At 44.8% G+C, this 71,687-nt stretch overlaps 2 protein-coding genes across 15 annotated transcripts in view; one reads left to right on the forward strand and one right to left on the reverse strand.

Moving 5' to 3' along the window:
* Positions 1–1,350: 1,350 nt before the first annotated feature.
* On the forward strand, positions 1,351–51,265 carry NT5E (5'-nucleotidase ecto). The gene is made up of 9 exons (XM_001927095.5): positions 1,351–1,765; positions 19,839–20,061; positions 25,220–25,408; positions 40,667–40,864; positions 42,310–42,464; positions 44,855–44,960; positions 45,796–45,945; positions 47,545–47,745; positions 48,817–51,265. Exons 1-9 carry the CDS (start codon positions 1,427–1,429, stop codon positions 48,978–48,980), a joined length of 1,725 nt encoding a protein of 574 aa, XP_001927130.2. The 5' UTR covers positions 1,351–1,426; the 3' UTR covers positions 48,981–51,265.
* A 9,916-nt stretch (positions 51,266–61,181) lies between these two features.
* Positions 61,182–71,687, reverse strand: part of SNX14 (sorting nexin 14) — a 371,843-nt gene continuing 361,337 nt past the window's right edge. For 12 of the 14 annotated variants that reach the window (XM_084959467.1, XM_084959460.1, XM_084959468.1 and 9 more), the window contains 8 exons: positions 70,119–70,159; positions 69,875–69,994; positions 66,915–67,038; positions 66,487–66,651; positions 66,212–66,307; positions 63,279–63,370; positions 62,524–62,580; positions 61,182–61,400 (listed from right to left, as the gene is read on the reverse strand). In XM_084959467.1, the coding sequence (XP_084815593.1) occupies positions 61,362–61,400; positions 62,524–62,580; positions 63,279–63,370; positions 66,212–66,307; positions 66,487–66,651; positions 66,915–67,038; positions 69,875–69,994; positions 70,119–70,159 (734 nt within the window). In that variant the 3' untranslated portion in view covers positions 61,182–61,361. Of the gene's footprint in view, positions 61,401–62,519; positions 62,581–63,278; positions 63,371–66,211; positions 66,308–66,486; positions 66,652–66,914; positions 67,039–69,874; positions 69,995–70,118; positions 71,223–71,687 lie in introns of all 14 variants that reach the window. The other 2 variants (XR_014805338.1, XM_084959412.1) reach the window with 2 other exon arrangements.

A 71,687-nucleotide genomic window follows, 5' to 3' on the forward strand; every position in this document is an offset into this window, starting at 1 on the left:
AAACTTTATACTTGTTTGCAGTCTTTGCCTCCTTGAAACATTCTTGCTTTCAACAGGGGGCAAGAATCAGGGCAATTCTAACCTCTAGCTGGTCTAATGGCTAGGATTCCTGGATTTCACCCAGGCTGCCCAGATTCAATTCCTGAGCAGAGATCTTGCTTCAAGCCATCATTCACTGCTGTCTCTCTGAGTCAGCTGCACAACAATGTGAATGTACTTGATGCCACTCAACTGTACACTTAAAATAGTTAAAATGATAAATTATATCATGTATATTTAGCCCCCCCCCCCCAAGCTTTAAAAAAAATAAAACAGGACTCGCCTGATGCATTTTGGAAAAGTGTAAAGACTACATACTCTGTTCTGTAAAACATAAACAAGGAGACTCCTAGTAGGAGCTCCAAACTAATTCCCATCTCCTTCCCTTCTCAATTAGATTAACAACTGCACTTAGGAATCAATCCGTTAAACAGAGGCAAATTCTGCAGCAAGATTAAATTCGGCTATAATTATGGTTTATTGCATGCATCCCTACTGTTATTGCCTTCCTTGCCAAAAGCTGTGCGTTTAATACACACACACACACACACACACCATTCTTAAAATATTAAAACCTCAAAAATAAGAGAAAAAAATGCCCAGAAAAGCAACAGAAGGCACCCGCACTGGTTTCACTCCGCACTGTCCATTTTAGCTATCCACGCACTGCTGCTGTTTTATCGCTATGGTTATATTCATCCATAAATGTGGGACTGGATTCGAATGACTTGCAGCTTCTGAGATTCTACATCTAAACAACGCGGACTTGGTGTGTTCTTAAACTGGAAAGCGAACAGTCTCATCTGGCGGTCCGTCTTTGGCTCCGCAAAGCACAGAGCTCACCTCTCCCTCGTTTCGCTACTCTCCCCTTCTACCTCCTCGTTCTTCCCTCTTTCGTTCTTTCAAGTGATGAGCTCGCGCCACCACCAGCCCACACAAGCAGCGCATCCCCCCTCAGAAAAATTCTTAAGCGGCGAGGGTCAGCAAAGACCTGGAAGCGGGGTGGACCCTCCAATTCCTCCCTCGCACCCCGGGAAGAGCAGCCCACCCTCAGTGGAACCCCGGCTCCCGGGTCGGGCCGGGACTGTGGCCCGTGTCCGCCCCCCGCCGGGAACAACCTCCCCACTGTTCCCGCCCCGAGTGAGTGCCAGCCGCGAGCCGCGCCCGGGCTGCCCCGCGGGCCAGGGTCGGATCGGGTGACCGGGCGGGCGTGCGCCTGGCCTTGGGGCCTGCCTCCGGGAGGCAGGAGAGCCCGCCCCGGCCCCGCCCCGCCCGCCAGCCCGCCAGCCGGCCGGGGCGCCTAACTCCCGCGCCCGCCGCGCTCGCCGCCACCCGCCCGGCTCTCCCGCACTCACCCACGTTCGCGTCCTCTCCACCAGCCGCAGCCATGTGCCCCCGAGCCGCACGCGCCCCGGCCCTGCGGCTCCTGGCGCTGGGCGCTCTGCTGTGGCCCGCTGCCGGCGCCTGGGAGCTCACCATCCTGCACACCAACGACGTGCACAGCCGCCTGGAGCAGACGAGCGCCGATTCGAGCAAGTGCGTCAACGCTAGCCTCTGCGTGGGCGGCGTGGCGCGACTTTCTACCAAGGTGCGCCAGATCCGCCGGGCGGAACCCCACGTGCTGCTGCTCGACGCCGGCGACCAGTACCAGGGCACCATCTGGTTCACCGTGTATAAGGGCGCCGAGGTGGCGCACTTCATGAACTCCTTGGGTTACGATGCCATGGTAAGACGCCGAGCCCGGGAGGCTCCAGAGTCCCCGAGGAGCCCTGGACGGGGAGGGAGGCCTCCGGGGCACAGGTGGCGAGCCTGGGCCCGAGACGCAGAGCGATGTGGGTAGAAAGCGAGACTCCGGTCAGCGTGCCAGGTGGACAGGGATATAGAAGTCCCCTGGATGATACGTCCTAAGTGGATTGATGTCGTGGGACCCCCACCATGAGATGGGGCACTTCGAGGAGCCGGACCCTTCATAAGGAGCCTGCTTATGAAGGGTTTCAGCCGGGGTGCATGGTACCCCAGTTTTCCAAAGCCTAGGACCAAGATAGACCCATCACAAACCTCTCATTTACTGCTTGGTCTTTCGAAGAATGCTTTAACGAGATTTAATTAGAAGGGAAACAACTCAGGGTCAAAAAGGTTGAGTACATTATTTAGGTCACCAGCTCCAGGAGGGGGAGACAGGATAAGAATGAACTCCAGATCCCTTTGACCTCGGAACTTAAGCATAGTTAAGCTCGCAGCCTTGGGGAGAATCCCAGCTGGGCGCCTTCTGTGTGCTATGGACTTTCTCTGGCCTCAGTTCCTGCCTCTATAAAACAGGAATAATAATATCTATTTCTGAGGCTTGCCTGGCACATTGTATGACCTCTTTAAATGTTAGTTCTCACTATTACTGACACTACTGTATAGATTTGCAAACAGAAAGAAAGCAACTTCCAGAGAGGACCAAAATGCTGAAAACACTGGAAAGCACTTCAATAAAACCAGTTTCCAGGGTTTTTTTTTAGAGAGTCTAACTTGAGAGGAGAGGCTCTTAAAACATGTGCCAAAGTTTAAGTCCATGTTCCCCAGTGCTCTGTTAAAGGCGATGCCTTATTTGTTGGACTAAATTCTAGAAAAGGAGCAGAGAGGAGTTACACAGGAATAAATAAGTATGATCTCTTAAATCAAGCCACCACCCAAGTTCAACCCTGTATAAAATCCTAGAGTAAAAAAAATTTGTGGAGAAACTTGGGCAAGAACTCCTAGGAGCTTTAGAAGAGGAAGAACAGAGGAAGGGTCCAGGGAAATCTGTGAATTCCAAGCTGGGACACAGAGGGCACACTTTGTATCAGAAAAGCGCAGAGGTTAGCAAAGCACAGTCCTGTAATTTTTCCCCTGGAAACTTGGAGAGAAGAGGACAGAAAAAGATGATAAGAGGGTAGAGTTGTTTAGTGGAGGTACTTTTCCAAGAATGCTCATTGTAGAGAGATGAGGTGGGCAGAGAGCGCCTCTCCGTTCTGATTGTTGGTGTCAAGGTCATCAGGGATGCTCAAAGCAGCAGCAGTTCAAAGGGACCCCTGAACCCCAGGAGTTTATCTGGGGACCTCATCAGCATCTGGATTCCACAGAGGAATTGTGGGTCTCAAGAATTCTGTGTGTGGCCTCTGAGCATTCTTATCTCCACAGCTCCACCTGCCTGATGTTTTGTCCTCAGTAATGACAGATTAAATACATGTATAATAGAATGCATAAATACATGTATAATAGAATAGACTAGTGAATGTCTCCATTTCTTCCCAGAGGGTAGAATAAATCTTACCTGGGTGTGTTTAGATTTTGTATTTAAACCGCAACTTTGTCAACCCTTCTTTTTGTGACACTCTTTTCTCCACACTTTTGGTGGGGGAAAAATGAATAATTCCTCGTTTTCCCTAATAAAAATAATGTTTTCCTCTTTAATCAAATAAGGCTCAGTGTTAACCATCACATCAAGTGTGTATGACCGGACTCTGGGTGAGGCTGAAGCATTCGGCTGCAAGTTACAACCCGTCACCACAGGGACTGTTTATAATACTTTTTATTGGATGGAATGACTTTCTTTTAAATTTCACCCAAAATAGTTGGACTGGGACCTGAGGCAAAATGGGAAAGTTATATAATGTTGGCAGGGGGTAAGGAGCGGGAGGAGAGCCAACAGTGAGGCCAATGGCCAGGTGCCTAATAACATCTCATGAGACTTACTCTGTGCACTTCTGGGCTTTGGCAAACATGATTTGACCTGCATAAAATCCTAGTTCTTGTGATGCTTTCGCATAGGATAAAGCTCTTGTTTTTATGAAAGATGGGATAAAGCTTTACATTCTTGTTTTACAGAGGTTTTTCGCTGTCATTTTGCTGATACTGCTGTCGGGGAATTTTATTGCTGTTCTGCTGTCCACGTTTCCCCCACCCCACCCACCTGCTGCCATATATGAACTCTCAGGAAGCTGGAGATTTAGAGCAGGTTGAAAATAGTTGTGGAAGGGCGTCTCCAGTTCTGTGGAAACTGGACCTGTTTAGCAGAGCTGTATTTAAGAACCTGCAGCTATGGAAGATAAAGAGGAAGCTTCTAGAATCTAGCTTAACCCCAGGAATTCCTCAGACCTGCTAGGCCTTCGTGTCCCGAGGAGGGCTTCTGGAGCCCCAGAGTGAGCCTGGAGACCCCCTGGACCCACCTATAGGCAGAAAACTCTAGAGGGAGGCTGGAAGAAGCCTAGTTGGTATATAGTACGTTGGTGGAGGGAAACAGATAGCTTGGCGGGTTGGTCGTTCTGTTCCCAACTATAAAACATGAGGGATCACCCCCACCCAGCTGTGTAGCCATTCATGAGGTAATAAAGGTAAAAATCCCAGCATCCTGCTGGCTCAGTGTAAATACTCAGCACAGGTTAGTTCCATGGGCTCTGCCAAAATAAAACGTGAGGAAGGGAGGTTTGGGTTTTCAGTTTTCACTTCATGTGATTCTGACAACCCCGCACAATCTACCACCCTCCTCCGCTTCCTCCACCTTCTTTTCTCAGTCCCATTGCCTGAAGTGTTCTTAGTGTTTATTCAATGAGTGGACTTAGGAAGTCCCCCAAAGTAAAGGATCAAAGAGATTCATCTCCAGAGGTGGGACTGACACCATCGGGGTGGGCTGCAGGGAAGGCAGCTTCAGTAGAGAAGGCCCTGCTTCTAGGGTCCTGGCCCCTAAGCCTACTTTCTGTTCAAAGGATGGCAGCCTTAGCTTGAGCAAATTGCTTTCAGATGCCTGAACCAGGGCCAGTAGATACCCTTTTGTCCACAGACCTCACTTCCCATCTTACCTGTAGACAACCTTTCTAATGTGTTGAGAACATCCCATGTCCTACAGTATAACTCATGCCGTTGTTGCTAACGGGTTGACGTTCATACTTTGTATAGTTCTATGTGCACTTGCAGAACCTTTATTATTATTTAGGTGCTTGTACTTTTGAATTAGGTAACTGGTCCTGTTACTCAGCTCATTCTGTTTTTTACTTTTGCCCTAAACTGGTTGCTTTTACCATTGGTCAGTGTCACTCTGTGTCTACCATGCACATACATGGAGACCTCTACATGTTTTACCATCTGTTTCCCTGTGAGTGGTGAGTTCGGAGATCGCACACGTCTCACTGCAGTTCTACAAACAGGCTGCCCCAAATGGCCCACTGTAGGGACGTGTACACTTACTCTAAGGACTGTCAGATTGCTTTTCTGGAGCCCTCTACTCAACCCATCCACCTCCAGGTGGATGTGACCCTTGCTTTGCAGCATTCTCCAGCTTTCCAGGAGGTGTAAAATGACATCTCATTTTTTGATCTTCTCTTTTTCTAATAGAAATTTGATATGAATTTGATATGTTTGTAAACTTTCAAAGTTTTCTCTTCCTTAATTGTATGTTCACATTCCTTGCTCTTTGTTTAAAATTAGGTCTCCTCCAGTTTTCTTGATTTTCAGGAGTTCTAAGTATTGACCTGTAATCAATTTTAGACATTGCAGATAGCTTCTATTTTGTCTGTTAATTTTGTCCATAGTATTTTTTCAATGAACAGAAATCCTTCACTTGGTATAATCAAATTAATTTTTGTTTTTTGCCTTGTGGTTTGTGCTTTTGAAAGTTTACATGAGGGCTTGTCATCTTCAGTCCTTGTCATCAGGACTCAGAAATGGATACTGTTCTTTCTTCCTTTTGCAAGGTAATGAATCTATAAATCTAGGAATATGCCATTCAGCTCTCTTGGTCACCAGGTCCTCATCTGTAAATCTGAGGTTCTTCATATCTCCAAAGCAATGGCATCCTAGGAAATAACTTTGATTCCATTTCGGTTCAGTGAAGGGGCAGGATTGAATGAGGTGCAGAGGCAGGAATCTGCAAGATGGACCAGCCTGGACCAGAGCTAGGCAGCAGGAATCAGGGAGATGGGATTGTGGACAGCTTACAGGCCACCCTGAAAAGTGTGGGTTCTCCTCTATTGTCATAGGGAACCACTGGAGGCTTCTGAGTAGAGGGCAGTTGTGGTTAATAAAAAAAAAAAGAAAGAAAGAAAAGAAAAGAAATATTTTGTCTTTGTCTGCAGTTCCTGGCATATAGAGCCCCAAACTATTGGAATCTCTGAGAGACGCGTATCTTTTGTATGCTAATGAGATGACTGATGGCTGGGGAGCCCTAGGCAGCTTCAGAATCAGGGCTGGTGGCTAGAAAGACCAAGCCATGATTAGAGGGTAGGAACTTTCTACCTCCAGGGGGCAGGGGAGGGGCCCAGAGGTTGAGCTAATCACCAATGGCTGGTGATTTAATTAATCGTTTCTGTGTGATGAAACCTCCATAAAAACCTCTAAGGATGGGGTTCAGAGAGCTTCTGGGTTGGTGAACACACTGTAGTGCTGGGAGGGTGGTGTGCCCAGAGAAGGGCGTGGAAGCACTTTGCACCCCCCCACACACACACACTTTGCCCCATGTATGTCTTCCATTTGGCTGTTCCAGAGTTGTATCATTATAGTACAGCGGTAACAGTAACCAAAGCACTTCCTTGAGTGCTGTGAGTTGTTCTAGCAAATTATCTGACCTGTGGAGGGTCTCTTGAGAACCCCTGCTCTATAGCTGGTAGGTCAGAAGTGCAGGTGACCCAAGAATTGCAGCTGGCATCTGAAGTGGGTGCAGGCTTGCGGCTGAGCCCCTGCTGCTCACCCCAGGTAGACAGAGGCAGAATGGAATGCAGTTATTGGGCACCCAGTTGGTAACAGCAGAGAATTGGTTGATGGAGAAGATACCTCTCAGCGACAGAGGGAGATTGTAGCTTGGGAAGATGAGCAGAAATGGATGGGAGGGCAAAGCCACCAGAGAAGAGGATGGGAGAAGAGAGAGGCTGGACGGCAGTCTAGGTTTGAGATGATGGGGCCTATATATAACAGGGTAAAGGGCAGAAAGCCAAACTCTGACGGCAGGAGTTTGCATCAAAGTAAGGGTTTATTGCAGGGCGTCAAGCAAGGCAGTGGGAGATGAGCCTCAGATCCACTCCAGCTTCGTCTTCAAGTTGGGAATGTTGTTAAAGGGGGAAGAACAAAGAGGCTGGGCTTCATCATCATCACGTGACATTTCTTAATCACAGTTTCAGGAGTCAGGATGTCTCCAGTTTTCCATTCTCTGGCCAAGTGGTCCATGGCTCAGGGGTCTATTAGGAGAACAAACTGAGTTTGTAGGTTAATGATGATCGCTCCTACAGCCGCCTCTGACTCTGGTTGATTGCTGTTCAGTTAGCACGTGGTTGAGGACAGAGAGGACAAGACAGAGAATAAAGTTTTGAGTAGAGATTAATCGTAAACTTGGTCAGGGAACTCAGTTTCAGGGGGACTCTGTTTCAGAACTGTGATGACAGGGAAAGACAGGCTGAATCTATGGGACCAGTTTCGGTAGGCAAGCACCTGGCACAGGGCTTGAGGGTGAGCTCAAGGTGACTGTCAGGGATCAGGTCCCCTCTCAGCCACTTAAAATCTGTGGACCATGAGCAGATTCTTGAATCTTGTGTAATGTGGGTGCAGTGGCAATCTTCCCCCCACCCCACCCCCTGCCCCCGCTGTGGGTGGTTGTAGGGTGGAAAGGAGATGATAATGTGGGTAAAAGTGCTTTGCACGGTGCTGGCCACAGTCAGGGTCAGTAAGCACTGGCCGTGCTCACCTTCTGAGCAGGGGTGGCTCAGGAGAGGGTATTTATTATCAAAAGATGACTAAGAGGGTTCAAGCCAGGGACACAGAGAGAGTCAGCAGTGTTTGACACAGCACCTCAGGCGTGCAGACTCTTCTACCTAAGTTTACCCACCCACCCCTGACAGCTGAAGCCTACTATTTCCAGCACAGAAATGCCATCTAAAGGCTTTTCCTGGACTTACTGGACATGATTGTACCCTGTGGGTTTGTGGCAGACAGGAGCAGTGGAAAGAGATTTGGACAGGCTGTCAAGGCACACAGGTTTTACTTCTTGGCTTTTTCAGCTCAGCTGTATGAGCTCAGGCAGCAGAATCCTCATCTGTAAGACATTGGAGAAGGTGGTCTGTCCATGTGGCTTCTCAGCTCCTCAGCTCCTGCTTAGCCCTCTGTCTTGCTTCTCATCTGCCAACATAGCTTGGTTTGTCCCAGGACTTAATTTTACACATAAGTCTAAGTTTGCATAACAGCTCCTCTTTCTCCTTCATAGTTCCTTTCGTGGCAGCTCTTTCCTTATGGAGAAATGGCTTCCTGGGTCTTTTCCAGGAACCTCCAGTGGGTCAGTGCTTCCAGACAAGGAGGCTCCCAGGGTTTGGAATGGAGAGTTACTCTCTTAGTAACTCTAATAATATAAACAGCAATAGAAAACAGTGGCCGAAACAGGAGGATGAAGAGCCTAGTTTCACTGAAGCCTGTTGTCTGTGAGGTGCATGTATTTGCTCAGCCCGCCAATCTTTTTTTTTTTTTTTTCGGCCTTTTTGCCATTTTCTTGGGTCACTCCCACGGCCTATGGAAGTTCCCAGGCTAGGGGTCAAAATCGGAGCTGTAGCCACAGGCCTATGCCAGAGCCACAGCAACACGAGATCCGAGCCATGTCTGCAACCTAAACCACAGCTCACGGCAACGCTGGATCCTTAACCCACTGAGCAAGGGCAGGGATCTAACCTGCAACCTCAAGGTTCCTAGTCAGATTCATTAACCACTGAGCCACGACGGGAACTCCATCAGCCCACCAATCTTGACTGGGCACAAGCCTGTGCCCAGCTCTGTGCTCAGTACTTCAGACATGACCAAGACCTGCCAGGATGAAATTATTCTTCAGTAGATGGGACTGTGACCTTTTGAGCCCTTTTTAACCACATCTAGAGGCGGGGTAAGACCTATGCAGGGGGTCAGGGGGAGAAGCGAAGTAAAGTAAAAATGACTGAAATTCTAACATCTGTGCTGAGGGATTCTCCAGCTAAAGATCTGGTCTGCAGAAGACAATGGCCAGGTACCGTGTGTGCCAAATTGACAGTGGGCAGTTTCCCCTCTCCCTAAGCAAAGAGAAGCACCCTACCTTCAAGTGCTTAAAAAGTCTCTCATATCCAGGAAACTTTTTTTTTTAATTTTTAAAAGTTGTATTGAAGTATAGTTGATTTACAAGGTTGTGACAATTTCTACTACACAACCAAGCAATTCAGTTATACATGTACACACATCCATTCTCTTTCAGATTCTTTTCCCACATGGATTATCACAGAATATTGGGTAGAGTTCTCTGTGCTATACTGCAGGTCCCTGTTGGCCTATCATTCCATATACCTCAGTGTGCATATGCCAATCCCAAGCCCCCAGTCCATCCCTTCCCCCACCACCACCTGTCCCCTTTCGTATTCATAAGTTTTTCAAAGTCCGTGAGTCTTTCTCTTCTCCAAAAAGGTTCATTTTTATCCTTTTTTTAGATTCCACATATAAGTGATACCATATGATGTTTATCTTTCACTGTCTTGACTAATTCACTTAGTATGATAGTTTCTAGGTCCATCCATGTTGCCACAAATAGCATTATTTCATTCTTTTTTAGGGCTTTATCCATTCCTCTGTTGATGGACCCTTAGGTTGCTTCCATGTCCTCACTATTGTGAATAGTGCTGCAATGAATATTGGGGTGGATGTAGCTTTTCAAATTATGGTTTTCTCCAGATAGATGCCCAGGGGTGGGATTGCTGGATCATGGTAGTTCTATTTTTAGTTTTCTGAGGAACCTCCATGCTGTTTTCCATAGTGGTTGCACCAATTAACATTTCCACCAAGGGTGTAAGAGGGTTCCCAGAAACTTTTAATCACATTATCTTTAATAAAAAGCAGTGATGTTCCGGGAAGACAGATCAGCAGTGCTGGTTTGGGAAGCTTGAAAGTGATACCTGATGGCAGTGGTATTTTTTTTTATCAAAGTATAGTTGATTCACAATGTTGTGCCAATTTCTGCTATACAGCAAAGTAACCTGCTCATATATATATATTCTTTTTTTAATATTATTTTCCACTGCGGTCTATCCCAGGAGATTAGATATATATAGCTCCTTGTGCTATGCAGTTGGACCTTATTTTCCTACTCCCAGTCTGTCCCACTACCCCCCACCTTGGCAACCACAGGTCTATTCTCTGTGTCTGTGAGTCTGTTTCTCTTCTGTATGTAGGTTCATTTGTACCATATTTTAGATTCCATATATAAGTGATCTCATACGATATTTGTCTTTCTCTTTCTGACTTACTTCACTTAGTATGAGAATCTCTAGTTGCATCCCTGCTGCTACAAACAGCATTATTCATTATTTATGGCTGAGTAGTATTCCATTGTATATATGATATGTAGCCAGTGGTATTTATTTTTAAGCAAAGAAAGTTGGTAGTCACTTCTAGAGCTCAGACTTTGGAAGTTGTACATGTCTGGTGGGTTGCGGGTCCTCGGGCCTCAGTGTTGAAAGCAGTTCCCACCTCATCCTGTGGCTAAGGTCCCGGACCTCTGCTTCCTCTCTTTCAAGCTAGATTCCACATCAGAGCTAAGCTGGGTAAGACCAGCCTCAGATATGGAGGGAAAGAAGCAGAGACAACTTCTTAGTTCATTTTGTTCTAGCTTCTGTGATTTCTTAACTGGAAATGGGAAAGAACTAAACAAATTACACAGCAGATAGGCAGCTTTCCATACTTCACTCACAAATACATCTGCATGGTGTGTAAACCCCTTCCCTGTCTGTGTTCTTCAACTATGTAAGAGAACCTGAAAATCCTCTTGACACTTCTTTTCCCTCACCGGAATAATTGGTCCTATGTAGAATCCAAGCATTAGCTACGGTCTTCTCCCTCCTCAGAGATAGAGATAAACCTTCCTGGGACCCAGTTAGTTGAGCAGGTAATTCTAAATGTAACATCGATATGGGTATTTTGCATGTAGAGAGCTTATATGGCAAATGTGAAATGCTGTCTGTTCAGTTCTTGGTCATTCATTCATTCAGCAAACACTGAGGTACAGGTGAGCTGGTTTGAGCCTGGGGATCTTTTCTGCCATTCAATCAGATGCCAAAATACACCTTCCAGAGCCTAAGACTGAGGTTGTGGAGCACAACCCAACATCAGAAGTGGCCTCAATGCCAGACATGTACTGACCAAACCAAACCTAACTTGTAATCCTCCCCTATTACGGTTGTTGCTGCTTCCTGGAGTGATTGGCATCTGAGCCCCATTGTGTCATAGACCAGGTTCCTCCCCTCAAATTATAGCATGTCCTGCAGCCTCCAATCCTTCGTGGCATGAGCTAGTGTCTAAATGACTAAATTCTTGTGTTCCACATTTCTGACATAAGACTTTTTGACATTGCTTTCTGTGGATTAAAACAGAAATTCTTTTCTTCTGTATCATGCATACCACACTGCTCTTACTTCTTCCTTTGTTTTTCTTCTACTTGTGTCTAAGCCTCCCATCTTCACTTGGGACAGGTTTGACTGTCTCAGCTGTCACGTCTTCATCCCCTCATTTGTTAATACAGCTGATGTCCTTTGCCTGGACATTCCTCTGTTGATGGACACTTAGGTTGCTTTCATGTCTTAGCTATTGTGAGCAGTGCTGCAGTGAACATTGGGGTGGATGTATCTGCCCAGGGGATACATCCAAGCTCACACCTGGATCCCCGACCATCCTTAACTGGCAGGGTGTGCCTGCATCTTTGCTACACACGTCCCTCTCTGTGATTCCCACTTGCTGCATGGATGCATGAGCTCATGTCCCGCTCTCTCCCTGGCTGCCCCACCCTTCCTGAGGACAAAGATCAGGGCCTTGTTACTTGGCACTTGGCACTCTAGACCCCTGGAAGAAACTAGTGGGTTGCTGAATGACTCTCATCCCTTCCAGGTGCTTGCATTAGTGGCAGCTTGGCAGAGTAGCTAAGTCCCAGATGCTAAAGCCTCACTTTGTTCAAATCCCAGCTCTGCCACCTGCTAGTTGTGGAAGCCCCAGGCCTTGATTTCCCCATCTGTGTAAAGGACAGATAATAGCACCTGCCTCATAGCGTTGTAAGGACTGAACAAGTTAATATGTGACCAGAGCCTGGCCATGTAGCATGAAAGTCTTAACTAATATTTCTTTTTATCATGTTTTTTGTCTTTTAAACTTTTTCTCTTTCTTCAGAGCTCCCGTCATGGCACAGCGGAAATGAGTCTGACTAGGAATCAGGAGGTTGCAGGTTCCATCCCTGGCCTTGCTCAGTGGGTTAAGGACCTGGCGTTGCCGTGAGCTGTGGTGTAGGTCACAGACGCAGCTCGGATCTGGCGTTGCCGTGGCTGTGGTGTAGGCCAGCAGCTACAGCTCTGATTGGACCCCTAGCCTGGGAATCTCCATATGCTGCGGGTGCGGCCCTCAAAAGACAAAAGACAAAAATTAATTAATTAATTTTCTCTCTTTTTTAAAATTCCCTTATGTCATCTTCACTGGTCATTTTCACAATCCTTTGTGACAAAGCCGAGGCTATGAAATATCTTCTTTCTAATTCAGATACTGTATAGTTATCCTTTAACAGACCAAAGAGTTGGTCTCCTTAGCAGATTTCCAATAGAAAGAAACCTCAGAAAGTCCCATTTTCTCACTAAGTACCATCATGAAATCTATATAATGTTCAGGTGTATACACCCAAGACCAGAAGAGTTCAGAACACTTTTTTTAAAAATTTGTTTTATTCACAAACAAGTGCCAATAAGATATTAATAGCAATAGTAATTAAAACACAAGCAATGGAATAAGAAAACCAGGCCATGAGTTGTGATGCATTTGGCCAAGCTTACTGGCTGGTTCACCTGCTTCCTTTGACTTCTCTTGTTTTACAACTAAGGTATTGCTTAACTACTGTTTACAGGTGTGTGTTTCTATCTTGCCTTCTCTGAAAAGTTTTAATGGCTCACATGCCAAATCATAGAGTGAAATGGAGCCATTTGAAAGGAGCAGGTGCGAGTTCCTGTTGTGGCACAGTGGAAACGAATCCAACTAGTATCCATAAGGATGTGGGTTCGATCCCTGGCCTCGCTCAGTGGGTCAGGAATCCAGCATTGCTGTGAGCTGTGGCGTAGGTCGCAGATGCAGCTCCCCACATGCGGATCTGGTATTGCTATGGCTGTGGCCTAGGCCAGCGGCTATAGCTCCCATTTGACCCCTCTCCTGGGAACCTCCATATGCTGCAGGTGCGGCCCTAAAAAGCAAAAAAAAGAGAGAGAGAGAAAGGAGCAGGTGGGGTGGATGGTGTTATTATTCATTCAATAAACCTCTGCTGGGCACTGGTGCCAGGTGCTCGCTGGTGTCACTGAGGACACTGGGGCGATCATCACCGTTCATGCCTCAAAGAGAAAGACACATCAAGAGCGGCAGCGAGTATGACAGTTGCAGCAGGAGGGCTGTTGGCAATGGAGGCGCCACGGAAGTCACACCTGAGCTGCATCTAAGGCAGCTCGTTGCATGTGGGTGGTTTCGTGTTCCTGGAACCGAGGGCCCCTGGTCTGGCAGGAAAAGTGAAGTGGATGAGGGAGGGGCTCTGGCAGGCAGCGTGGGGCAGGGGGGTCAGGACTGGGATTTCAGCAGGAAGTGGGGGGCCTTTGCAGAGAGACAGCAGGGCCAGGAGCAGTGAGTGGGTCAGGTGTTTGGGGAAGTGCATTCCAGTGGCCCGTGATGAGTGGGCAGGAGCTGTGTGCGCCTCATGACCCAGAGATCGGCTAGAGACTCTTTCCCAACACCTGGTACCACGTGCTCCTCCCAGGTGTCTCGTTCCCTGGGTTACTGAGCCCTGGTGTCCTTCTGCTGGTGGTCGATGGCCGGGGACTCCCTGCCAACAGCTGGAGGGAGCGGGGAGGGTGGAGGAGAGGGCCGTGAGCATCAGCTCATTCCCAGGCAACTGCACGTAGCATCTCCTGCAACAGGCAGGAGGCCCAGGTCTCTGCCATTGGTCCCCTCCTGAGCAGGCCTGTTTTCAGTAACGGTAACCCCCTTGCCTGGGATCAAGGCGCGCAGGCCTGAAATGGAAGGATGGGTGGTCATTTCAAACTTGTAAAAAAACCCTAAATTTTCTGATGACACTTGGAATGAAACTCTGCTGCAGGTGGAGGCAAACCAGCCAAGGTTGCTGCGTGAGGCACTGGGCCAGCGTGACCACCTCACAGCTTGATTTATTTGGGGAGACCTAGAAGGTTCTTGACCTGTGAGGCTCTTTCATCTCTCGGGACTTTTGCTGCATGCTTGCTTTTGGTGGCCCCATTTCCTGCTGAAATTATCACTCTGTGGCTGCTGTGTCCACCCATCAGAGGCTTTCAGAACAGATCCCTTTATCAGTTTCGTGCCAGAGGCCAGAGCAACTGTGTCTGAACCTTGTTCCCATCGCAGCACAGTGGACAGGCTGACACTGGCACAGAATTCCAGATTACAGGGAAGAGGCTGCAGGGCCCAGGGGCTAAGGACCTCAGCCTTGGGAACTCACTCTCTGTTTCTTTTTTTCCTCTCTCTCACCAATTATTTATTGTTCATTCATCCAGTAAATATTTCCCAAGCATTTCTTCTGTGTTAAGTATATTTTAAATGGATTGTGGGGGCCGATTAATGCATATTCCTTAATAACAAGGAAGAAATGGCTTTGCTTAATCTGCTGTAACTAGAGAATCCAGAAAGTGGAGGATTTCTCCATAAAAACAAAATACTCCAGCATAATGAGAGGTCTTCATAGAAGGCCAGCAGATGGCTTGTGTCCCCTCCTGCAGAGCAAGAAATAGAAGCATCAAGACTCAGGCCTTGGACTTAAGCCCCCTGTGTCAGCCCCCAGTGCCCACCCACTCAGGCCAAGTGCTTTTATTTCACTGTCACCCTGAGGGGTATTCTTATTATTTATTCTGTCCATTCATTCACTGATATCACTGGGAGTGTGTGTTTATGGGTGAAGGGAAGCTATGAAGAAATGGCAGCTCCTCCTAGGAAAAGCTTTGGGAAAGAAAAAAACCTGGACGTGGGCATGAGGGCTCAGAGGACAGTGAGGTCAGGGTGCGGCGTAACTGAATTTGGTTGCAGATTCCATCCACACACCTTGTGGAATAAGCATAATAGCGAAAAGTCAGAAGGGGTTTGAAAGTATTGCCTTCAGCATGAGTTGCTCCCTGCAAATGTATCTTACTGCTATTACAGGCCCATAGATTCCACCCTTGTAATTATTAGTGCAGGCATGAAAACAAGTTCATCTCAAATGTCAGTCTACAGTTGTGCTACAAATGCTGTGTAGGGTTAAAGGAACAGGGAAAGATGCTTGGCTCTGTTATGTTGTATCTTTTATTGCACCAAACTCTTCCTGAGGTATTAATAAATACCTCACTTTATTTATAAAAACAGTAGAAATGAATGAATAAGTAACGTATTTAACACATTTCTTGGAGTTCCCGTTGTGGCTCAGTGGCTAATGAATCCGACTAGGAACCATGAGGTTGCGGGTTCAACCCCTGCCCTTGCTCAGTGGGTTAAGGATCTGGCTTTGCCGTGAGCTGTGGTGTAGGCTGCAGACACGGCTTGGATCCTGTGTTGCTATGGCTCTGGCGTAGGCCGGTGGCTACAGCTCCAATTAGATCCCTAGCCTGGGAACCTCCATATGCTGCAGGAACAGCCCAAGAAATGGCAGAATGACAAAAAAAAAAAAAAAATGTCTTGAGTGCCTGCTGCACCGGCAGCGAGGGTGGGAGCGAGGGTGAGCCTGCACTGTCTGTCCTTCTGCAGAGCGGAGGAGTGGTGGTGCTCTGATAAGTCAAGGGAAGAGGAGAACCCAGGGGAAGGTCAAGGTGAAGAAATGGAACATGAGCTTCTAAAGAATATGTGTTTACAAGGGGGTTGTTGGGGACTGATTTTTGTAGGAAGAGTGTGTGTAGAAGAAAGAAATTTGATGGAAATTTTTCTGCTTACTCATTTATTCATCCTATACAACATCTTACTGTGCTCCAGGGACTGTGCTGGGCAATACAGGGACTCGGTGGGCAGGCGCAGAGTCTGCCAGGGCTGCACCAGGGAACCGTCAGAGCAGAGGAGGGACAGCTTACTCCGGGAGGGCCATGAGGGTTTAGGGATATCTCTCTTCTGGAAGGACCATCAGCCTTCAGAAGCTGAAGCCATTAGTTAAATAAGGTCAGAAAGGCCTGGCATGAGAAAGGACTGGTCTGTCTCCCTATTTATGCATTAATAGGTTGATCACCAGATGTCTATCTTATGCAGAGGGACAAAGATACATGAGAATACAGAGAACTGCAAGTAGTCAGGATTTTATTTTGAGTGCTCACTCTGTACTAGGCCTTCTGCAAACCCTGTTATGTCCAAGCATAGAGATTAAGAAGGTTGGAGCCCATTTGCAGCGCCATGGATGGAACTAGGGACTCTCATACTAAGTGAAGTAAGTCAGAAAGAGAAAGACAAATACCATATGATATCACTTCTCTGTGGAATCTAATATATGGCACAAATGAGCCTATCTACAGAAAAGAAACTAACTCATGCACATGGAGATCAGACTTGTGGTTGCCAAGGGGGAGTGCAGAGGGAGTGGGATGAACTGGGAGTTTGGGGTTAGTAGATGCAAACTATTGCATTCGGACTGGATAAGCAATGAGATCCTGCTGTTCAGCACAGGGAACTATATCCAACCACTTGTGATGGGACATAATGGAGGAGAATGTGAGAAAAAGTGTGTATATAAATGTGTAACTGGGTCCCTTTGCTCTACAGCAGAAATTGACAGAACATTGTAAATCAACTATAATAAAAAAATTGGATAAAAAATAAAACTCTAAAGAAAGAAGAAGGTTGGAGTCAAACAGAAGTATCTCTGGTCCCAGCTGTACCACTTCTTCATGGTGTGACCTTGAATGGTTCATTTAATGTCTCTAGATCCCAGTTTTTCTCCTCTATAACATGAACGTAGTAATAATACCAACATCACAGCAGGAAAGCAGGTTTTCTCCACACAAGCACCTTGCCTGATGCTGGCCTGTGGCATCATCACATTAGCAAGTGCTGGCTCACCTTCATTACAACTTTTGTTTTATTCATTGACTGCCCTTCAAGAGGACGTTGGAGTTTAGAAATGTGCCCAGGTCACTGCTTATGAGTGATGGAGCCAGGCCTGCCCGCTGCCCACTGCCTGGGGGTGGGTGTCAGAGGGAGCCGGAGGGCAAGGCCAGACCAGATGTCAAAGAGCTCAAGACATTGAACTTGATCACAGAGATGGGGGGAGCCTCTGTGGGACCTTAAGGTCCAGACGGACAAGTTCAGATTTGCATTTTAGAAAGATGATTCTGGCAGCAATATACAGGATGATTTAGATAAGGGAATGGCAGGGGGAGGAGAGTGAGGAAAGGGGGTTGGAAGCCAGTTAGGAAGCTGTTGTGGAGAGAATGGGCAGGACCACATGCAGGTGGTAGCAACGGGGTGGGCTGAACAAGAGCATTTGGGCAAAAGCAAGAGATGCTTCCGGGAGGTGAGGGAAAGGGAGCAATCGGGGTGAGAGATAAATCTGCTCTGGGGCCCCTGGCTTTACTGACTGGCCACCTTGCAACAAAACAGGAATCCCAGAGGCAGGGGCTTTAATCATGATAAGCTTGAGATACTTAGGATATGCTGGGGGGCAATGTCCACGTTGTAGTCAGACATACTGAAGCAGAGTCAGGAGGAAAGTCAAGGATGCAGATGCTCAGTGTGGACTTGAAGGTATGGGTGCAAGTGAGATCGTTCAGGCAAGCCATGCCCAGCACCCCACACCCACATTAGGGCTCCACGCCCAGCCACCCGCCAGGCAGAGAGGTGAAAAGGCAACCAACGTCCCCACTTTTGGGACATTACACTTAAGTCCAGGGAGGAGACAGCAAGCAAAACAAATAAAAGAAAGCAGCAACTCCAGCTGTGGCTGAGTGCGAGCAGTAAAATGTTGTTGGTAAAGTGCACGACAGACGCCACATTGAATAATCCTTCATTAAGAGCTGTAGAAACATTCCTTTAAAAAAAAAAAAAAAAAAAAACCTTTAGTTCTCTGGTGGTTCAGCAAGTTAAAGATCTGGCCTTGTCACTGCAGGTTCAATCCCTGGCCCCAGAACTTCTGCATGCCGCGGGCACCACCAAAAAAAAAAAACAAACTTTACATTAAGCAAGATAGTTATTGTAATCTCATAAGGCAGACTTATTTCACCACAGGAAGAAACCATGATATTCTAAGAGAAGAGAGAAAAACATAATTGCCCAAGACTGGGAGAACCTTTAACTAGGTCAGCCTTTAGGAGGGAGGCATTAGGTAAGAGAAAGAAGTACAAATGAGTAGATACTCAGAGATGGGAGGAAAGGCACGTTCAGCAATTCTGAGTTGAATCGGGGAGACAGACAGATGGGAACATGAAGACACTGCTGCTCTCTCTGTGTAAACACCTGCACGGGAGAACACGATGCACGTGGCCCTGAGTGCAGGTGCTCAGGGGAGGCGAGGGGCTCTGGCGCCCAGCAGGGCAGAGATGGCAGATGCAGTGGCTCAGGGAGCACTCGAGTGGGAGGACTCCAGGAACATGCAGAACAAGCTGCTGAGCAGTGGTGGGTGTAGGAAGGAGGAAGGCGGGGACAGTAAGAGAATGAGGTGGGGGGGGATCTAATTTAGGTGGAGGGGTCACGGGCCAACACTCCAGGCGAAATTGGGTGCAGTGTTTAGAAAGTTTGAGACTCACAGGTTCACATACTAAGCTAGCAAGTTGGCCTTGGCAGCCAGAGCAGGTGGTAGGTGCCGAGAGGAAATGGGCTTCTTCCAGGAGGCCTGTGGAGAAGGGCGGGGAAGCTTTCTGGGAAGTGGCTGGCACATGGCATTTTTGTCAGCATCACCTCAGGGGAAGCAGCCAGACATCAGAGTGGTTGCTTTGCTCCCCCGTCCCCTGCCTCATAGCCCGTCCCAGAGCAGAGAGGAACTCGGGCGAGTAGAGAAGCTGGGAGCAGGGGTTGCATTAAACTGTGCCAGCTCCTCCCCAAGCCCTGGCTCTGGGACCAGTCCAGAACCCCAAGGGCCCGTGATGGTTTCGCCACCCTGCTCTTCCTCATTCTCAGAGGTGAAGCTGCTGGGAATGAAACACAGGGTGGCCCCATGCTAACTGAAGGCAGAAACCAATGGCCCACTGTCAAGTACGATCGTTGCCTTACCCTTGGGGAGCCTCGTGTTCCCAGAAGACAAGAGGACCACAGAGTCCTTGGGAAGAAAGGGCTATGGGAACATAATGACATCATGGTCCAGGAGATGCTGAGCTGCAGTGGGGAGGGGACGCCCCTGATGTCTGTAACATGTTCCCAGACCCTTTGGCTGAAGTCGTGTTGTTCTCCCCGTCAAATGGGGTTGGAAGGATTGGGCTGGTGGACTGAAAGATGGGCTCGTGAGAGAAAACAGTATGAAATGGCTGGGCAGAGCCTGGTAAATGAAGGCTCTCAGACCTGGCAATGGCAGGACAGTGGATGTCCAGCCGGGTCTCCACATGTCTCCTGCACGCATTGATGTCACCCTCAGCAGGTGCAGCGGGGCCTGGGGAGCACTTAAGCCAGATGACCTGGCTGCTCCTGGGCCCAACTCCGGGGCCCTGGAGTAAAACCTCTGGGCGTGAGGAGGATAGTGGTCATGCAGCTGGCTTCATAGGGCTCTGCCAGGTTTGGGGGCCCCCAGGCTAAGGTAATGTTCTTTAAAGTATGCTTTTATTGGCAATTCCAGAGTACCTAATTCTTTTTCTCTTTTCCTTTTCTACTAGGCCCTGGGAAATCATGAATTTGATAATGGTGTAGAAGGACTGATTGATCCACTCCTCAAAGAGGCCAAATTTCCAATTCTGAGTGCAAACATTAAAGCCAAGGGGCCGCTAGCGTCTCAGATTTCAGGACTTTATTCACCCTATAAAATTCTTCCTGTTGGTAATGAAGTCGTGGGAATTGTCGGATACACTTCAAAAGAAACCCCTTTTCTCTCAAATCCAGGTACTTTCTTCTTTTATAGCCCTCACTGCTTGAAAATAGATGCACTAAATGGAAGCTTGGGCTTATTTTTAGGGACCGTTGGTTAAAGTAGAAACAATGTGTAGGGTTGGACGCGTGGGGACTTAGATGATGTTGATAAAAACCAATCCAGTGGCTTCCAGTTGTCCTGAGCTACTTCTGAAAGATACTCACTCTCCTTCCTGCTCGGCGAACTTCTTTGTTGACATAATCAATATCTTTGTTTAATTGAGTGCATTCAGAATTGGATGAGAAGGCCATTTCTATCCAGTGCTAAACATGACAAAGTCCCTCACTGGAGAATGAGAGCCATGTGAGTCATGCCCTCTGGAGCCAGGGAGCCCAGAGCCAGGGTTTTACCTCAATTTCCTTCATCTTTCCTTTTCTAGTCTCTTTCCTTCATCTTTTCCTTTCCTTTCCATGTCTAGTGAACGCTCCTTTCTCCCTTCTTCATTGTTTATCTCTTGTAGTTTTAATGACTCTGTTATATCTGGCTTTCTGGGGAAAAATATATATATATATTCCTGAATAGTCTTATATATATATAGATAGATAGATAGATATTATGTATATATGTGCTTTTTTTTTTTTTTTTTTGTCTTTTTAGGGCCGCCCCCTTGGCATATGGAGGTTCCCAGGCTAAGGGTCAAATCAGAGCTGTAGCTGCTGGCCTACAACATAGCCACAGCCATGCCAGATCCAGGCCGCATCTGTGACCCACACCACAGCTCATAGCAACACCAGCTCCTTAACCCACTACATGAGGCTAGGGATCAAACCTGTGTCCTCATGGATACTAGTCAAATTCATTTCCCCTGAGCCACGACCAGAACTCCTTCCGATATATGCTTTATATATACATACACACATGTATGACCCTGAGGCCATTCAGGAAACATTTTGGAGCCACTTTTGCAGAACAGTTTGGCAGTGAGACCAAAAATACATTTTTTTTCTAAATTATCCAAATCAATTTTCTTTCCACATTTGAAGAAAAAAAAGGAAACTAGGAGCTAACAGAAACAAGGTTTTCATTTAGAATTACCCGATTAAGTACATCTAATTATTTAACAGTTGGAAAAGTCATATATATTGTTGTTAAAATAGGTGCAGGCCATCAGAAACAACAAAAAGGTCAACTTGACCCTTAGCAGCCCCAGCAGGGAGAGGGTCCTACAGGGCTTGGCAGCAGAGCTTGGTCATTCTTTGCTGGTGGAGATGTGGGGCCTGTCAGCAACCCAGGCAGCAGTTGGGCATCTGCCCCACGGTGACCAAGCCTCTGCACACAGTCAATAGCTGTGGCTGAGGACACAGTGAAACCACAAAGGGCGGTCGTAGATGTGATGAGCTTTTGAAGTGTTTTAAGAATGCTCTTCTGACTAAAAGGGATGTGGTCCCACCAGAGGGACTTTTTGATGCCTCAGGCTGCTTTCTACGGCCCGGCCAGACCTCAGTCCTTCCCCAGCCCTGCAGACAGCGCTGCTCAGGCTGCTCAGATCTTCCCCGGGGCTCAGGGGATGCTGCCTCTCTGGGCCACCTTGGGCTTTGCTGCCCAGAAGAGGGTGGAGATTACAGAGCAAACCAGTCACTGACGAGAAGAGAGCTGGGGTGACATGGCCCAGACTGGCCGCAGGTCCCCCTCAGCCTAGCAGCCCCAAAAAAACACCTCCCCTTTGTCACATTTGCCCTTGATGCCGGCCTCTTACATAACCGGAGCAGCCTGAGGACAGAGCTGGGTCTCCTCTGAGGAACATCTGGAACGTAACAGAGCTGAGGATCTTTGGATGAAGATGTGGACATGTTGAATAACTGAATAATTATGTGTCTCTGTAATTTCCATTCCATCTAGGGGAGTTTTGAGTTCCCTTAGAGTAGAATGTAATGAAATGCCATGAAACAGTCATAAACAAAGTCAGAGAGGGGGGAGGAGGTCCAGTGAGTGAAAGGCATGATGGCAGGCTGGGTGGGGGGGGTTGGGTAGACTTGGCCCCTTCAGGGGTGTGCAGAGCGTCCTGGAGCAGAGGGCATTCCAGAAGCGAAGTCTGAGTCACCTGCCAGGACACAGGCTCCTGAGGGCTAGGACCTGCTTGGTGTCAGCACGGAAGGTTCTCAGTGAGTATTGCCGGAATGAACCTGAGGGAGCAGGGAGGTGTGGGGCCAGGGTGTTCACTGTCCCGGAAGAAGGGTTCTAAATAGGGAAAACTAGAAAGTGGGGTGAGGATTGCACAGTCAGGCTGAGGACTTCAGCATGATTTGGAGAAAAGCATTACTGTTTCTTTAACAGTCACCAATAAAAAGATAAAAGGGGAGTTCCCTTCGTGGAGTAGTGGAAACAAATCCAGACTAGTATCCATGAGGATGTGGGTTCGATCCCTGGCTTCCCTCAGTGGGTTGGGGTTCCAGCATTGCCATGAGCTGTGGTGTAGCTCACAGACATGGCTCGGATCCCGCATGGCTGTGGCGTAGACTGGCAGCGATAGCTCTGATTCGACCCCTAGCCTGGGAACTTCCATATACTGCAGATTTGGCCCTAAAAAGCAAAAAAAAAAAAAAAAAAAAGATAAAAGGGGGCGGTAAAGAGACAGGGACTCCAGAAATCAGACCACCCTTGCTGGGACTCTGAGAGCACCCCGTTAGAGTTCTTTACCAGGTTGTAAAAGACGGGGGGGTCTCAAGAGGCCATGCTCTTTCCAGCAGCTCCCTGGAGAGAAGGCTGGACCCTGCCTGCAGGGACAGTGCTGAGCTGGGCAGGGATGGAGCAGTGAATCTGGGGACACTTGCTTCTCCCAAGACCACAGGTCCAGCAGCCTGGTTCATCCGGAGGATCTCTGGCCCCAAATCCAGCCTTATTCCTCCAATCCTGGTGGCCTGGGTGCCCACAGGTATAGTTTGTGTTTGTAGCACATTTATTTTCACTAGATGATGAAATACTTCTAGCTCCCCCATGAGATCCTGAGATACAGCCCATGCTTTTTCTCTGTGGGATGATGAGCCCGTGAGATTTCTGATGTGTTAGATGAATACATTCCTTTGTCCTCAGAGGCCTTTCTCTGAACTTTTTGCTCCTTCTTGCCAGCCACACTGAAGCAGAGGATGGTAGTCTTCTTTGAAAGGATCAGCAAACATTCATTCAGTTTCATTCATTCAGGCGTTCCCCCGACTTCCTGCCTATGTGCCAGGTGCTGTTCTAGGTCCCAGGGATACTAACCCCAAAAAGCCCTGCCCGCTGGAGCTAACACAGTTAGTGAGAGAACAAATAAATGAGTAAAATGTTTGGTGCATCAGAAGGTGGTAAATGGCATAGAGAGAAATTAAGCAGTGGGGGGAGAGGCATGCGTGGCATGGGGGAGGGAGCATCTAATCATCTTAAGGGGAGATTCAGGGAGAGGCTCACAGAGATGATGACATGGTGCTGAGGGTGACCCAGGAGCTCTGGGCTTCTTGGGATGACTGGCAAAAAATAAATAAATAAATAAATAAGCAGATTATTTGTGATGTCCTCATGGCAGATAGTGGTGGCCAAACTGTTACAACTGCTGATTTTTAAATGTTACCTGTGAGTTACCAGGACAGCACTGCGGGTCCCAGCTAACACATCTTCGAGCCGCTGGTTTTCAGGCTCTCCATCTGAGTTCCCCCCAGGGCTTTGCAGTCAGTGGAGCTGTTCATTTTTCACCCTTCTTTTGCACATGTTGGGTTGACTACTGCAGGGGACTCCAGAGCTCCCCTACCTGGAGCGCACAGAGACTCCCAAACACCACAGCATCACAAGGGAAGTTTCTAACAGTCTTGTAGCTCCTTAGAAAGATGAATACCAAAAAAAAAAAAAAATGGAGTTCCCATCGTGGCTCGGTGGTTAACGAATCCAACTAGGAACCATGAGGTTGCAGGTTCGATCCCTGGCCTCACTCAGTGGGTTAAGGATCCGGCGTTGCTGTGAGCTGTGGTGTAGGTTGCAGACACGGCTCGGATCCCCAGTTGCTGTGGCTCTGGCATAGGTCAGTGGGTACAGCTCCGATTAGACCCCTAGCCTGGGAACCTCCATATGCCGTGGGTGTGGCCCTAGAAAAGACAAAAAGACAAAAGAAAAAAAAAAAGAAAGAAAGATGAATACTTTGCTGACTAGAGATGGCAGACTCCTGGGTTTTGAAAGGTCTTTACAAGATCGAGATCATACTTTGGCATTTTCATTTTAGTGATGGTTCTGGGATATTAGCATAAGGGAATATGGACTATCTAGAGGATCCCAAGTCACAGACTGCTGGACGTGACTTCAGGGCAGTGCATCTGTGTTTGTAGTCACCTCTGTGCCAGTCAGCTGGGGTTTGGCCACAGGGACAGAGAGAAAGCCTGGCAGCCTTGCCACACTGGGTTCCAGGTGCCCACAGCGCATGGAGCACCCGGGCTGTGCAGCCACACGTGCACTCATTAACCGCACCAGTAGACCAGCTTCGCTCACCACTGCGTGGGGGCAGTGAGCAACCCAAAGGATGCTCATGCCCTCAGAACCAGTCCTCGGATGAGATCCGATTCTGCTCCAGCGCTGACTTATCAAGTGGACGGAACAAAGTGGTCAGCAGCGTCCTCAGAGTGGCATGCAACGACAAGTGGCTGCCAAGAATTTCAAGTTTGAAGACTGATTATGCTGAAGTTGCAAACGAAGGTGTAGAGTAGCTAATCTGTCTGTTTTGTTTTGTTTTCTGGTTTGTTTGGTTTTGTGTCAGTTTTCCTGAGATCTGGTTGACATCCAGCAGCGCAATGACTTGGCATCCACAACATCATGCTTACATGCTCAGGCACACTCTGCATGGGCATGACGGTAGTCTAAATGTAAAAATAGACTTCAAAAGTAAATAGATTCCATGTTGGAATTTCCTCATAGTTTCAGATTGAATTCAAGCAACATAATATCTGTAACCTTAAACCAATGCAATATATTAAGCAAATATATTGACTAAGGATATTGATGTGAGTTTGTATTGGCTTTGTAAGGATTTTATATTGAATTTATAAATAAGTTTTGGTCTCAGTAATTTAAGAGCTGTAGGAGGTTAAGGTGTTTTTACTAGGTATGCCTCTATAATAAGCCATACCATAAAAATGACTGTTAGTAAATGTCTATATTTATTTTCTTCCTTAGGAACAAATTTAGTATTTGAAGATGAAATTGCTGCACTGCAACCCGAAGTCGACAAGCTAAAAACTCTAAATGTGAACAAAATTATTGCACTGGGACATTCTGGTTTTGAAATGGATAAACTCATCGCTCAGAAGGTGAAGGGCGTGGACGTGGTGGTGGGAGGACACACCAACACGTTTCTTTACACAGGTAAAAGCTGAGGAGGGTTGGGTAATGTATGTTGCAGATACGTTATAACCTATACAGGCAGTCATGTATATATATGATGCACACACTAAGGGCTAACATGTAAATTTTGCTCGAAGAGACATTTCTTTAGAAGTTTTATTGCAATGCGGTTGATTTACCATGTTGTATTAGTTTCAGGTACATAGTGCAGTAATTCAGTTATACATATATATTACAGAAGAATATAAGAGTATATGTATATTGGAGTTCCCGTCGTGGCTCAGTGGTTAACGAATCCAACTAGGAACCATGAGGTTGTGGGTTCGATCCCTGGCCTCACTCAGTGGGTTAAGGATCCGGTGTTGCCGTGAGCTGTGGTGTAGGTTGCAGACTTGGCTCAGATTCCGGGTTGCTGTGGCTCTGGCGTAGGCCAGCGGCTATAGCTCTGATTAGACCCCTAGCCTGGGAACCTCCATATGCTGCAGGAGTGGGCCTAGAAAAGGCAAAAAGACAAAAAAAAAAAAAAAGAATATAATATAAAAGAATGTTTTATATATATATATATTTTTTTTGTTTTAGAGTCTTTTCCATTATAGGTTTTACAAGATATGGAGCATAATTCCTTGTGCTATACAGTAGTTCCATGTTGATTATCTATTTTATACATAGCAGTGTATATCCGCTAATCCCAAACTCCTAACTTATGCCTCCCTCCCTTCCCCTTTGGTAACCATAAGTTTGTTTCCTATGTCTGTGAGTCTTTCCATTTAGTAAATAAGTTCATTCGTATCATTTTTTTAGATTCCACATTATAAGTGATATCATATGGTGTTTGTCTTTCTCTGTCTAGCTTACTTTCACCTAATATGATAATCTCTAGGTCCATCTATGTTGCTGCAAATGGCATTATTTCATTCTTTTTTATGGCTGAGTAGTATTCCATTGAGTATAGGTAGCACATCTGCTTTATCCATTCATATGTCAATAGACACTTTGGTTGCTTCCATGCAAAGACAAATTACTGAGAATAATTAAATGGTTTCATAGTTATGTCAGTTCCATTCATTTATGTACATTATAAATATATATATATATAACATATGCATAAAAATATATGTGTATAACAGTAAATTTACTGAGTCCCAAGCAAAAGTCAGTGTATGTCAAAAAGCAGCGTGTTGGAGTTCCCACTGTGGTGCCGTGGGTTAAGAATCCGGCATAGTCTCTGACGCGGTGCAGGTTCAATCTCCAGCCAGGCAGAGTGGGTTAGGGATCCAGCATTGCAGCAGCTATGGCGCAGGTTGCAGCTGTGGCTCAGATTCGAGCCCTGGCCCTGGAAACTTCCATATGCCACAGGTGTGGTCGAAAAGGAAAAAAAAAAAAAAAAAAAAAACAGCATGTCATATAAAAATTTTAAGCATAAACAAAATAATGTAAATAAGGCCGTCACAGCTCAAGGGGGCAAACTTGATTGGTAGGTTCACAGGTGGCAGAAGTTGGAACTCTGGGCTCAAGTCCTGACCCAGCTGCATCCTAGGACTAGAGTGTCCTGGAGCCACAGGCCCCCGCCCTCTTGAGAGCACTGTCTCTCTTCTGTCCTCCCTCTCTTTTCCTGTCTTTGGTCTTAGGTAGTTTTAGCTAGAAAAACTCTTAACTTCTTTTTCCATTTGAACCTATAATGTCCCAAAACTTCTGGGTTTGCCTCAAGTCTTTGCCTCAAGTCTTTGCCTCAATGAGTCTTTCCCACCTTGCTCCCCCCACCCACCACCGCTTCATGGAGCTTCGCAGAATATTTTTTTTTTTTTTTTTTTTTGCTTTTTAGGGGCGCACCTGGGCATATGGAGGTTCCCAGGCTAGGGGTCTAATCCGAGATACAACTGCTGGCCTACACCACAGCCACAGCAACACCAGATCCAAGCCTCATCTTCGACCTACACCACAGCTCACGGCAATGCCAGATCCTTAACCCACTGAATGAGGCTGGGTTTCAAACCCACAACCTCATGGTTCCTAGTTGGATTCACTTCCACTGTGCCACGACGGGAACTCTGTGCAGTTTATTTAAGAAAAGGAAGGTGAGGAGGTGGGCCTGGCTGGAACTGACTTTTAGCAGCAGTGGGAAGGCAAGCTTTGCTGGGGACCAGCCCCCCTTGGACCGGTTGATGCTTCACCCATGTCTATTTGAGCTAGCTAAGGTGATCCTAATTTATAAAAGCAAAAATAAAAAACACCCCAAACAGTAAGAATTGCCCAAACATGTTAAAAGGAGTTATCACTAAGAAGAGCATATGGGTAATTTTTACTTTCTTGTTAGCACCTTTGAGTATTTTCAAATAAATGCATGTTACTTTTTTTTTTTTTTTTTGGTCTATTTTTGCCATTTTCTTGGGCCGCTCCCACGGCATATGGAGGTTCCCAGGCTCGGGGTCAAATCAGAGCTGTAGCCGCCGGCCTACGCCAGAGCCACAGCAACATGGCATCTGAGCCATGTCTGCCATCTACACCACAGCTCACGGCAATGCTGGATCCTTAACCCACTGAGCAAGGCCAGGGATCGAACCCGCAACCTCATGGTTCCTAGTTGGATTCGTTAACCACTGAGCTACGACAGGAACTCCTGCGTGTTACTTTTGCAATCACAAAGACACACAAATTATAAAAAGAAAAGAAACACAAGGAGTTCCCATTGTGGCTCATCGGAAATGAGCCCGACTAGTATCCACGAGGATGTGGGTTTGATCCCTGGCCTCGATCAGTGAGTTAGGGATCCAGCGTTGCTGTGAACAGTGGTATAGGTTGCAGACACAGCTCAGATCCTGCATTCCTGTGCCTGTGACTAGGCCGGCAGCTACAGCTTGGATTCGCCCCCTAGCCTGGGAACTTCCATATGCTGTCGATGCGGCCCTAAAAAGCAAAAAGAAGGATGGAAGAAAGGAAGAAAGAAACACACGCAGTATTGGGTCAGAGTTCTCATTCCTGACTCACCTGAAGGACCTTGTAGGTCCTTCATCGCCTCTGGACCTCTTAGCTTCTCTTCAGAATGGGGATGACAATGTTCCAAGTGCCTCATTGTCATGAAAATTACATGAGATGGTGTCTGTGAAAGACCCTGATGGACTGTACGTAACCATGTCTGGTGTGTAGTGGAGTGGGGCTGCCCGCCAGCACATGTGCCAACAAAGCAGGGATGTTGGGGACGCCGCCACAGGGTGGGGCTGCCCTTCACTTCAGTATCTGCATTCAGTTCCTTAGTGATTCAATCCCTTTGAAGTATTTTCCCTCTTAGTAGACACAGGCTAGGGACTAATATCAAACTGGATTACATCCATGCATGGTTGCAAAATCAATATAGTGGTTTGGTTTTTAACAGACCAGATTAAAGTAGATGCGGCCCTGACATTCCTCGTATGGGGATATATATGTATTGATTCATGAAGTGGGTGGGTGCAAAATGATGGGAACCCCAAGGATGTTGAGGAGCCCATGGGGATGTGAACTTCCTTGGTGCAGGTGACATGGCCATCAAGAATCTGAGAGCCGCTAACAGAACTTGGGGGAATTGCTGGACTGAGGGCACCAAGACTGGAGCATGTTAGCAGGCAGCTCTGGTTGGAGGTTCAGACTCTGGTGTGGACAGGCTGGGCCACTAGGGTGTCCCGGCCGGATCTCCCTCATCTGTAGAATGAGGGTTTGTCAGAAAGCATCATTGTGACTCCCTGTGTGCGATGAGTGGATGGAGTGAAGGGCCTGGAACGCTAGCCTGTCTTAACTTCAGGTATGTCCCAGCTCTGCGGATAAGACACCCTCCCGGGCTTTTTCTTAGCTTTCCTCCAAGACAGCGTCAGAACGCAGGACACACAGTAGCAGTGAGGTGTCTGCATCCTAGTCCTTGAGAGCAGTGGTTTCAAACTCATTTGACTGTGATGAATAGTAAGGCGTTGTTCATGAGGGCCCAATGCAAGTGCGGACGGACACACAGACACACACACACTAAATGAAATGTCTCCCAAAGCACCTGAGATGCACCCTGATATTTTCTGCTCTTCTGTTTCATTTTTTAAGTGCCCCTTTATCACTCAGTCAATTTCCTCATATGTTAGCCAGGCCATATATTTTTTTATGATTTTTATTTTTTTCCATTATAGCTGGTTTACAGTGTTCTGTCAATTTTCTGCTGTACAGCATGGTGACCCAGTTACACATACATGTATGGATTCTTTTTTCTCATGTTATCATGCTCCATCATAAGTGACCAGACATAGTTTCCAGGGCTACACAGCGGGATCTCATTGCACAGCTCAGCTTTCATGACCCATGTCCAAAACAGTGCCTGAACAATTAAAGGACCAACACCTCCTCTCAGATGCTGACTTGTCTTTACACCCTCTGAGTTGATGCCCTCCTCACAGCCCCCCGCTGCCCTGTGCAGCCTTGGTGTGTGGCCCTTGCCATCAGTCAGTGCGCCATGCGGGGCCTGAAGAGGCTCAGTGGCTGTGCCCAGCCTCCCATGAATTCTGCAGCCTGTGCATTTGTTCCTGTCACTTTGGTTCCAGCCAGTGAAATCCTGCTAAACAGAATGTGCCTTTTGCTAAGGAGATGGGTTTAGTGAATGATGAATGACTGGATGGACGGAAGATTTGAGGATGAAAATTAAACTTACGTATCCATAAACCTTGCAGTAGATAATTACAGTTTCTGGGAAAAACTCCCTGCAGACTATCCATCATTTATCTCACATTTCATGATTGCTGACCAGGATTAAACCTGTTTGCATGAAAATATTCAATTTTAATACTCATCATTTTGAGGAATGAAATTAGCAATTAAAGGTAATTCCCCCAAAAAAGGTAATTTCAGGACACAGTGGGGAATGAGGCTTTTTCTAAAATTTATTTTTATACAATTTTTTAAGGTTCCTTTCCATGTACCAGGCATATTTTCTTGTTTAAATAAATTTTCCCAGCCTTAAAAAACAAAACAAACAACAACAAACAACCTTCTCCTGAATTGCGTTTGGAATTAACACGAAGTTAAATATGATTGATTAATAAAATGAGAGTTAAAAGAATACATCTTTTGGAATCTTCAGTCTTGCTGAGAACCATTTCAGCACAAACACAGGACCCAACACACACACATACACACTCACCTGAAAGAAAATTTCACAAAGTATCTGGCTGCACCTGATATTTTCTGTTATTTAATTTTTTTTTTAGATGCTAGTGACCCCCTGTTGAATAAGCTTCATCATCCTGTAGCCAGTCCATATTTTTAAAAACTCAGTTTTAAACGAGGCATGACCAAAGCATGGCATGAGTGTTTCCCCTCCAAATATTGAAGCCACGGCAGGTCCTCTGAATTACAGCTGCTGTGCACGTGCAGACAACCCTGGCATTGCCTGACATTCTCACGTGGAAATAAAGAGGAGCAGACTTCCCCCACCAGGCTTGGAAAGCTGTAAGGAAGAGGGCTAGGAGGCAGGTGACTTCTCTAAAGGCATTAAATTCCTAGAGTTATGAACTGGTCCATTGCTGTTGCCCTTGGAGAAAAAAAGTGGTAAAGGGCGTGCAGGTGTCTCAGGGATTTTCACTCTTGTTGAAATAACCTTGTCTTTTAAAACAAGAAAATGGTCTCATTGTTTACTGCATCCACAGGACAGGGAACTTCTCTCCAACAAACAGCCACTTCCTTTGGGCATCAGTAGGACTGCTGACGTGGGGGTTTTGAATGCGCCGGGAGACTCAGCCAAAGGGCAGAGGCGTGGCTGGCAGCTGCAAAGATGCTGTCCCGAGTGGTCCAGGGACTCCCTCGTTCCAAAGGTCACAACTCGGGACCTCTCCGTCAGCTTCCAGTCATAGCCCAGCCTCAGCACTGGCTTCCTGCATGGAGCAAAGCCAAAGCCCCCTGGTTAACCATTTCTGCAGCCATGTAACACTGATCCTCGTTAGTGACGTCTCATGAAACTGCTTTCCCAGGCAAAGTGGGACGAGCCAAACCCCAAATGTGAAAAGAACAGCTGTAAAACACGGTCGAGTCATTTGGCAGGGTTGAGCTGTCAGGAAGGCGAATGGCCAGCTCCGTATGGTGAAATTGAAAGCCCATTCCTGTCTTCCCAGGACCACGGTTTGCGTTGCCCTGATTTTGCCCCCGATGGTCTTCGAGAAGGTTCCCATTCCTCCGACCTCACCGGGAAGTAACACAGGGTCGTGGAGAGGGCTTTGCACTGTGACAGACATGACTTCCCCCCAGGGTTGGTCACTGCTGGCTGTCCAACCTCGGATACATTACTCAGCTCCTCTGAGCTTCAGCTTTTTATTTTAACAAATGATCACAATGATACGATACCTCAGAGAGTGTTATAGGAATTCAGTGGGGTGATAACGTGAACAGAACTTGGCCCTGGAGCATCATAGGTCCAAGAAAAATACATCAATTCTTGGAGTTCCCATCGTGGCTCAGTGGTAACTAACCTGCCTAGTATCCATGAGGATCCCTGGCCTCGCTCAGTGGGTTAAGGATCCACATTGCTGTGGCTGTGGTGTAGGTCTCAGACATGGCTCAGATCCTGCGTTGCTGAGGCTGTGGCATACGCTGGCAGCTGCAGCTCCGATTCGACCCCTAGCCTGGGAACTTCCATCTGCCACAGGTGCAGTCCTAAAAAGACAAACAAACAAACAAAAAATACATGAATTCTCTAATATTCTGCAACATGGGAAAATAATGCATCTAATTTGAAATGAAAAAGAGGAAGATACAAAATGTTTTCTTTGACAGTTATGCAAACATATTTTATCCAGATTGTAGTCACTTGACACTCACAAATCCAAGCGAATTCAATGGGTCACTCACTCCTCCCTTTAATAAATGAAAAGACTCTTTATCTTACAAAATTTGGGAAACACTAGAGCTCTTCTCACCCACTTCCCCCCAAGTCTGATCATTCTTTGGGGCACCTATATTTTTCCTGATCCTCTTGGTCCTAATTCTTACTCATGTTGAATTCTCAGTCACTTCTGTTCTTGCCGCTTTCAAATCATTAGTCTCATTCACACAGCACAGACCCAAATATGGAAGTGACATTTCTTCTGGATCTCCCAGGATTCCATCCACGAAAGGCAGCTTCCTTTTCGGTCTGCCCAGCATGGCAGGGGACCACCGCTGTGCAGCACACCTGTGACAAGGAATGACTCTGCCTTCCAACAACCCCTCACCTCCCCACCCCACTCCCAGGCTGACTTTTTCCTCAGCCCACTCTCCTTCCTGTCCACACCCCCTTTATCCAAGGCTACCCCTGAAATAGTTTTTCTTCCACTATTTTTATGCAAACAACCAGACCCAAATGTCTGCCTCACCTCCTTCTGGGGAAGAAGACAGGAACAGCTGAGACTATCATTAGAGGAGTCTGCTTCCCTGTGTCCCTGTCAGACCCTTGTCCTCTCACAGGTGTTTACTAAACAGAAAATGGTTTCTCCTTTGAATGGATTCTGCCATCCACTGTTATCCATACATACAGTTTTTTTTGGCCATGCACGCAGCATGCAGAAGTTCCTGCACCACAGCAGTGACCTAAGCCACAGCAGAAACAACACCAAGATTCTTGACCCACTTGAGCCACCAGGGAACTCTGTAGAATGTTTTTTTTCCTTTGGCTGCCCCACCGCATATGGAATTCCCAGGCCAGTGACTAGATCCAAGCTGCAGTTACGACGTGCACCGCAGCTGTGGCAATGTAGGATCCTTTAACCCACTGTGCCAGGGCAGGGATCGAACCTGCATCCCAGCGCTGCAGAGATGCCACCAGTGGTGATGAAACTGCATGTTTTTTCCTTCTCTGTGTGCCAAACACTCTGTCTTGCTAGTTTTACTTTTGGGGGGAAAAAATGGACTTTTTAACCTCTCTGAACCCTATACACTGAACCATTAATCCCAAAGTTTGTTAAAAGAAAACTTTCCACAGACAATTGACTGCTCCATAGGCTTTTCCACAGTGATTCATGGATAGAGCAGCATCCTGTCTGGCAGAGAGAAAGGGGCCTAGGGAAGGAGCAGGAACAAGGAAGTTGCCCTGGCATTTCTGGAGGTTAAAGCAGGGCACCCTGCCTTCCTGGAGCGAAGCGGGGTCTTGGAATGTGTGCTGTTCGGGCAGCACTGACTGGGGGGCCCGGGCCTGCCGTTTTCTGGGGGAGCATGCAGAAGCATAGTGGAGTTCTGATTTGCTGACGGTGAGCTTAGCTTAGTAGCTCCTTCTTGGGCCCGATCTGGTTACTTTAACAAGTGGAACGATTACAGAAGTACTTGTTTTAAATGTTGTTTTAAAAAAGGAGACATAGGGAGTTTCCATTGTAGCTCAGCGGAAGTGAATCTCACTAGTATCCATGAGGATGCGGGTTCCATCCCTGGCTTCTTTCAGTGGGTTGGGGAGCTGGTGTTGCTACGAGCTGTGGTGTGTAGGTCGCAGACATGGCTCGGATCCCAAATTGCTGTGGCTATGGTGTAGGCCAGCAGCTCCAATTCGACCTCTAGCTTGGGAACTTCATACGCCGAGGGTGCGGCTCTAAAAAGCAAAAAAATAAAAGGGGGGATTGATACAGGGAGTTCCGTCTGTGGCGCAGTGGGTTAAGAATCTGACAGAATCTGACTGCAGTGGCTCAGGTCACTGCCGAGGTGAGGTTTGATCCCTGGCTAAGTGCTGTGGGTTAAAGGATCCAGCGCTGCCGCAGTTGCAGCATAGGTCACAGCTGTAGCTCAGATTCAATACCTGGCCAGGGAATTTCCATAGGCCATGGATGAGCCCATTAAAAAAAGAGAGAGAGAGATAGACTCAATTGGAGAATCTGAGCTAAATATACAAATGTGTCTTCTTACCTTTAAAAGATAAGACACTGGAAGTGTGGTGATTTGTCCCAATCAGCCTGGCTGTGTTTCACTCAGATCTCTGGTCCTCAGTTAAAAATTTACCCCAAGCCTAGAACTCGTATTTGTCCATTTTGATGGCTCATCTGTTAGGAAACTACCAAACTCTCTGTCATGATGTGGAAGTAGAGCTTGGGGCGTCCGCGAGGAGTCCCCCAGGTTCCGAGATGAGTTCACTTGAGTTGTGCATCCCGTGTCCACTGCTCAGTGTGTGGCAGAAGCTAATGATTTGTGGTGATCTGCTCCTCGGACCCCCAAGAAATCCAAACATCCAACATTTCCCAGTGAACAGAACCACCTGGAAGGCCTTATCCAGCTGAGTGCTGGTTTTCTCTGAAACGGTACATCAGGTTTAGATCAATTCATGGTCGCATGTACCTCCTTTTTACCAAGCACTGTTGGTAAGCAGAACTACAAGGCCTGTTAAGATGAACATCAGTCCCTCCCCTTCCCATTCCTCTGGACTCTGCTTTGTAACAGGCAGTAGTGATAGAACCAGAGTGGGGCTTTTCTTTTCTTTTTTTTTTTTCTTTGTCTTTTTGTGGCCAAACCCTCAGCATATTGGAGGTTTCCAGGCTAGGGGTCCAATCGGAGCTGTAGCTGCCAGCCTACACCACAGCCACAGCAACGCAGGAGCTGAGCCATGGCTACAACCTACACCACATCTCACGGCAACGCCAGAGCGGGGCCAGGGACCAGACCTGCATCCTCATGGATGCTAGTTGGGTTCATTAACCACTGAGCCACGACAGGAACTCCAGGCTTTTTATTTTTAGGTGAAACCCTGTTCTCTTGTGACAAAAGTGAATGGGAACTCTGGCATCTGGAAGGATGCTCAGCCATGGCTTAGGTCCTCTGTGAAGAGAAGAGGGCGATGGACAGCGGGTATCACTGCATCCCCTGCCCCATCCCTATGGAGTAGCCTCTCTGAGCCTCAGAAGGATGGAGCCAAGCCCTCAGGCCTGGCCCCGCGGGCAGTGGAGTCCAGCACACTAGGCACGTGTTGCAGCTGGGGGATGTTTGTGGAGTGAGTGAATGTGTGAGCCCGTTGCCACCCTGCAGGGCCCCCTTATTTGCCCCAGCCAGTCAGGACTGGACTCACGGAGGTTTGTGCCCACTCCAGGTCCTACTCAGAGACGCACCATCTCTTTTAGACCTCCCAGTTGTCACCGTGTGTCCAAGAGCAAGAATTTGGGCAGCAGATTGAAGTGTGTACAAAACAGGGACACAGTCCCAGTATGGAGACTGTTGGGGCCTCGTAAGCTCCCTGGAGGAGACATGATGGCCAGTGGGCAGGGTTGGGTACAGAGATGGCTGAGGAGACAGTGACCTGCACCTCTGATTGCTGATCACCTCTCAACATCTGCTGGCCTGACTGCCCGGGTGTGGAGAGTATCGTGGCCAGCCTGCTTCATGACTCAATGCCAGACTTCCTGCATGCACAAGATGCTTGTAGCTTAGGGAAAAGGTTAAACCACTTTTAGTTTAAACCACTAATCAGATCTCTTGTTTTACAAATACAGGAAATAAATTTTGGTCTCAGGAGCTAAAAGTCACTGCCAAGGTCATGACACCAGACTGAAAGTGAGCTGGCACCAAAACCCATTCCCTGGACAAGCTGCTCAAGTTCTTTTTTTTTTTTTTTAATTTAATTTGATTTTTATTTTTTTATTTTTTATATTACTCAATGAATTTATTATATTTATAGTTGTACAATGATCATCACAACCCAATTTTATAGCATTTCTATCCCAAACCCCCAGCCTATCTCCCACCCCCAACCTGTCTCCTTTGGAAACCATAAGTTTTTCAAAGTCTGTGAGTCAATATCTGTTCTGCAAAGAAGTTGATTGTGTCCTTTTTTCAGATTCCACATATAAATGATAGCATTTGATGTTGGTGTCTCAAGTTCTGCTTTAAGAGCTCCACCCAGCCTATCAGTTGAGGAAATTGAATTGAGGGGAGCTGGAGGATGGGGCCTGGCTCCCCTGGACCTAGGGGTTCCTCCACAGGAAAAGCATCTACTCATCTGTGGAGAGTGTTGGCTAACCCACTTAAGCTTAGTCATTCAACAAACATTTATCGACTGCCTACTATGTCCTAGGCCAACCCCAGAGACACAGCAGCCCATGCACTCCTGGAACTTACTGTCTTGAAAGGGATATTAACCCTGATCATATTTTTTTGAAGTATGCATAGAAATCAATCCTATTATATATAATTACAGAGCGTGCTATAAAAAGAGAAGCATATGATGCTAGGAGAGCAGATTCAGGAGGACCTGACCCAGCCTGGGGGATCAGCAGAGAGTGTTCTCCTGAGGAATTGGCATTGGGCTAAAATCAGAAAGACATCCAAGGAGTTCCTGTTGTGGCACAGCAGAAACAAATCTGACTAGTATCCATGAGGATGCAGGTTCAATCCCTAGCCTTGATCAGCGGGTCAGAGATTGGCATTGCCACTCACTGTGGTGAGGTGGCCGGCAAGACTCGGATCCCATGCTGCTGTAGCTGTGGTGTAGGCTGGCGGCTGTAATTCAGATTCAACCCCTAGCCTAGAAACTTCCATATGCCACAGGTGTGGCCCTAAAAAGACAAATAAGTAAGTAAGTGAATAGATAAATGAGAAACTCAAGTCCCTTCAAAGTCTTGATGTGCAATAGATGAATCGCCAAATACTTTCATGCAGTCCCTTTATTTATTTATTTATTTATTTATTTATTTATTGGTACTTTTTTGCCTTTTCTAGGGCTGCTCCTGTGGCTTATGGAGGTTCCCAGGCTAGGGGTCTAATCGGAGCTGTAGCCTCCGGCCTACGCCAGAGCCACAGCAACGCGGGATCCAAGCCACGTCTACAACCCACAGCTCACAGCAACGCCAGATCCTTAACCCACTGAGCAAGGTGAGGGATCAAACCCGGAACCTCCTGGTTCCTAGTCAGATTCGTTAACCACTGAGCCACAACGGGAACTCCCATGCAGTCCCTTTAAAGGAAGTTCTGAAGTTCTTAAACCTGTTCCATGAGACATTAAGTATCATCGCGTGGACTGCCTTAAAACAATCTGTAATTCATTCAGCCAAGTGATCATGTTCAGGCTCACTTTCCGGCACCTCTCGGTCACCATGGGATCCATCCTTTCCGCCTTCTGGCCACTGGACAGGCACCTGTCTCGACACGCACAGGGAACCCCCACCATTCTGAGGGGCTGTCACTGGGGCTGCTGTTAGGTTACCTTGGGCACCCTCGCTGTGCTAGGAAATGCCAGGTTACCAATTCAAAGTGGCAGCCACAACTCAGGGCTCCGCCAGGCTTGGTGCCAAGACTATTTAGGTGCTAGATGGCTGGAGCTGAGTTCTGGTAAACAGTTTCTCCCCTGCTGAGAGGACCAGCTGGGTTTCTAAAGGCAGATGTGTGGCTCGGTCTGTAGAGAATTTCTGGGGCATGAGCATCTTTGGCTGAAGAGTGCTGTGGAAAATGTGAAGCCCTGACTTGCTTTCCCTGCCAGTGGTTTTCTGGGGTTGCCGCGTGGAGGGGAAGCAGAGAGGGCTGAGCTGTGGAGGAGGCAGACCTAAGCCAAACTGAACTGGCATTGCCTCAGCCACTGGGAAGCCTCCTCGTTGTTCCTAATTAAGTCTGTTTAAAATACAGATGACACGTCATTTATTCTAACGAAAGGAATATCAAGGCCTTTCAGAGCTGGAGAAAATCGTCATCCTGCAGGAGCTGGGGTTAGTAACTCCTGTTTGTAAAGAGCAAGCTGATCTGATGAGGCATTTGTCCAGATAGATTCCTAACTTTTACATTCTTTTACTTTTTTCGATTTTTAGGGCCGCACCCTTGGCATATGGAAGTTCCCAGACTAGGGGTCGAATCAGAGCTACAGCTGCTGGCCTACACCACAGCCACAGCAACGCAAGATCAGAGCCATACCTGCAACCTACACCACAGCTCAGGGCAATGCCGGATCCTTAACCCACGGAGCAAGGCCAGAAATCGAACCTGCATCCTCATGGATGCTAGTTGGATTCGTTTCTGCTGTGCCACAATAGGAACTCCCTTTTTATTTTTTTTAATTGTTTTACAATCTATTTAAATTCAAATATATTTATGGAAGTCAGGAAAATAAAGGCAGCCTCTTTCCTAAAATAGACTTAGTACCTTTTCCTCCTGGATGGGGCGTTCTGCGCCACCTGGTGGACATAGTGAGAACTGCAACTTGCCAAGCTTCTTGGGGCTCAGAGGAGGAACCACCTTCTCAAACCCTTCCCAGCTGAGAAGCGGGGCGGGGCGGGGGCTGCCACACTCTGGTCCCCTGAAGTAAAGACCAGGCTCCAACCTTGCCCAAAGAAGGACCATCACAGAACGCAATGAGGAGGATGCAAGCATTTGCCTTCCCTGCTACCGAGCAATGAATGCATCAACCACCTACAACAGTCATAGTCACTATCCGCCTATCGCCTGTGAGGCTGTGCACTGCAGATGGACAGGGCCTGCTCTGGATCTCAAGTCAGGTGCTTTTGTAAAGATAAAGTTCCAAAGCTTTCTTTTTTCTTTTTCCAGAGGGAGCAAGAAAGTGGGAACGTAAGGTTGGCAATAGTTATTTCCTGCTTGTGAAGTGTTGGTATTTGCAGCACTTCTGCTCTGTGGTTACTGAGCTGAAGGGGCTGCTCTTGGCTTTGGAGCAAGGCAGGACTGGCTTTTTCATAACATTCAGTTTGCCTTTGGTGAAAAGGGGAAGCCCAGACGCAGCTTGGGGCACAAAGGTGCAGCTCCTGGGCTTGCACCTGCTTTGCTGAGTGACCTTGGGAAACCAGCTCTTGCAAGCTGAGAACAGCACAGTGCAGCCGTGCTGGGGAGTGGAGAGAACATAAACCTCCGCAGCCCTGCTTTTCAACCCGCCCTCCTTTACACACCAGCTGCATGACCTGGGGCACCTTTCCGGTGACAATCAGTGTTCTAGTCTGTACAATGCGGATAGTAATAGAAGCTGCCTTGGAGTTCCCTGGTGGCACAGCAGTTAAGGATCTAATGTTCTCACTGCTGTGGCAGAGGTTCGATCCCTAGCCTGGGAACTTCTGCATGCTGCAGGTACAGCCAATAATAATAATAGGAGCTACCTCATGGGATGCCTGGAGGATTAAGTGAGATGTAGCCCAGGGCCTAGCTCCCAGTCGACTCTTGTAATTGTAACTGGTCCAGTGAGCAACCAACACAGGTTTGAGTTTCCCTGGGCCCTCTGTAAATATCTAATAGGAAACACTGGTGGTGGGTGTGTGGCAAGGGAGGTAACAAAAACAGTAGTGAGTCAAAGGCATCTGTTCTATAGTCTTCAACCCAGAACAGCCCAAACAGGTCACAGACGGTCTCTGTGGAGGTGAGATACAAAGTGCAATGTTCCTGGGGAGAGGGGGTGCAGCTACAGAACTGAAATGTGCCAGGTGATCAGAGCCCAGGGCTCATATAAGCAGGAGGCCGTGGAGGGGTGGGTCTCAGCTTCTGGCTGCTGAGTAGCCCCCAAGCTCTCCCCAGGCGCCCCCCTTGGAGACAGAACTCGGCAGAACCTGGGGGGTGTGCGGTCTGGACAGGGCAGGTGGTGTGTGGGCGAGTTGGCCACCAGGATGAATGTGGCTCTTCCATGAGAACTCAGCAGCCAAGACTAACAACAGTAATTTGTCATTTCTGCTCATTTTCCACTAAAGAGGCTAAGCTCTGAACGTTCTCTTGTAGCTCAGTGGGCTAAGGATCCAGCGTTGTCACTGCTGTGGCTTGCATCACTGCTGTAAAACAGGTTCGATCCCTGGCCCAGGAACTTTAGAGTCTAAGCTCTGGAGCATGTGTCTAGGGTTTCTGGAGGTTACCATCCCCTCATAAGGGAAAGGCATACACATTTATTGAGTATCTACTATGTGTCAGGCACTATGTGAGGGAGCTTGGACGTGTAACCCTCTCAACAGCCCTGTGAAGGAGGAACTGTTATTTTGCCCATTTTTCAGGTGAGGAAGCCCCAAGTACAGTGAAGGGAAGTGGCTTGAGGATCCTCCCTGGCTGAGGATGGAGCTGGGTCCGGATGGAGGAGGATAGCTGAGCAGGGTTGCATCTCTCTGCTGCACAGGACTGGGCACAGGGCCCCGGACTTAGGAAGAGCCTCGCAAGTGTCTGCTGAGTTGAGAATGGAAGGATTTATGTGCCAAAAGGGCACATTCGGAAACAGGGGCAGATGCCCAGCAAGGCTCTGAAAGACCAGCTATGTGAAGCAGCAGCTGGCGCATCATCCATTCAGAACTTGCTGTCACCGCCAGAGCCCGCGGGCCCACAGCCAGCCGGGAACAGGGGCCAACTTGATCAGCTTTGGATCTTTCCTTGCAGGCAACCCACCTTCCAAAGAGGTACCAGAGGGGCAGTACCCATTCATAGTCACCTCCGATGATGGCCGGAAGGTTCCTGTGGTCCAGGCCTATGCTTTTGGCAAATACCTGGGCTACTTGAAGGTGGAGTTTGATGAAAAAGGAAATGTCATCACTTCACATGGAAATCCCATTCTTCTCAACAGCAGCATTCCTGAAGGTACGTGAAATTCAGGGCAGTGATCCACCAATTTAGAGATTAGATAGCTGGATTTCTCTTCTCTCTCTCTCTCTCTCTCTCTCTCTCTGGTTAATATTTCAGGACAAAAATTGAAGAATTAAGCTGCTCCCTCGAGTTTACCCTACCCTCTTCAAGGATAAGATTTAAAACACACCCCAGGAGTTCCCACTGTGGCTCAGTGAGTTAAGAACCTGATGCTGTCTCTCTGAAGATGTTGGTTCGATCCCTGGCCTCATTCAGTGGGTTAAGGATCTGGTGTTGCCACAGACTGTGGTGTAGGTCGCAGAGGTAGCTCAGATCCAGTGTTGCCATGCCTATGACCTGAGCTACAGCTCCAATTTGACCCCTAGCCCGGGAACTTCCATATGCCGTGGGTGCCTAAAAAGAAAGCACACACACACACACCCCATTTGCTTGTCCAGGCCCTCTCAGCATCAGACACTGTGTTGCTGCTTCTGTGCCTTCTCCGGCTTTACCCTGGCTTGGGAAAGCCTCTCTCAGCCCCTGGCCAGGGGTGAGCTGATTATGGAAGCAAAGGGCGTTCAAAGCAGGAGAGCAGGGCTCCACCCTAGCCCCACCACCAAGAGAAGTGTGCAGGGGGTAAGTTGCCTGGTCTCCACGGGCCTCAGTTGATCAAATGAGCATGTGTCTTTCTTACTTTTTTGTCTGGGCACCGAAGTAGTAATATATTTGGTGTCATCCATTGGGAACACGCTCCTGTGCTGCTCTCTCACCTGTCCTTTCCTGCTTACCATGATCAGAGAGGGAAGGACGGGTAATAAGGGGCCCAGAAGAGCCCCGCTCACAGCACAGAGCCCCTGACAGCCAGAGGAAGAGGCCAGGACTCCACAGCAGGACCTCTCGGCCTTTTGTACCAGCCCAACAATGCAGTTCCAGGTGGGCCAGCCGGTACTCATTCAGATGTGATGAGTTGATGCTGGTTTACCTGGCACATTTTTAAGATGCATGCTGGTTAAGTTCCCGTTGTGGCTCATTGGGTTGAGAACCTGACATGGTATCCATGAGGATTCAGGTTCAATCCCTGGCCTCGTTCAGTGGGTTGAGGATCCGGCATTGCCGCAAGCTGCTTCATAGGTCACAGGTGTAGCTTGGGTCTGGTGTTGCCATGGCTGTGGCAGAGCCCAGCACCTGCAGCTCTGATTCAGCCCCTAGCCTGGGAACCTCCATACGCCATAGGTGCAGCCCTAAAAAGAAAAAACAATCCATCCTGGGTCTTATTCCAGGAAACAAAATAGAGGTTCCTACGGAATTTCCCTGTCAAAAAATCTACACAAATATGGTAAAGAAATGCATGCTTATACCAGGGAAGCTGAATGATGTTTGAATCTTTCTCCAACGTTTCAGCCAGTGTGAGATCTGCTTTAAGTGCAGGCTGATTTGTTTGTTTGCTTGTTTTCTTCTAGATCCAACCATAAAAGCAGACATCAACAACTGGAGGGTAAAATTGGATAATTATTCGACCCAGGAGCTGGGGAAAACAATCGTCTACCTGGATGGCACCACTCAGTCCTGCCGCTTTCGGGAATGCAACATGGGCAACCTGATCTGCGATGCTATGGTAAGTGGTTCCCAGAGTCACACCTCGGGGGGGAGATGGAAAGAGGGATGGAGAGACCACCTGATAGAGCTGAGAACTTTTAAAAGCAAATAAAGAAAGGTGTTCCTGTTGTGGTGCAGTGGAAACAATCCTACTAGTATCCATGAGGATGCGGGTTCGATTCCTGGCCTCACGGCTCAGTGGGCTGGGGATCTGGTGTTGCCGTGAGCTGCAGCTCGGATCCAGCATTGCTGGGTTTTGGGGGTTTTTTTTGTTTTTGGTTTTTTTTTTTTGTCTTTTTAGGGCTGCACCTGCAGCATTTGGAGGTTCCCAGACTACGGGTCTAATTGGGGCTGTAGCTGCTGGCCTGCACCACAGCCACAGCAACGTGGGATCCGAGCCGAGTCTGTGACCTACACCACAGCTCACGGCAACGCCAGATCCTTAACCCACTGAGCAAGGCCAGGGATCGAACCCGCAACCTCATGGTTCCTAGTCAGATTCGTTAACCACTGAGCCACAACGGGAACTCTGGATCCAGCACTGCTGGGACTGTGGCTCTGCTGTAGGCTGGCAGCTATAGCTCCAATTGGACCCATAGCCTGGAAACTTCCATATGCCATAGGTATGGCCCTAAAAAGCAAAAAACTAAAATAAAGAAAATTTTTAAATAAAAATGAGCATCCAGATAAAAGCTTGGCGTGGATTCACACCTGGGGAAGGTGCCTGAACCAGACCAACAGACCATCATCACTTTATTGCTTAACAAGGACAGAAGCCTTTATTTCATGGGGCTCATCTTAGGTGTCTGAATCTTGGATGTGGCTTTCCTTTTGTATGAGGATCTGCATCCACAAACTCTGCTACCCTGAAGCGGCAGACACAGTAGACAGAACACATCCACCTGGGCCTAAGGAGGTGGAACTGTGTTTCCCTGATCTGTCCTCTCGGCCCCAGGGCATTTGTGTGAACCGCCTTCTCGAGCAGAGGATGACGACACGCAGCTGTAGTGAAAACAGTCACCCTGTGGCTGAGCAGGATCACACGCTATGAGCGCCTTCTGTGCACCTGTCTGTGGGCAGACTGGCTGTGGCAGCCCCCCAGGACCATGCTGAGCCGAGGTCTCAAGTCTGACTCACTGCACCCATGGGCACCCAGGGGGCCATTTCTTCGTCGGTGCTCGGCTTGGCGCCAGGCACCCAGTGCCTGGGATGTAGCCACACTCAATGAATGTCTGCCAAGGAAATGACAACATTCACGCTTTCCAAGGCAGGGCCAGGGCTGGCTCCTCAGCACCACACAGTCAGTGCAGGAGAAGCAGCTCAAGGGAAGCCAGAGTGGGAATGAATAGAAGAAGGTCTGGAAGGAAACAGCCCAGACTCTTAGCAGTACTTACTTCACAGACAGAGGCTGGAGCGAGGGAAAGAAAACTTTTGCTTTTGCACTGTTTTTTAAAATTTTTTATTAAAGTGTTCTGTCAATTTCTGCTGTACAGCGGAGTGACCCAGTTATACACATATGTACATTCTTTTTCTCACATTCTCCTCCATCATGATCCATCACAGGTGGTTGGATATAGTTCCCTGTGCTGAACAGCAGGATCTCATTGCTTATCCAGTCCGAATGCAATAGTTTGCATCTACTAACCCCAAACCCCCAGTCCATCCCCTGCCTCCCCCTCCCCCTTGGCAACCACAAGTCTGTTCTCCATGTGCATGAGTTTGTTTCTTTTCTGTAGATAGGCTCATTGGTACCCTATATTAGATTCCACATAGAAGTGATATCATATGGTATTTGTCTTTCTGACTTCACTTCGTATGAGAATCTCTAGTTCCATCCATCTTTTGCATCTATTTTTTTTCCAAACGAGAATGTGTTCATTCTATTTCTTGTTACTAAACACAGATGTTGTAAAAAGAAAAATAAGAATGAAACCAATTCCCTCCCTGGTGCAGGGGCTGTCTCTGTGTCTCTAAAACTGCCAACCTGGGAACTGGCTACGGATCTAGACATGGGAGCCAGAGTTCTTGATGGCCTGTGGTCCAGATTGAAGGGCTTTGGGGTTCTGGCCTCAAAAGCAAGCGTGGGACCTGCCCTGGGGTCGGGGGTTGTGGGTTAGGGCTGGCTTTGCTAAGGCCCATGGCCTGAGGAGTGCAGGGGGCAGGGGCAAGGGCCAGGGTGGTGCTCAGAGTTACTGGCTACCTAGAGTCTGACATATGACGGGGGTCATAATATCTTACTTTTGCTTCTCAAAGCATAAAACTAGTTCTGACGAATTACACTTGAGAGCTCTGGGCGCACAGGAGCAGGAGAGACACAGTTGTTTCCTCTGTGGTGCTAACCAAATTCCTGGAACTGACCCTGAGGAAGAAGACCCAGAATAATAAGTGTAAATGCATCTCCTTTCGCAGATCAACAACAACCTCAGACACCCGGATGAGATGTCCTGGAACCACGTGTCCATGTGCATTTTAAACGGAGGTGGCATTCGGTCGCCCATTGACGAGCGGAACAATGGTATGTTCCTGCTGAGGGGCCTCAGCTCAGTGTATGTCTTTCTGACCAAACCCCCAGGCAGCCTCAGCCCATCTCTGCCAGCAGCCCTGACCCACCGTGCTAGACCCTTCGCCACTCAAGTCCATGCCCCACCCAACAAGCCACACACGCTGTGCATTCTCAGATGCATTTGCACACAGAGGCCGTAGCTAGGGTTAGCAGAACCAAGCTAATGTAACTAAACCTCTGACTCCCAAAGCAAAACATTGTTTCTGATTTATGCCAAATATTGACGGCTTCCACCCTGCTCTCTGAAAGAGGAGGACCAAATTACCAACCTTATTCACTGGGAAAGACATGCCACTGGATAAATCCTTTTAGTGCATTTACAGATAGACAGGAGTATAGCATATGGTAAAACAAAACCAACCAGGCAGATAGGCAAGCATTCTTGCAGTTCTCCCGGATGTTCTGCGGAAACTGGTCAGTCTCAGGGTGAGCCCCAAGCTGGCCTCGTTGTCAAACAGAGCCAGGTAACAGGGACACACCGCCTGTCTGGAGAAGCTGAGCAGAGCTCACACCCACTGAAGACCCAGCCCCAAGCCAGATGCTCCAGGGCAGAGCACAGGGGAGCCACGGGCAGTTAGAAGCTCTGGCCATCCTGCCATGGTGGAGGGCCCGGCCGGAGGCCTCCTGATTCCCTTCTGTCCCTGTGTCAGGACCACTGAGATGCAGCTGTGCTGTCCTGACAGCCCCCTGGGGGCCCTGCCTCCTCACTTCCCCCTAAAAGACACTGGTCTTAGGGTGGGCTTCTTCTCAAGCTGTTTTCCTTCTTCCTTCCTCTTACTGCCCTCAGGCACAATAACCTGGGAGAACCTGGCTGCCGTGTTGCCCTTTGGAGGCACCTTCGACCTGGTCCAGTTAAAAGGCTCCACCCTGAAGAAGGCCTTTGAGCACAGCGTGTACCGCTATGGCCAGTCCACTGGGGAGTTCCTGCAGGTGGGCGGTAAGTCACCTCCCAAGGGGAGGTGGGGCCGAGCTGGTTGGAGTAGCGCCCTCCTTACCGAGCCCTCCTGGCCAGGCTTGTTTGGCTTTTCCCACACCCACCACCGATGCATAGTCTTCCAATGGCCATGGACTCCCAGACCACTGGTCAGGGTCAAAGACCCCAGGTCCTTAAAAGCAGCAGCATTTGCCAAGTCTGATTTGGACACCAGATGATTCTCTGCGGAAGCTGGCCCTCCAAATTCAAGCAGGTCAGCTGCCTAGAGGTCTAGTTTCTATTAAAGTCTTAGTGGTTTAACATTCAACATTATTTAAAAAAAAAAAAAAAGACACCCTTTTCTGCTCTATTCATAATCGCCTGGGAACTGCATAGAGGTTCGGTTGAAAGCAGTGTCCAGTCAGTATTAACAAGGACGATTTCTGGGAGGGGAAGCCTGGACGAGACCCGGAAACCTGGTTCTGGTTCCAACGTGACCTAGGGCAAGTCTTCAACCTCTCAGAGCATGGTGTGAAAACCTCCCTGTGTATCTGACAGATTGCAGTCAAAATGGAAGAAAAATAAATGCTTCCCAAGTTGCCAAGGGCTTAGAAAATGCTTTCATCGGTAATTAATTCCACAGTGCAAGGAATGAGTCTTTAAATTTTTTTTTGGTCTTTTTTTTTTTGTCTTTTTAGGGCCATACCCATGGCATATGGAGGTTCCCAGGCTAGGGGTCCAGTCGGTGATGTAGCTGCCAAGCCTACGTCAGAGCCACAGCAACGCAGGATCCAAGCCGCATCTGTGACCTACACCACAGCTCACGGCAATGCCTGTTCCTTAACCCACTGAGCAAGGCCAGGGATCAAACCCGCAACCTCATGGTTCCTTGTCAGATTCATTAGCCACTGAGCTATGAAGGGAACTCCTGAATCTTTAATATGAATGATCTTATTTGATTCTTACACCATATTCTGGCCTCGTGGTTTGGACTGTAGGTGGTGGCCCTGCATGAAGGGCGTGACTGCTTTGTCAGGTCTTCCCTCTGCAGAGCACCTGCTATTGGGATGGAGGGCCTGCAGAGGGTGGTGGGGCCTGAGCCAGCTGCCTGTGGGGTAGCCCAGATACTCTGCATCTTCCAGGAGAGAGTGCAAGGAAGAGCAGAGCTTTGATGCTCCAGCACAGTGCCCGGTAGTTGTATGCTTTGTGACAGTGGCCCAAGCCCAAATTATTCACATTTATTATAATATCATTATAATGGTAACAAACATTCTGCACCTCTCACCTGTTTCTCATTTTCCAAAGCCACTAAACCAAGTTGCTGGACCAGTTAATTCAGGACATTTAAAAGGCATGGTTTCTCCCTGCAGAGTCACCCCTGGGCCTTTGTGGGCCAGGGCCAATTTTCCTGCCAGGAGTTCTCAGACCTCCCAGGACTCACGGATAAAGCTAACCAAGACAGGGTAGCTGTGATGTCACTCAACTCTCTTGCTGAAATTTCACTCAAACTCAGTGAAAACTAAACCCAGTGCCCTAATTCCAGATCTGGGGCAAAAACTCTTTCTTAGAAAACAGAAATTTCCCTTTGGATCCAGTGAAAACATAGACTGGTTTGTTTTCTAGGAATTCACGTGACGTACGATCTCTCCCGAAATCCCGGGGACAGAGTGGTCAAATTAGATGTTCTTTGCACCCAGTGTCGCGTGCCCAGTTACGAGCCCCTCAGGACGGATGAGGTGTATAAGGTGATCCTCCCCAGCTTCCTCGCCAGTGGTGGGGATGGATTCCGGATGATAAAAGAAGAGGCATTAAAACATGACTCTGGTAAGTGCAAGTGTCTCTTCCCCTCCCATCCCAAAGATACAGAAAGAACTGGTCCAGAGAAGGGAGCTCTGCTGATGATGCCAAGAGGGCAGAGCCAGAAACCAGACTTGCTCCCACACTGCTGACTCCTTCCTGCTTTGTTTGTTGGCAAACAGCAGCACAGCCTGGGGGAACCCTGTCCTGCCCCCAGCACAACACACGTATCCATCCATCTAAGCCTGGGGGGAAAAATACCATTTTTACATAAAAAATGTTTTAAAAGTCTTTTAAGTACATAGAAACAGCTATTTAAACTGTGAAATATAAATGAGTATTTTTAAAATAAAATTCTGTCAGGACCCTGTAGGTTTGTAGTTACAGGTAATTATAGTCATTGCTTTGGCAATTCTCTCTTTTGGAAATGAAGCCTCCATTGTCTCCCCATCAATTATGTGAAAAAGATTCCTGGGCAGGCCAGAAGAAAACAAGCCACTTTTATGTCTCAACTAACTGATCTTGACCCAGTTCCCTGATGCCCTTGTTCCAGAGTTGTTTGGAGGCATTGATGCCAACAGCCTCTCTCTTGAGCCATCTCAGAGCAGACCCGACTCTGTTCCCCCTAATTTTCCAATACCAGACAGTGGGCACATTTCCTATCTGGAACATGACAAAGCAATCAAATTCTTTGCACTTAGGATCACCATGGTTCTTGTCTTCTGTGACACTTTATCACCACTTAATTTTCTTTTTTTTCCTCTTTTTAGTGCTGCACCCAAAGCATATGGAGGGTCCCAGGCTGGGGGTCGAATCAGAGCCACAGCAACACCAGGTTCGAGCCGCATCTGCAACCTACACCACAGCTCATGCCAACGCCAGATCCTTAACCCACTGAGGCCAGGGATCGAACCTGCGTCCTCATGGATGCTAGTCAGATTCATTTCTGCTGAGCCACGATGGAAACTCCTGTCACCACTTATGAAAGGAGTATCTTCCCTTTTATAATTACAAAGGGAAATACATTGGTTTTCCCCCTGTAACTATTAACACATAAATATTTTTTCTGAAGTTAAAATAATGTATACATTTTTCTAGGTGACCAAGATATCAACGTGGTTTCTGGATACATCTTAAAAATGAGAGTCATTTATCCAGCAGTTGAAGGTCGGATCCAATTTTCTGCAGGAAGTCAATGCCATGGAAGTTTTTCTCTACTATTTCTTTCACTTTTGGCAGTGACCATTGCTTTATACCATTAGCCAAAAACTGTCCTTGCCATTGATGGAACTGCATTTTTTTTTTCCTCAAGTGAGATTCAAGCCTGACTTTCAGGAACTGGCTCTGCAACAGTTCAGACCATTCTTGGCGTCTCCTAGAAGCTGAGCTTAGAGGGTCATAAATGAAGACACGAACATCATCGCTCAGGATCGGCAACTTACAGAACGCACAGGAAAAGAAATGAAAATGGTCCCTGTGAGGAGAAGGCCAGCCGCTCTTAGTCTACAGGTGCAAATTTTAATAATAAAATTTTATTAATTTTAAGCCATCGTTTTTCTCCTTTATGTCCACTCTAATCCATCAAACAACTTATGTTTACATAGAACTCTATCATCTACAAGAGCGTTTTCAGCACATTATCTTCATTTTTTTGGCCATGCCCATGGCATGTGGAAGTTCCTGGGCCACAGATGGAATACTTCAGCAGGGACCCAAGCCGCTGCGATGACAACTCAGCATCTTTGATCTGCTGCGCCACAAGAGAACTCCTTAAGCACATTATCTTACTTGATGCCCATAACTTTCTTTGGTGGGTAAGACTGGTGTTGTTTTTCCCAAATTACAGATAAGGAAATTAAAGCTCAAAAAGAATTGACTAGTTTGAGGCCACAGAGCTAAAAGTGACAGATCCTAGACCCACACCCAGGCCTTCTGACCTTGGTCCAGCACTCTTTCAACTGCATCCATTTGCTGTTCAGGATGATACTTAATGGTCTTGTAATTACCAATAGCCCCAAACTGATGGATGAACAAGTCTCTGTTTTATTACTGGTCTCTTTTTTTTTTTTTTTTCCTTTTTAGCTCATGTTATTTTAGTGAGTTTAAGAAACTAAACAAAGGGTGGTGTTCTCTCTTACACCACCTGTGTGCCTCTGTTTGAGGAGTCAGGGGACAAACGGTACAGCAGATAATGCAAAAGGCCAGGAGCTGCAAAAGGCAGTCAAGGGACAGGGAGAAAGAGAAGGAAAGACCAGGATGCCCAGGACCGATTTATATTATAGAAGAGAAAGAGCTGAAGAGCATTTATACTTGTTAAATAGATGTCTGCCAAGGAGCAGCAGCAGACAGCCTGACACATGGTGATAGCTACTAATTTTATGAGATTCTTTCAGGTCTCCCACTGTGTTCCTTCCTCCCTTCTTCCCAGTGTGAAGGTGTTGTAAGAAGAGACTCTTCTAAGAAAAGGTGTAATTCTAAACCCATACCTGTCTCTCCCCAGCAAGATACCAGCTCTGTTATTCTAGTCTCTTCAAACACACACACACACACATGCACACTCCACCCCCTCCCCCAGGCATGGAAAAATCCAGCAGGGGGACAAGGCTGCCTTCTTAAAGTTCTATACATAACTTTGAGGTCAACTCTGCCTCTCAATCTGAACAGTTACTCTAAGTCATTCTCAAGCACAGATATGAGATCTTCTGCCTGAGAGTGGGCCCCTCTAAGTGGGTGCTCAAGAAATACCCAACTGGTGGAGTTCCCGTCATGGCGCAGTGGTTAACAAATCCAACTAGGAACCATGAGGTTGCGGGTTCGATCCCTGGCCTTGCTCAGTGGTTTAAGGATACGGCATTGCTGTGAGCTGTGGTGTAGGCTGCAGACGCAGTTCGGATCCCACGTTGCTGTGGCTCTGGCGTAGGTCGGCAGCTACAGCTCCAATTCAACTCCTAGCCTGGGAACCTCCATGTGCCGCAGGAGCAGTCCAAGAAATGGCAAAAAGACAAAGAAAAAGAAAAAAAGAAATACCCAGCTGGTGAAATCAATGATTTACGTACAAAGGACTAATACTAAAAAGGGATAATGAAACCATGTGAGCCTGCTCATCATTGTATAAATGGTTCAACAAGAAATGGGAAACTTCAGCTTAAAAAAAGAGTGAGCAAACAGCTAAAGGTTTGAAGAGGGAGTATGACTGTTTCTTAATGTTTACAAATAGTATGTATTCGTGATACAAAATACACTTTTAAATTTCAACTTTGTGAAGGTTGTTGCAGTAAAATAATGCCTTAGGTTCTATGTATATACAGATTGGCTAGAAATAAACAAATGTCAGTAAGACTAAAACTGAAGAAAGGTGCATTTGGGGTATATTTTTTATGCTTGGCCAATACAACCGGGTAAATCCTATTGGAGACCACATTTTTATAGAACATTTTTGTAAGTCTTCTAAACATACATGCATGTATTATTTAGTGGTTTAAGAAATGACCTAAAAACACTGCAATTATAAGTTCCAAACAATAAACTGAAGATATGCTTCTTGTCATTGATAGTTATTTCTTTTCTCAAGCAAACGCCTATAATCTAAAACAGTATGACTGAAGGAAAATTCTTTGACAATTTATCACTAGTTATCATTTCCCTTGATTATAAGCCCCTTGCCATCTGATAATCCTCTCTAGCCCCTTTCTCACCCAAAAAATAAGAAAAATGCATGCAACTTTAAGGTAGGAAAAAAACAGTAAAGTGTATTTAAAGTTGGACTAGTAAATTTTATGACTTTTATGTACAGAAATCTGTTTTGAGGCCAGTATTGGTTTCCTAAAAATGAAACTACTGAAAATAACCATTGAAATAACTGTTCAAGTTATACAGTGTTAAGGACTTTTATTAATTTATCTAATTGTTGTGCATCTCAGAATCTTCCTCCATTAATAAGGGTAACACAACAGACCGGTTGTTATGCCTTGGTCAATCAGACACACTAAATCCACTTTGTGGCAGAGCTGCCTTCAGCAGTTTGCAACAAAGAGTAAATAAGCTCCTTCAGGGAGTAAAGTAGCAACGTGGATATATGACCAGGCTTGCCCAAATTTAATAGGTCCCTGATTTAGCTCCCTGGGGCTGCTGTTACAAAGTGCCACAAACTGGGGGGCTTAAACAACAGAAATTCATCACCTCAGTTGTGGAATCTTTTTTTTTTTTTTTTTTTTTTTTTTTTTAACCCAGAGCCACACCTGCAGCACATGGAAGTTCCTAGGCTAGGGGTTGAATTGGAGCTGCAGCTGCCAGCCTACACCACAGCCACAGCAATATAGGATCTGAGCCAAATCTGCAACCTACACCACAGCTCACGGTAATGCCGGGTCCATCACTGAGTGAGGCCAGGGATGGAACCCGCATCTTCATGGATACTAGTCTAGTTCTTAACCCATTGAGCCACAACAGGAACTACCAATTCTGGAATCTTAAAGTCTGAAATCAAGTTGGCAGGGCTGGTTCCTTCTGAGGGCTGGGAGGGAGAATATTTTCCAGGCCTCTCTCAGCTCTGGGAGCCTCAGGCATTCCTTGCCTTATAGATGTATTCTCCCAAGGTTTTCACATCCTTTTCCCTCTACATGTTTGTCTCTGGGTCCAAATTTCCCCTTTTATAAAGACACAGTCATACTGGATAGGGCCCACATTAATGACTTCATTTTAATCATCTACAAGAAATCTATTTCCAAATAAGGTCACATTCACAGGGACCGGTGCAACTGATCAGAATCCTGTCTTCCCCCGCTCCCACCCAGGCCTCCCTGAATCACAAAAGGCAGGCTCAAGTAGTTAAAGATTAGGACACAACCACAGACTGTGTCTGATGTACATTCCTGAATTGTTTTGATACTCTAACTGCCACCAGAGGGAAAAAGCTAAGTGTGTGAAGACCAGACTGTAGCCATGGCATAAACTGCTCCATCTGGAGCAGTACTGGAGCAGCACAGTTCCAAGAAGTGACCTTAAGGGAATAGGATTAACAATACCGCTCATAATAATTTATATCTTGGTGAGCATCAAAATAATTGTAGCTTTTTCTCCCTATATACAAAAGAGGGGAACTAAAACTGTGAGCAAAGAGATGCTTCAGGAGTTCCCGTCATGGCTCAGTGGTTAACAAATCCGACTAGGAACCATGGGGTTGAGGTTCGATCCCTGGCCTCGCTCAGTGGGTCAAGGATCCAGTGGTGCCCTGAGCTGTGCTGTAGGCCGCAGACTTGGCTTGGATCCCGTGTTGCTGTGGCTCTGGCCGATTAGACCCCTAGCCTGGGAACCTCCATATGCTGTGGGTGCAGCCCTAGAAAAGACAAAAAAGAAAAAAGAGAGAGAGAGAGATGCTTCAAACGCATGCTGATATCTTTCACTCTAAGACCTCAACACCCTTTCTCAGCATAAGGAAGTTACAGGAGTTTCCTTGTGGCTCAGTGGGTTAAGGATCCAGCACTGTCACTGCAGTGGCTCTAGTTACTGTAGTGGCATGGGTTCAATCCCTTGCCTGGGAACTTCTACATGCCATAGGCACAGCCCCCGTTCCCCCCCCAAAAAAAAGATGTTCCAATTCTGGACAACCAAAAATGAGAAAGAGCTTCTATGAATACACTTGGGAATTTCCTAATATACACCTTCTAAGTCTGTCTTGAAAACTATACTGGGTTCCTTTTTTTTAAAGGCCACACCCAAGGCACATGGAAGTTCCCAGGCTTATAGATGCGAGGGATCAAATCGGAGCTACAGACTCCGGTCTAAATCACAGCCACAGCAATGCAGGATCTGAGCCAAATCTACAACCTACACCATAGCTCACAGCAACGCCAGATCACCGACTCACTGAGAAAGGCCAGGGATCAAACCTGCAACCTCATGGATACTAGTTGGATTCGTTTCAGATGCACCACAATGGGAACTCCCCTATACTAAGTTCCTAACTTCCTCTCCAATAATGTACATTCACAAGTGTGATATCCAGATTTTTATGAAAGCCAAAAACATTATAAAAGTAAACAACCTACAACTTGACAACATTTTTTTTCCATGCCCATGGCATGTGGAAGCCCCCAGGCCAGGGATCAAACGCACACAAGAGCAGTTGACCCAAGCCATTGCAATGACAATGCCAGATCCTTAACCCACTGAGCCATATGGGAACTTCCCGCTACAACTTGTTTTCAATAAGATAATCACTAAATAATTGGTAAGCATACCAGTAATGAAAGCAGCCCCTAAGATGTGTTGATGTTATTTTATAAAGGAAAATAAATATGGCTCATCAAATTTCTAATTGAGCTTGAAGTTTTTAATGTGATGTTGATTTTTTCCAGACCTATACAGATGAAGGAAATGCATGCATTTAAAAAATAAACACATCTTATTTTACTAGTAAAATCACAATGTATTGACTTTATATATTACCATTGATATGTATAGTTTCTAAAAATTTCACTGACATATCATCTTGTGGAGCTGATTCTGTGTTAACTTTTGTGTCATAATTAAGAAATGGTTATAGCATCATACCCGCTTATCTACAACAGATGCATTACTATTTTACTCAAGTTTTCTTCATGGAGCCTTGCATTATTCCTTACTGAATAGCTATCTTTAGGTAGAAGTGAAAAGATGGGACTGTAAGATCAGAGGTCCCAGACAATACTACAGAACAAGTCATAATGTCACCTCAGTCATTACTGTTCTCTAGAAGGACACACAGATAAGTAGGCTGCTGGCTTCTTAACTACCTGATCACTGCTTAACCTACCCCCCCCATCCCAATCAGGAAAGCCCACAATGCAAGTGAATGATATGGCATGACAGAGCTAACACGGGGGCCAATATAATTCACATTTAAAATATAAATAGAGAAAAAAAAAAATCACACAGTAACTTTAGTACTTAAATTCTACTCACTCTAATAAATTACTAGTCATTCCCTTCAAAACTAATTGAGAGACACCAGTGGGCTCTATACTAGAGCTGAGACAAAATGCTAATAATCTTCACCAGCTACCAGCCATAAGCTTAATGCCAGAGGACCCTTAACAGAGGGAGAAGAGTGTACAACTATTAGAAATATGAACAGATTGTAAAAATTAACACAAGCTCACATCATTTATGAAAGATCACTAATCTATTTCTTTTGAGACCACATCAATGTAGAAAATTTAAACTCTTCATCAATATAGAAAATTTAAAAAGTAACTGAGTACTTGGTGCAACTCAACAGACTGCAATGTTTTGGCAGGACCATTTTTCCTCCCTCTGGTGGTCAACTCACGCGCCACCCTCAACTTAGCTGTATCTGTTGGTGTCCACACAGCTTTACCATTTAGATACTTAACTTCTTTTAATTATTCAATATTTTGGCCATGTTCAGTATAACTTTTCTTGTTTTTGTGGTTATTTGGGTTAAAAACCAACATCAGTCTTCATGCTCCTTTGTAACTGCTCAGCAATTAGACCTCTACAACAGCTCTTTCTCTCCATCACCTCTCTCTGCTTCCTTCTCTTGAAATACTTCTTTATTTACCTGATTCAGAAATCTAGGAGTTGGCATGCAAGTCACCAGTACCCTGAGGTTAGCTGACATGACTACCTTACCTGTGGCAATGATTCAGGGTCACAGATGGAGTGGCATGTGCCCTGATTTCAACACATCTGTCACTCTGGGAACAGTCATAAAAGAGGTGAGGGACCTAGATCACAAGCCACATCTCGGCCTCATATCATCCTTCACATAGATTCTACTTCAACTTACCTCACCACCCCTCACAAACTAGCCTTTATGTAACCATCACCTTCTTCATAAAAACAGGTATGTGGGTCAATGAAACAGAAGAGAGAGCCCAGAAATAAACCCACACACCTATGGTCAATCTTCAACAAAGGAGGCAAGACTATAAAATGGGAAAAAGTCTCTTTGGCAAGTGGTGCTGCGAAACTGGACAGCTGCATGTACATCAATGAAATTAGAACACACCCTCACACAACGTACAAAATAAACTCAAAATGGCTTAAAGACCTAAACATGAGGCATGACACCATAAAACTCCTAGAAGAGAACATAGGCAAAACATTCTCTGACATAAACCATACAAATGTTTCTTAGATCAGTCTCCCAAGGCAACAGAAACAAACAGAAAAATAAACAAATGGGACCTAATCAAAGAGCATCTCTCCCTACTCCTGGGAAGATCCCTCACTCTTTGGAAGACACTACACCTCTCCTGTCCCAGGTAGTTCTGGTAGGGATGGTTAATTAGAGAAGTAATCTCCTAGCCCTGGTGGAAGAATACGACCTAGGCCTCCCAATTCAATCACCTTGGGTTGAGTTGCTGGTCCAGGGATAGGCAAGCCAAGACAATAAGAATCCTTCCACAAGTTTTTATTGTATAGATGTAGAGAGAGTCAAGCTCGCATTTTGCCCCTCTGGATCATGCAGTTCCATAGTTTGTTTAAATATCCTCCCCCACATGAAGGCATCCACAAGGATGACAACTAAGAGAACAGACGCTGAGACAAGAAATGAACATATGTCCACACAGAGTCCTGATTCTATTCAAGTGCTGGGTGAATCATACTGAGGACAACTCCATTACTGTCTTTCTGTACTTGGAGCACGTGATCAGATATGTTTATTTCTCTTTTTTCTAAAGCAAGTTGACTTGAGTCCTGTCATTTGCAATCAAGAGCTTAAAGTAGCCCACACTGGGAGAAAATGTCAAAATGCTTCCCTGGGCACCTATGCATGTGGTGAGGAGGAAGTGAGGTTAAATAAGAGCAGTCCAGACACTAAGTAACATGTGTAAAATCCCTCAGGGAAAATCACGCAGTCATCATTCTTGCACTACTAAAATGGATGTGACAAACTTTAGAAAATTACCTAAAACACATTTCCTTATAAAGAAATTTCAATGTCGCCCACTTTTTCAGATTTTGAGCCACTTATAAAAAATTAAGTCTCCACGTAAAATAACATGGCAACCTCCTCCCTACTTGTGAAAGTTCCTAGAACCTGATTACATGTCCCAGTTGCTAAATATTGCTCTAGGCTGCTCAAGGGTTCTCAATTTCTTCAGGTAACCACAGTATCACCTCTCCTTGCTGGACCAGTTTTCTCCACCTTATATTGTCCAAAAATACAGCATTCCCTTCACTCTCAAGAGCAGCTAACGTTATGATGAAGTGTTAAAACAAAGCTTTAGTAAGTGGGCCTAAGTGGAGGTACTACAATGAAGAAGAAAACTTACAACTCAAGGTGAGGTATCAACGCTCCTCAGAAGGATCGACCAGGAGTCCCCGTTGTGGCTCGGTGGTTAATGAACCCGACTAGTATCCATGAGGATGTGGGTTCAATCCCTGGCCTCACTCAGTGGGTTAAGGATCCGGCGTTGCCGTGAGCTCTGGCGCAGGTCGCAGACATGGCTCGGATCCCGCGTTGCTGTGGCTGTGGCATAGGCCGGCGGCTACAGCTCCAATTTGACCCCTAGCCTGGGAACCTCCATGTGCCATAGGTACAGCACTAAGATAAAAAAAAAAAAAAAAAGGAAGAAGAAGAAGCATCAACCAAACCAATCACTTGGGAGTCCTTTTGGAGATTCCTCTTCAGCTCCCTTACTATTGAGCACTGGAGACCCCTAGGCACAGTCCCCAGATGGCTTTTCTCCTCTATTGACACTTAATCTTTTGGTGCTCTTATCCAGTTTTACACTTTTTTTGGGGGGGGGGGTGCTTTTTTTTCTAGGGCCATACCTGTGGCATATGGAGGTTCCCAGGCTAGGGGTCTAATCGGAGCTGCAGCTGCCGACCTACACCACAGCCACAGCAACGCCAGATCTGAGCCGCATCTGCCACATACACCACAGCCGGATCCTTAACCCACTGAACGAGGCCAGGGATCGAACCCGCAACCTCATGGTTACTAGTCAGATTCGTTAACCACTGAACCCTCCAGTTTTACATCTTGATGCTGGTGACTCTCAAATCTATATCTGTAGCCTAGATTTCTCCCATGGATTCAAGACTCATCAACAGAACTGCCTACTTGGCATTCCTAGTTGAGATGGTTAAGATGCATCCCAAACTGAACGTGTTCAAAAGTCAATTCCTGGTCTTTCCCTCAAAACATGTTCCAGTCACAGTCTCCATCTCATTTAATGGGCCCTTCATCATTCCTATGCTTAGACTGAAGCTTGGGGTCATCCTTAGCTGCTCCCTTTTCCTCAAACTCACATTGGTAAATTCTGTTGTCTAACTTTGAAAAAAAGAAAAAAAAAAAAAAAAAAAAAAAAAAGACTAACTTCTCGAAAACTCTACCCTGATTCAAATCACTGAGATTTCAACTGAATCACATTAACGACCTCCTAAATGAGCTCCTTGTCTCAAATTTTGCTCCACTTTAGTCTGTTCTCAATGCTCTCAATATAGTAACCAAAGTGATTCTATCACAGTATTAGCAAGATCATGTCGCTAACTTGTTCAATATCTTCCCATCACACCTCAAATAAAAGTGAGTTATCACAATGGCTTTAACAATCTTCAAGGGGCCCAAAGGCCTCAGGTTAAAGATTTCTCCTCATGTATCTGGCATTGTTGAAGCACTTACTGGATACATAGAAGAGAACATATTCTTTGAAATGGAAGTGGACCAGCAAGACCTATTGGTTTGTTCATTCAGTCATTTTTATTCTAATGTTGACCATATCTGAAATTACAATTTGTATATACAGTATTACAATACTCTGCAGAGAACAGTGGCAAATGAGACTTCTGTTAGTACTCCTACTGTAATGTCTAATGGTTTTTGGTAAGTCAATAAATGATAACTTAAGTGTTTGCTTTCAACCATTTCTCAAAATCTTCTGATATCTATGGCTAAACGGTTATATTTACAACACAAAGTTAAAATGTTCTTTACAACTTTCAAAGCCCTGCTAAGGGAGCAGACGAGGAGTTCCCATCATGGCTCAGTGGTTGGTTAATGAATCCAACTAGGAACCATGAGGTTGTGGGTTCGATCCCTGGCCTTCCTCAGTGGGTTAAGGATCCAATGCTGCCGTGAGCTGCGGTGTAGGTTGCAGGTGCAGCTCACATCCCTTGTTGCTGTGACTCTGGTGTAGACTGGTGGCTACAGCTCCAATTAGACCCCTAGCTTGGGAACCTCCACATGCCGAGGGCACAGCCCTAGAAATGGCAGAAAGACAATCAATCAATCAATCAATCAATCAATCAATAAATAGAGGAAAATTCCACCTGACAGTTACAGCTGATGATACAGAATGCCTGGCCAAGAGAGACTACATCTAGTTCCTTTCCCTTTTATAATGCAAGTGGTTAATTTTGTATGTGTAGATTTTTACACATCACATTTTCTTTAAACAGAGCTTACCCACTTCTGTGGAGTTAAATATGTCCTCCTAAAAGTCATATGTTGAAACCCTAAACCTCAGTGTGACTATATTTGGAAATGAGGCCTTCAGGAGGTAATGAAGGTTAAATCAAGTCATAAGGTTCAACCTAAAAGCTTTAATGGCTTTATAAGAAGAAAAGAGAGAGAAAGATCTTTTTCTTCCTGTGTACCCACATAAAGAGTTCGTGTGAGCACATGGAAAAAGGCAGCCATCTACACACCAAGAGAAGCGGTCTCAGAATGAAACCTACTTGCAGGCACCTTGATTTTGGACTAACTAGCCCCCAAAATTGTGAGAACCAAATTAAGAGGTTAAAAAAATGGGCTTAGTCACCCCATCTATGGTATTTTATTATGGTAGCCCAAGCCAACTGATAAATCCATAACAATTTCTCTCATTTAAATAAGCAAAATACCACAATTTTTAGGAAAGTGGGTAAGAATGGTATAAAAGAATCTAAAAAATATTTTATTTTTCCTGTTCGCCATGAAATTTTATTTTATTTTATTTTATTTTGTCCTTTGAGGGTCGCACCTGCGGCATATGGAGATTCCTAGGCTAGGGGTCAAATCGGAGCTGCAGCTGCCGGCCTATGCCAGAGCCACAGCAATGCCAGATCCGAGGCGCATCTGCCACATACGCCACAGCTCACGGCAACGCCAGATCCTTAACCCACTGAGCAAGCCAGGGATTGAACCTGCAACCTCATGGTTCCTAGTCAGATTCGTTCTGCTGCGCCACGACGGAACTCCCCACCACGACATTTTAAATAGTAATTTTCAAAATGCCATGGATTTAAATGTGAAAAGTTAGCCTGATTATTTCCACCTGTCCCTGAGAAATTAAAATTAGGATATGTTTAGGGCTTATTATTAAAGCACTGATTTACAGAAACTGACATATATTCTAGAGTTTTTAAGCAATTAAAAAGATAATAAAACTGTCAAAACAAAAAATTGTAATACCCAATGACCATTTTTTTAAAACCTTGGAAAAAAATAAGTGAATAGTATTATTAAATGGGCTAGTTTTCCAAATTACATTTAGAGTTCCCACATTATCAGTGCCTAATACATGGTTGGAACTCAATAAGTATATTCTGAGTGAACACTGCAGTCAAGAAGCAAACACAAAATGTCTAATTTTGAAAGACAAATGTGTTTCAAGGAGAAAAGCATAGCACGAGAAGAAATTATAAGTAGAATTCTAAATAATGAATCTTTAAAAATAATCATTTAGGTTAACTTTCCTCAAGGAATACAGTTAATGCATATTTTTTCCTTTGGAGAGACAACATAAACCAAAAATCTACCTGACTAAATTGTTTATACAAACTTTGGGTCTATAGTTACATACATTCCATGAAATGTATTTGTAACCACACGATCACAAATACCACATCCAAAAGGTAACCTGTCAATCATCCAGCAAGAGTAAGAAGTCTCTTGTTTGCTATCTAAAAAACTCATAAAGAATGTCTTCTTCATAGACACATAGCTAACTATGTAGAAAATGAAAAAAAGAGAAAAATAAATCTACTAAAATGTATTAACTCTAAATAAGAAAGTAAGCCAGATCTTACTCCTGTTTCTCCACACTAAAATTATTTTCAAAGTGATATAATACAAGAGGTTATCAGTCTTAGCTATTTGCCCCAAGAAGATTATGAATTATCTCTTTAAAAAACAGCAATACGGAGTCCCCGTTGTGGCTCAACGGCTTAAGAACCTGACATAGTGTCTGTGAGAATGAGGGTACAATCCCTTGACTCACTCAGTGGGTTAAGGATTCAGCACTGCTGCATGCTGCAGCATAGGTCACAGATGCAGCTCAGATCCGGTGTTGCCATGGCTGTAGTGTGGGCTAGCAGCTACAGCTCCTATCCATCCCCTAGCCTAGGAACTTTCATATGCTGCAGGTACAGCCGTAAAAAGAGAAAAAAAAGAAAAACCGCAATAACAAATGATACATGTCTAATAAAATTTGGATAACAGATGTAAAATGAAAGGCTATGAGACCCAATCATCATTAAGTCTGTGTTAGTCTTTATTAAAACAAAACAAAAAAAAAATCAAAATTTCAGACACTGAATTACATGATATATACAAGAAATATACAAAAGTAAACGAAAAAAACAAAACATATCTATTACACTAGCACAGCAAAAATTTCAGCTGGTTATGCTATCCCAAACTCAAATATTTATATCCAAGATGTCACAGAGGTAACTTCCTTTTGTACCTAAAGTAAAAATAAATCTATTTAATAGAAGACAAAAAAACAAAACAGGGTTCATTTATGAACTGCCTAGTTCCAGTGCATTAAAATTCATACACAAGGCATATTTATATTTTTTTTATTAAAACACACAAGAAATTAGCTGGAACATGCCACAGATAATATTTGTTTCAGAGATGAGAAAAATGGTTATGATATAGTGACAGACCTTATAAATTCTCAAACAGAGAGCTGGTACTAAATCCTAGGTAAAGTGAACACAAGATGTCCACAACTGCCATCCTGTTTTATACACATGTAATATACATTTAGTATTGCTATGACTTGAAAACTTGTATTCAATAGGTAAACAGACCTAATCTGGTTTTCTCTAAAAAACTTGACATTTCATTGCTCTACCACAATCTTAAAGAGTAGCTTATTTCATCCCACCAAAAAATAAAAACAGCAAAAAGCAATACTCAAAACTCAAGATCCTGAAGATTCAATATAATAATAATAATATTACCATCCTTCAATTTCAATTCATTTTGTACTCTTGAGTTCATATAAACTCAACTGCTTGAAAATTGCTCAAGTCTGATTTATACAGCATTCATTGTTGCAATGGCAGCCTGCAGAGCTTGACTCATTCTAGTGCTGCATGTAAACTCACCTTCCCCTGAAAAGAATCTATGGGATATAATGTCCTTATCTGATTGTGATCAGGAAGGGAGGGAGTCAAGGCAAAGGCTACTCAGCTACTAACTCCCAAAATCCACTCTATGTTTGAGTTGCTAAATGAAGAAAATATAAAGAGCCATTTGTTAAGATTGTTCTTTTTATCATTATTATTTTATGGCCACACCAATGGCATATGGAAATTCCGGGGCCAGGGATTGAATCTGAGCTGCAACTATGATATACTGCAACTGTGGCAATGCCAGATCCTTTAATCCACTGCGCCAGGCCAGGGATTGAACCTCTGAAGTTATTTGAGCTGCTTCAGTCAGATTTTTAACCCAAGACTGTTCATTTTTAAGATGATCAGAAACACAAGGATTTCCTTAATTTCTGTGTCCCTAATTAAAATAAATTTCAGCATAGCATTAAAAAATAAATAATAAAATAGCTGCTTTTTAGGTACCTTATTAAGCTCTGGAAACAGTTCTTGTATCACAATGTCCAACAAAACATAAGTCAGCTAAAACACCAAAAAAAAAAATTTAAGGCATTAAACAAAAAAAATCATAAAAACAATATACACAAAATTCAGGACTATGGTTACCTCTATAGAGAAGGCAGGGAGTAAAACTGACAATACAAAACAAGCATAAAAATAGCTTTAATAGTATCCATAATGTTCCATTCTTTTTTTTCCCCTTTTTAGGACCACTCTTGTGGCATATGGAAGTTCCCGGGCTAGGGGTCGAATTGGAGCTGGAGCTGCAGCTTAAGGCCTACAGCCACAGCCACAGCAATGTAGGATACAATCCTCATCTGTGACCTACGCAGCAGCTTTCGGCAATACCAGATCCTTAACCCACTGGATCAAGGCCAAGGATCGAACCTGCGTCCTCATGGATACTAGTCAGATTCATTTCCACTGAGCCACAATGGGAACTCCTGAATTATGTAATTCTTGATATTTAAATTTTTACTTTATTTCATGAATTCTCAGTATATTCCAAATTTTCTACAATGAATAGATATTTTAAATCAAAATAATTCATGTTATAAAGAAAAAAATAATCAGCAAAAAAGAGAACAAAATATGCTTTTTTCTATCCATTGCCTCAATTTAGTACAGTATCACTTCCCAGGTAATAATAAGCAGACACTCTACTGTGTCATTCACCAAGCTTAGCCAAGACTAGATAACCTGCTTTAATGAATTTTTACCTGCTTGTTGAGAACTGGCTGCTGTAAACCATCAAATAGAAGTCTGATGCTTTTGTACTTGGCTTCTTCACCAATACATTTGACTATCAGATCTAAACAAGAAAGCCACATGTGAAACAATTTTACATTATATGATTCATCATTTACTGGATCATAAAGCAAAATCCCTACCCTGTTTCCGGGTATTATGCAAAAACTGTAAATCAGATTTCCTAAACCAGTGTTCCTGCAAGAGGCTCTTGAACAAAAGAGTTCTGTGGTCAAGCTAAGAAATGTAGTATCGTGTATCCTTCTTTTGGAGATTCACAATACACAAAGCATACTGCAAGCTCTGGGGAATGTTACAGGGAAGAAATCTGCTTATACTACTAGGTGATAAAAGATGGTTGGAAAATAGTATCTATTTTATTATCCCAATCAAGTAAAACAAACAAAATAAAACCATAAAATGATGTACACATATTTGTACATACATGTACAGAGACAGATAAAAACCGTCTGTGAGGATTAACCAAGCGAGAGTACATGGCTACTTTTGCACAGTAGGGACAGGATGGCTTCTACTTTACTCTCTATTTTTTCATAATGTTTGAACATGTTAATATTTTTAAAAGTTTAATTTGATTTTATGGTGAACACAGACTCCCTTCAATGAATATGACCCCTTTAATTTATTTCTGTGCTTTTTGCATAATTAGTATTAACCATCTTACAGAAAACTCTTTTGGAAAAAATATTTAAACACAAATTTAGGGTCCCAAAAGTTCCAATTCCTGTTTGACCACACAGCTGTCATATATCATTCCTATTACCACAGAGTCAGTCCTTACTAAAATCTCTGCAGAATCTTTTCCTTCAAATAGGAAAAGAAAATTACTCTTAAGTAAACAAGATGCCCAAATATGTGCCCTTTCTTCCCCCAATCATGAAACTCTTAATGTTGATCATGGAAAGCTCTCCTTTTATGTCTGCTTATATGGGATAAGTCTAAGCCCTAAGAGGTCAAAGCCAAATTCAATTTAGAATAAGCACAGTAGATCCTTGGTACTTTCAAGATATGTGGCTCAATATGCATCTCTGTGAATCCTCTAATTCACCAATGTTACACAGAATTTTCCAATTAGCATGCATTAAGCATAATGGACAAAAATAAGCAATCTTTTCAGAACCTTTGGAGTCACTAAGGAAGAAATGAGTAGAGGACAACAGAAAGGCTAAGCTTCCTCACTAGCTAAGTTACTTCTTCCAAATAGAAGTCCTCAAATAAATGGGATTCAAATTTGTGCCTGGCAAAATAACAAATGATTACTGGCTTTCCATGTTATTCCTGAATATCAGAACTGGGACTGTTGGAGTTCCCATTGTGGCTCAACAGTAATGAACCCAACAGTATCCATGAGGACTCAGGTTAGACCCCTAGTCTGGCTCAGTGGGTTAAGGATCCTGTGTTGCTGTGGCTGTGGTGTAGGCTGGCTGCTGCCACTCCAATTAAAACCCCTAGCCTGGGAATTTCCGTATGCTGCAGGTGTGGTCCTAAAAGACACCCCCCCCTCCAAAAAAAAACCTAGGACTGTTAAAACCATGAATGCTCAAGGTCACCATATTACAAAACAGTAAGAAATTTCTTTACCATATATACCTACAGAAGATTTACTCAAAAATAGCTTTAGTTCATTTTCACATGCAGATCACAGATTGAACTTAACTGTCTTCACATAGAGCTGCAGGACCATTCTAGGACTCATTTTTCAATGATGAGAATTTCCTAAGGTCCAGTCCTAGGCCCTCTTCAATTCTTACTCTATATTTTCAACCTGGGCATTAATACCCACTCCTACATGACCACTGCATCTCCATCCTATACCATCACTCCTCCAATTTCCAAACCTGAATATTTAATCACTTACTACACATTTCCTCCTGAATAATGTATAGACATTTCACATTCAAAATGTCGTTAACTAAGTCTTCTCTGCTTTGACTCTTTGATGTTTTTTCCTCATATTTCCCATCTCAGTAAGAAGTTACTGCCATTCACTTAGTGCCCCAAGTCTACCTCCTTTATAGGAGAGGTGGTCGCCCTCCTCCTGTGAGATACTATGTAACTTGAACATGTCTCTATTATCATGCAAATGTTTTGTTTGTATGACTGAGCTCTTCCTTCCAGACTGAGCTACCCAAGTACTATTTTTACATGCCTCTTTTTTTTTTTTATTTTCCCACTGTACAGCAAGGAGTACATGCCTCTTTATATGCCTTGTGCTCTACACAGTCCTGGCACATGGACGGTGCCCAATAAACTTGGAATGAATGGATAAATTCTGATCTTACACACCCTAGTGAAGCTCTTCTCATGGTGAAGTGAGCAATAGGACTCCAACTGTCCCACAAAACACATCACTTTGATCATTTGGATTCTAAGTCATTACTGAACATATCTGATCATTGTGTGAGGAGAAACAGCCTTGTCACTGCTAACATCATAAAAACCAAATTTTATTTAACTAATGAGTTAATTCTAATTGGTTCTTATAACTGTTTCTAAAATAAAAACTAATGGTAAAAATTAGCCTTAAAGGAATAGTAATATTGTGACCTCAAAGGAATCCTAATCTATATTAAACTACTTTTTTTTTTTTTTTTTTTTTTTTTTGTCTTTTGTTGTTGTTGTTGCTATTTCTTGGGCCGCTCCCGCGGCATATGGAGGTTCCCAGGCCAGGGGTTGAATCGGAGCTGTAGCCACCGGCCTACGCCAGAGCCACAGCAACGCGGGATCCGAGCCGAGTCTGCAACCTACACCACAACTCACGGCAACGCCGGATCGTTAACCCACTGAGTAAGGGCAGGGACCGAACCCGCAACCTCATGGTTCCTAGTCAGATTCGTTAACCACTGCGCCACGACGGGAACTCCCTACTTTTTAAATATTATACCTGGAATGTAATTCATCATTTCTTCAAAAGTCTGTTTTGCTCGTTTTTGCTTATCTTGGAGAGAACGAGGTTCTGTGTTTTCACAGAACACAGCATCTAAAAAAAGAGACAAAAAGAAACATTTGCTGGAATTTTCACCTATTATATACAAATATTTCCCCATGGTAGAAATACTAATAAACCAAAGAAAAACAAGACTGCTCGCTCTTTTAGATCCAATTAAAGCCTTTGAGAGTACACAAAACATGAAACAAACACACAAGGAAAATACAAACCTCTGAGAAGCGTTATGAGTGAAACCAAACGGTGCTCCTGAAATAGCTGTTCTAGTTTACAATTAATATAATAGTCAGTATACATTTCCAGGGTGTTTTTAAAGAGGATTCGAGTTCCCATTAAAAGATGATGAAGCCAGTCAGGAACTTGGAAAACCACCCGTCCTGAGAAGGAGCACATGAAACACTTTGATAAGGCAAAAAGATATTTAAACATTTTCTAACATAAAAAACACGAATGGTCAATATTTTATTTATAAGCACTAATAACTTTAATATGCTCAAGACCAATTATAAACATTGAATTCTTACTTAAAAAGTACCTTCAATTTTTAAAAAATTTACAGTGTGACAAAACTCAAGAGCATTAATGTTCATCACAGCAGAAATGCAATACCAAGTTTTAACAGTAACCACAGAGATCTTACCTACATACATCAGGTAATCATAGACTCCTTCTACAGTCATCATCTCCATAAAATAATTCTGATTTTGCTTTCTTTCTGTATTCTCAGCACGGTTTGCATTATTCTTAAACAGATCATTGAAAAGCTAAAGTAAAAATTGAAATAATAAAAATACACAGTTTATTATACCGGCTGATAATAATTACTAAAGGTAAGGTGATACAGAGCAAAGGAATTTAAACTTTTTCCAATCAAAACAGTTTTTAGGAGTTCCCGTCATGGCTCAGTGGTTAACAAATCTGACTAGGACCCATGAGGTTGCGGGTTCAATTCCTGGCCTTGCTCAGTGGGTTAAGGATCCGGCGTTGCCATGAGCCGTGGTGTAGGTCACAGACGTGGCTTGGATCCCACGTTGCTGTGGCTCTGGCGTAGGGCAGCAGCTACAGCTCAGATTAGACTCCTAGCCTGGGAATCTCCATATGCCGCAGGAGCAGCCCTAGAAAAGGCAAAAAGACCAAAAAAAAAAAAAAAAAAGTTTTTAAAAAAACATCAGAAAGGTTAAGATCTGCTTCCAAAAGTCCACATTTATATTCAAAACTGAATTTAAAAATACAATACTTGGGGGCATTGAAGTATTACATAAAAGTCTACATTTATTTTAGACACAACAGATAATTTATTATGCATAAAGAACTTCTCTGATTTTTTACACAAAAGGAGCAAATGAACATATAAAGATGTATAAAAACATTAATACTAGCTAACTTGAAATCTAATACAAGTTTCCTGGTGGCCTAGTGGTTAAGGACTTGGTGTTGTTCCTATGACTTGTTGTCACCGCTGTGGCTCTAGTTCAATCCCTAGCCCAAGAGCTTCCACATGCCACAGGCATGGTCAGAAAAGAAAAATAAATAAAAAACTAAACAAAAAAAAATCTAACATGATTTTAAAGATTATACAAAGATCTGAGGCCAGGGATCAAACCCACACCACAGAAACAACCTGAGCCAGAACAGTGACAATGCCAGATCCTTAACCCTCTGCATCACTGGGGAACTCCTATAAATTACTATTTAATCAAAGAATCTTTAGAAGGGAACATTAAGCTTTAAAGAAAGCTTATTTGGACAATAACAGCCAAAGCTCAGAAAGGCCTCATACATGTTAAAAAAAAAAAAAAGTTATGAAGAATTACTTACAGCAAAAAATGACAAAATACAACTAAATTTCAGCCTTATTTATCCCAAATAATATGCAAAAAAGAATTTATTATCATTTATAATAATCAAATAACAGAAATTAATGAACTTAAAAAAAAACTGATAGAGAACAAAACCAAATGATAAAATGGACAAAAACTTTGACAAGATTAAGCAAAAAATAAAAAGGAAAGAAAAAGAAGACACAATGTCAAGAATAAAAGGGGGGGGTTCCCGTCGTGGCGCAGTGGTTAACGAATCCGACTAGGAACCATGAGGTTGCGGGTTCAGTCCCTGCCCTTGCTCAGTGGGTTAACGATCCAGTGTTGCCGTGAGTTGTGGTGTAGGTTGCAGACACGGCTCGGATCCTGCGTTGCTGTGGCTCTGGCGTAGGCAGGTGGCTACAGCTCCGATTAGACCCCTAGCCTGGGAACCTCCATATGCCGAGGGAGCTGCCCAAAGAAATAGCAAAAGGACAAAAAAAAAAAAAAAAAAAAGAATAAAAGGGGACATAACTACAAGTGTGAGAGAAAATGAAAAGAGGATATTATTGACATCTTCAGCCCAAAAAGTTTTCAAATTTAGATAGAGAATTTGCTTAAAAATATAACCTAACAAAATCTAACTCACAAAAAAATAAACCAAAATATTATAGTCATAAAATAAATTAAATTGGTTGTTTAAAAAAAAGCTTTCCTACAAACAAAACTTGAGGCCCTGATAACTTTACCAACAAGTTATCACTTTCTTAAAGCAATAATCATTCCAATTATAACTCTGCCAGCAAAGAGAAAAAAGTTAATATAACCTTATAAGGAAGGATATAATGAGAAAGAAAAATTATAAGCAGGTGTACCCACAAACATGGATGTAAATTTCCTTAACCACATAGAGGATGCCTTCAAAAAAGCTACACTCTACTATTTAATGGTGAAACACTGCAATCATTCCCTCTATAACAGGTCCTAGCCATGAATGAAAAACTATTGCCATCATTTGCAGATAAGTATGTAAATTTAAAAGAATTAACAAATATACTACTAAAATTAATACAAGACTAGCAGGATTATTTAATTAAAAATCAATACACAATCAATGCATTTCTATTTACCAACAATAAACTTAAAAAGCAAAAAAAAATTAAAGATACCATTTACAGACATTTTTTTAAAAAAGTCTTTGGGGTTTTTTTGAGGGAGATGGGGAGGACTGTTCTTTGAGCTCACGTAGCTCCACATGCTGGGTACTAATTCTGAAACTAAATTGTCCTTCCTGCAGACATGGAATATATATTTATATTCCCCGTGTCCAGCACTCAACAGTAGGTAATAATAAAGGCAATAATAATAAATAGTAGGCAATAATAATAAATAGGAAATAATAAAATACTTGTTTAATGAATGGATGAATATTTTATAAGCCGTTAAAATTATATACTATCATCAAATAAACACAAATACATTACGACAATTAATTCCTTGATTACTAGAGGTTGGTGCTTTACAATCTAAGGAAAAAAACCTCTTTAAAAAATTTCCTAAAATACAGAAATGGTCCAAGTTTGCAAATATAGTTTCTAAAGAAACTCCTACTCCACTAAAGCAAAGAACCAAGCAACTACATATAATGCCCTCCTTATACTGTACAGTTGATTTCCATATAAAGAATATAAAATATAAAGTCCCATCCATTTAATTAACATAGGATTCTCCCTATGATGGAAAAGTCATCTCAAGTAGGACAACTTCAAACTTAAAGGCCCTTCGAGCCAATGCACAATACCTTCTTATTGTTTTCTGAAGTAGGGCTGAGAATGGTCAGTTCTGGTTTACTCGGTTTAGGCTTCGGAGATTCACAAGAATTAATGAAATTCATGATGAAAGGTTCCAAATGCTGACCTTTCTGTGGAGATAATGGTATAAAAATCAAAAATCAAAATTATGATTTTCAGCCATTAAAATGTATTGATATTTTAAATATGCTTATAAGTATCATTTTAGAGAATGCACTTAAATTAGTTATATACCTCTTTCATTAGTTTTCCAGGAACAGACTTTATAATTTTCCCTGCAATTAAAAGTAAAATATTAATCTTATGAAGGCATACTGTATCTCATAATTGCTCATACAAATAATATACTAGGTGATCTTAAATATTAAAGAGCTAAGTAAAAAGTAAAATGATAAGAAATGTTTGTAACTGACCATCTCACATAACAGAAGTTTACAATAAATATGGTATTCTAAATGGTATATAGATAAAACATGTCAGATACTTTCAAATAATCCAGTGGAGAGCTCCATAGTGGCCTAGCATTTAAAGGATCCAACATTGTCACTGCTGTGGCTTGGGTCACTGCTATGGTACAGGTTCTATCTGTGGCCTGGGAACTTCCACATGCCTTGGGCACAGCCCAAAATCATCATCATCATCATCATCATCATCATCATCATCATCATCATCATCATCCAATAGGGTGGGAGGTAAGGGAAGGTTTGGAACAAGCCTAGTATTGATAACCGTTAAAGGTGTAAGGAGTTCATTACATAAATTTCACTACTTTCCTGTATATTTGAAATTTTCCATAAGAAATATTTTCAAAAGCAGGAGTTCCCATTATGGCACAACGGGACTGGCAACATCTCTGCAGCGTTGGGATGCAGGTTCAATCTCCAGTCAGACACAGTGGGTTAAAGGATCTGGCTGCTGTGGCATAGGTCGCAACTGCAGCTCAGATCTGATCCCTGGCCCAGGGAACTCCATATACCTCAGGGTGGCCAAAAAAGAAAAAAAAAAGATTAAAAAAAAATAAATAAAATTTTGTTTTTAAAAAGACTTTAAGCAATAGTGAATATATAAAGATATCTAAAAAGTATGCAAAAGTAAGTCAAAAACGTTCTAAATTGTTGCCACATTTAAAACCGTAATCTAGGAGTTCCCATCCTGGCTCATCGGTTAAGAACTCAACTAGTATCTATGACAATGCAAATTCAATCCCAAGCCTTGCTCAGTGGCTTAAGGATCCAATGTTGTCCCAAGCGACAGCAAAGGTTGCAGATATGGCTTGGATCTGGCATTGCTGTGGCTGTGACGTAGGCCTGCGCCTGCAGCTCTGATTTGACCCCTAGCCTGGGAACTTCCATATGCCGCGGGTATGGCCCTAAAAAGAAAAAAAAAAAAAAGAAGAAAGAAAGAAAAATAAATTGGCTATCGGAATAGTTTATATTCTGAATTTTAGTTTAAGAATATATATTCTAACCCTATTTGCCAGAATTTTTTCTTGATCTTATTTCCAAGAAATAAAATATAAAATATAAAACACCATGAGATTTTCTCAAGCATTTAGAAACGACTGCAAAAATTAGTCAGACTGATAAATGTAACTTAAATTTCTCTCAGTCCAGTTTAGGGAAAAAAGGATACTCAAATGGCAATGGCAAAGATATAATGAAAAATAAAAACAGAGATTGTTTTACAACATGCAAACCTCCAGCCCTCTCATCCTGTGCTTCTCTCTTCTACATGTTGTTCCTGAGCAAAATTACTTGCTTGTTCTGATTTCAAATAACATTCAAATTCCTACTCCATGCCTGT

The sequence above is a fragment of the Sus scrofa genome, chromosome 1 (assembly GCF_054392235.1).
Source record: "Sus scrofa isolate SSC_HxYL_T2T_F1_AM1 chromosome 1, Sscrofa_HxYL_maternal_Yorkshire_Landrace_v2.0, whole genome shotgun sequence".
Classification (NCBI taxonomy): Eukaryota; Metazoa; Chordata; class Mammalia; order Artiodactyla; family Suidae; genus Sus; species Sus scrofa.

Excerpts from the sequence above, each read along its gene's own strand:
- NT5E (XM_001927095.5), top strand. The coding sequence starts at position 1,427 with ATGTGCCCCCGAGCCGCACGCGCCCCGGCCCTGCGGCTCCTGGCGCTG. Across the intron at positions 1,766-19,838 it reads CCTTGGGTTACGATGCCATG|GCCCTGGGAAATCATGAATT; the intron begins GTAAGACGCCGA and ends CTTTTCTACTAG. Across the intron at positions 44,961-45,795 it reads CATTGACGAGCGGAACAATG|GCACAATAACCTGGGAGAAC; the intron begins GTATGTTCCTGC and ends TACTGCCCTCAG.